Source organism: Palaemon carinicauda, chromosome 22 (assembly GCF_036898095.1).
Source record: "Palaemon carinicauda isolate YSFRI2023 chromosome 22, ASM3689809v2, whole genome shotgun sequence".
NCBI classification, from domain to species: domain Eukaryota; kingdom Metazoa; phylum Arthropoda; class Malacostraca; order Decapoda; family Palaemonidae; genus Palaemon; species Palaemon carinicauda.
The window spans coordinates 17,721,520-17,793,608 of record NC_090746.1 but is presented as its reverse complement, the minus strand read 5'-3'; the positions used below and the strand labels follow the sequence as shown (position 1 = coordinate 17,793,608).

The 72,089-nt window shown below is 40.9% G+C and overlaps 1 protein-coding gene and 1 pseudogene across 2 annotated transcripts; both read left to right on the top strand.

Moving 5' to 3' along the window:
- Positions 1 to 19,142: 19,142 nt before the first annotated feature.
- Positions 19,143 to 61,717, top strand: LOC137616348 (uncharacterized). Of its 2 annotated transcripts, none has more exons than XM_068346006.1 (4): positions 19,143 to 19,241; positions 48,181 to 51,949; positions 56,996 to 57,156; positions 61,188 to 61,717. In XM_068346006.1, the coding sequence occupies exons 2-4, from the start codon at positions 48,331 to 48,333 to the stop codon at positions 61,242 to 61,244; spliced, it is 3,837 nt and encodes a 1,278-aa protein (XP_068202107.1). In that variant the 5' UTR covers positions 19,143 to 19,241; positions 48,181 to 48,330; the 3' UTR covers positions 61,245 to 61,717. The 2 variants fall into 2 exon arrangements, with proteins under 2 accessions (XP_068202107.1, XP_068202108.1); XM_068346007.1 differs by lacking the exon at positions 19,143 to 19,241 and adding an exon at positions 19,248 to 19,577.
- Positions 58,204 to 58,322, top strand: LOC137616801 (5S ribosomal RNA; annotated as a pseudogene).
- Positions 61,718 to 72,089: the final 10,372 nt, after the last annotated feature.

Sequence of the window (72,089 nt, the reverse complement as noted above, 5' to 3'; positions counted from 1 at the left end):
CACTAAGAGATGGGGTCCCTGGAGAATCTGCCAACTGAAGGAAGATGTCTCTCTATGTCCAGTAGAGTGTCTAAAGGTCTATCTTAGTAGAACTTCAGACTTCAGGGGAGGACAGCTCTTCAAAGGAGAAACTTCAGGATCAAACTTATCCCTAAAACAACTGAGGGCGAAGCTCACCTACTTCATTCGCAGAGCGGATCCTGACAGTACACCCGCAGGTCATGATCCGAGAAAAATTGCTTCATCACTGAACTTTTTTCAGTTTATGGACTTTGAGCGTCTTCGCTCATTTACTGGATGGAAATCATCCAGAGTGTTCTACAAACACTACGTAAAGCAAGTCCATGAACTGAAGCATTATGTGGTGGCGGCAGGTAGTGTATTAAAACCTGTCGTCTAGTGCTGCGATGAACAGTTAATTGATTGGAACCATCAATTAGGGTGAAAAGATGTTGACACTTCCAGTGCGATACCTTTTAAGTGAGTGTCACCATGGGGTCACTAAGATTGTTCAAAATCTCAGGTGTGGAATTATACAGATAACACTTGTGCCGATAGTACATAGTACACAGTGTTAATAATATACATTTACAGAAATTATATTAGGAAAATTTATCAAAAATTTTCAAATTTAGAGTGGCACTCATCATTTCTTCCCTTTCAAGGAGGAAAATATTTTCTGTATACGTTGTATGTATAATTGCCTTAACACATTACACTCGTTACACTCATTATTCCATTTGGTCATTTATTCAAAATTAATGTCTATTAGAGTGTAATTGCATCTTATTTCGCCCTTCAATTAGCACATTAAATATGCCAGAGTTCTCTTACTTATTTATTTAAGTAAACCTCATATTATTATATGCTTACAAACAATGGATATAGTTGACACTTAGTTGTTCCGACAACATATACAAACCATGAGACCTTTTTATATCTAGTGGATATTTATGTTTGTTCATACAATATATGCAAACCTTGAGACCCCTTTTCTACTGTCTAGTATGACTCTATTTTTGGGTGAGATAGCCATGTCGTCCTGATGGACCCACCCTCCTTTTTTATAGAAAAGGCCTTGGCAGGATCCCTCCCGAAATTACTATATCTGTAGCACCATGCTCAATGCTACAAGGAATGAGCGCCATCTTGGATACAGCGCCATCTGGATACTCAATAGTAGTACGGGAGGAAAGGTAACCTTGATAACGGCTCCCCTTCTATTTTTGTCACTCTTCCCCCTCGAAACGAAAACGCTATACGGGGTGAAGATTGCTATGTGTCGTATCAAGATATACGTCCCCTGATTTTATGCGATATCCTTAGGAGAAATTTTAAGGATATTCGTGCCAGGAGTTAGAATTCTAGAGACCTAAAGGTTAATTCTCTGGGAATATCACTGTAGCCAAATATCCCTTAGAAAGCTACCTATAGGAACCTTCCATCAGGACAACATGGTTATCACCCAAAAATAGATTTTTCGCTTCGCTCAAAATCCGTTTTTCCACCTATCTATTGTGCTGATTTCAATACAAATTTAGTTAAATTATTGTTTATCTCTTCTTTACTTGCTTCCATTTCACCCTGTAGATGGGATTACCGATTTTGTAATGCTAAACTAAACTCGTCAGAATTTTCTCTTACTATAGGAGTGTTTATTTTTTCCTTAAAATAAGTTTTCATATTTCTTTCCTTAGATGTAAACAAATTTTGCTTCTTACCATTCTATGGTCGCTTGGCTTTAACTTGTTTAACATTGTTACATCTTTATCTAAATTAACTTGATCACTGAGAATTAAATCTATTTCGTTTTTCATTTCTCCATCCGGGCTTCTCCGTGTCATTTTCTTATGTTCCTTATATATATATATATATATATATATATATATATATATATATATATATATATATATATATATATGTATATATATATATATATATATATATATATATATATATATATATATATATATATATATATATATATATATAAAGGTGTTCATGGTTTTACGATTGTTTTAAAACCATGTCTCCTTTGTCATTCCTTGCGCCTACTCCAAATTTACATACTGCTGATTCTCCTCTCTTCTTTTGACTTACTTTAGCATTGAAATACCCCAAAATGAAGGAGTCTTATGTTTTCTTAAAGTTATCTCCAGATCTTTATATCCTATATTGTCATCATCTCATCTCCTACTGACGCAAAGGGTACCAATCAGATTTCGCCAGTCGTCTCTATCTTGAGCTTTTAATGAGTGTGAAGAGCATGCCTAAACTATCTCCATCTACTCCTCGCCATGATCTCATCCACATTTGGCACTCGAATAATCTCTCTTATAATTTCATTTCTAATCCTGCCCTGCCATATAACTCTCAATATTCTTCTGAGGGCTTATTTCTCAAATCAACTAAAACTGTTGGAGATTATTTAATGTCCATACTGTAACACAGATCTCACTAAGCTGATATATAACCTTCTATATTGAGTACATATACTTTTTTGAGTGAATTTTAATACAAAGAGGAATATGGTTTGAGGGATGGTACTCTGACGGCAAGGAAGAACAGTAATAATGAGAAAAATCTTATTAGAACCATTGAAAAGGTTTTCCATAAGATTGATTAATGCCGCTGAGGCAGTCATCGTTTTTAATAATGCTTTGAACAGTTGGAGATGATGGAGAAAGATTGGACTGAATTGGCAATGGGAAATTAGCTGATGACACTCTCCTTATTGATTAACAGAACACTACAGGATTTGCAATTCTTGCTTACCAGAATGTATGAAATATTACAATAGAAGGGCTCAAGATATTTAGAGGAAACACAGAGATGATGAAAACGGAATATGCAATGGAAGGTGAAATATCATTGGAAGGAAAAAAAATTAATGAAGTCGAATCATTTAAGTACTTTAGAACTATGAGCTCTAATACAGGATCTTTAGAATTGGAGTTTAATGGAAGATTGAAAAAAAAAAATCAGACAATGGGTAGATAGAGTAGAATTTGGAAATCAAATCCCCTAAAATTATATTTAAAGATCTTTATATGCATACATATACGGACACACATACTCATACACACACACTCACACACGCAACTATATATATATATATATATATATATATATATATATATATATATATATATATATATATATATATATATATATATATAGATATATATATATGTGTGTGTGTGTATACTGTATATACATATATATATATATATATATATATATATATATATATATATATGTATATATATATATATACATATATATATATATATATATATATATATATATATATATATATATATATATATATCATACGATGATGGCTCCTTGGTCTGGGCACCAAAAATATATTATACTAAGGCTCGTGACTGGGAACCAAACATATAATTTAATATATACTACGACTGGCAAGTTAATTAACCTCTCGAATTCCAGACTCACTTGTTTGCTTTTACATTAAAATTGTTACACTTTAAAATATCATTACACGAACCCTAAGACAATTAGATAACTCCCAGACAGTAATATATAAAACAATGAATATCCAAAGGTCTCTTAACAACACTCAAAAGTATACTGGGTAATTATCATTACAAATATTCAAATAGCTCTAACTTTGGTTCATAACAGGATGCGAGCGAATACAATTCTAAACAATGGTGATTGGAATAATACACTCTCTCCAAAAAATTAATATATTCTATATAAATTACAACACTTTGAAAAGAATTTACATAATAACAAAATAAATCACTTGAAATATTAAGTCTGAACAAAATTTAGATTAAGACAAAAATTTTATGATCTGAAAATTGTATAATGACTTGACTTTAAATGTTAAATCTGAATAATCCTTAGACTAAGAAAAAAAATAACACTTGTGAGAATTATACAATCACTTGTTTCACTTGAAATTAAATCTGAGTACAATATTCAAGTATGACACTTGATGAAAAATAGATAATCAGTTCACAATACAAATACCTAACCTACCTATAGGGCCGTTTACAAAAACTAAAAAAAAAATTTTATAAGTACTCACTACACAATATATGCGGGGGCACAAAATCACTTTGGAGAGGACACGCTATAGGTACTGAACACTTTTAAAACAATACTCTGAGTTGTGTGCGTGAATGAGAGAGAGGGGAGATGGCGAACTTAAGGCTGGAAATCTTTATCTATCTATCTAACTCTGGTGTCACCTTTATATATAAACCTAGCTACTTCCAGAAACTTCCCAGAGATCTGGGAAATGTGGGGGCCGAACAAAAGCATCAGAGTTACCAAGTGTCGATCTCTCGAACATGTACTCACACCATGCCAGACGGCTCTCTCAGTCAGCTAGCTCCGCCCACCCTTTGTCCCCGAAATTAAAAAAAGATAACATTCTATCACTAGGTTTTTCGCAAATTTTCCAAAGCACATGGTACACTGCGTATTCTCTTGCAAACAGGACGCAATATCTCATAAAATATAAAAGAACATTACATAAGCCCTTGTTCCTATCGTGTATAATCACATAACACTCTCAAACATTACATAAGCCCTTGTTCCTATCGTGTATAATCACATAACACTCTCAAACATTACGTAAGGCTTTGTAACAAAAATACATAAAATAGAAAGTTAATTCTTAAAAATAACGTAAATTTACATTTACTAACTTGAATAAAGAATACAATGAGATTAACGACGAAAGTCTTACATAATTTATATAATATACGTACATCTACAGGAGGAGAACTCATCTTGAGAGCTGGCTAACCTATCTTCAATGCACAAATAAAATATAAATAAAATCATTGATAAACTACTCTATTTACTCTACACTAGACCAGCTTTGTTAGAATATATATATATATATATATATATATATATATATATATATATATATACATATACATATATATATATGTGTGTATATGTACATATATATATATATATATATATATATATATATATATACATATATATATATATATATATATACATATATATATATATATATATATATATATATATATATATATATATATACACATATATATATATATGTATATATATATATATATATATATATATATATATATATATATATATATATATATATATATATATATATATATATATATATATAGGTGAGCATGAGGCTTCTATCATCTCACGACAGAGATGACAGTAGCCACATGTTCATCCATATGAAATTATAGTTACATACGTTAAAGACCGTGCCTAAGAATTATATATATGTATATGAAGACACACACATATATAAATATATATACATATACATATATATATGTGTATATATATGTGTGTATATATGTATACACACATCTATACATATATATATATATATATATATATATATATATATATATATATATATATATATATATATATATATATGTATATATGTATATATATATATATATATGTATTTATTTATTTATATATATATTTGTGTATGTATGTATGATATATATATATATATATATATATATATATATATATATATATATATATATATATATATATATATATATACAGTATATATGTGTGTGTGTGTATGTGTGTGTATGTATGTATGTATATTTGTGTGGAGAGAGAGAGAGAGAGAGAGAGAGAGAGAGAGAGAGAGAGAGAGAGAGAGAGAGAGAGAGAGAGAGAGAGAGAGAGTTAACTTATACGAAACAAACCAGGCGTCGGGCAAACTGCTAATAGACCTTTGTTCCAGATTTAGCAGTTGTAACAAAAATCTACCACATGCAATGTCAGCACCGTGCCTTGGGAGTTCAAAAATCTTTGACGAATGTTTTGCAAACACAAGAATGACCTATACCTTAACGAGTATTCATTTCTAGAAAACTGAATCAAAACAAGTAGGAAGAGTAGTCAACAGGAAATCAGAGGAAGGTATCACTGTCAATAGCCTCATGGAGTTGTCCACCTTTATACATTCTTTCAAAAAGGCATTTCCTGACCTGTGATGGTTCATCATAGGCTTGGAATGAGTACCTCCAATGACAAGATTGTTTGCTGAACAGAAACTTATGAATTATGCTCCATTTTCATTTGCAACTTCGCCAAGACCCTCGCCACCCATCGCATCCTCTATCCCTTGGTTATTTCTTTCAACTTTAGCATTAAAGTTGCCAATCATAATTTCATATCTCTCTCAGGGATCTTATCTATTACCCTCTGCAGTTCTTCATAGTATTCATCTTTCCTTTCTTCAGGGGAATTATTTGTTGGGTCATAGAAAACTATAATACTCGTATTGCACTGCTTTGATTTGAACTTTGCTATTAAAAATCTACTATTTACAGCTCTCCACTCGGTTAATGCCTTTTCTGCTCTTGATGTCATCATCATTCCTACTCCTCCTTGATCTGATCATCCTGAGTATAGATATATATATATTGTCTTGTTCTAAAGTTTCCTTACCAATCCCCTTACAACGCGTTCCACTTAGGGCCAAGATATCCAAACTATATTAAATAACTTGCTGTAACTTCCCAATGTGATTCATAGTTCTTACATTCCAATCACCTATTTCAATTTTTTTTCTTTAGTATTTATAAATCGGGAGATTCTTAGCAAGCCGCTATGCCTGAGACTGGGGGGCATTCTGTCATCTTCTCTTTCCATGACTGACTAAATCCATAAAGGATTCATTGGCTAGATACATCAAAGTATAGCCAGTTGTCATGCACAGTGCCTATCTAATTAATTGCCGGTCCATAGTAATTCTAGTAAAATCAACCGCTAGGCATCAAAAGTAAAAGCCGAAGAGACAGTTTGTCCATCGCCTTAAACCCAATCCGTCACCCTGCTACCAGTGACTTTATCGAGATTGGGGGGGGGGGGGGGAATTTCCTCCACACCCAAAGCTCTCATTACTCCAGCAAGTTGCTCATCCGCCTATACGAGTATAACCATTGGCAAACATGGATTGCTAAGATACACCGCATATATATATATATATATATATATATATATATATATATATATATATATATATATATATATATATATATATGTGTGTGTGTGTGTGTGTGTGTGTGTGTGTGTGTGTGTGTAGGAGGGAACGGGGAAACGAAATAAAGTAGATGAGTGCTGCCGCAGCTGATATCATGAAGCTGCTTGATATCCCATGATGATTGAAATAAATATTTTCTGGTATACTTTAAATTAAGATGCCGGAATTGCAGGGTCATCGAGGGTTAACACATAATGGTTCTGGTCACAAGCTGTCAAGTAAAATAGGGTAGAGCTAGACTGGATCTAACCACAATAACAATATAGAATTTAGGGATTTAACCCAAAAAGATAAACGAGGAAATGCGCACAATAATGTGCCTGTGGTAAACAATACCAAATTTAATTTAGTAAAACTAAAGTTTAAAATTCAGTATGATAGAAAATTTAAATTGTCATTTTGTTTATTGATCATTTATTCTTTCAACAAACTTCCAAAAAACTTTAATCGCAGCAATTCATATTTCTAAATTATGTGAGTATTTTCAAACAAAAGGAAGATTTCCAAATGTTTTCTTTAATCTTTACATATTGCTACTTTATGTGTCAATTCTAATACAGATGAATTAAAGAGAGAAACTAATTCGAAATGTGTAATAGCTCGGCTGTACTATAAGACAATAAGAAACAATATGAAATTATAAGAAACAATAAGTAATAATAAGTAGCAATAAAAAAAAAAAAGGATCTACTATAGCGATGCTTTCGATATGCATACTACGTATAAGCTTCCTCTTTCTCCAAATAAGTACATTTACAATCATAATTGAACTAGGATTTGTCTTTTATTACACGAGAAGGAATATGTCTAACAATTATGTTGACTAGATTTTAGTTTAAGAGAACAGGCTCAACCCCTTTAAACAATTGTGCTAAAATGTGGAAATGAATATAAATTGTGGTGGCCTATGAGGCAACGTCCCTGACTGGTGATCACCAGACTGGGGTACGAGTCTCGCTCAAACTCTGTAGGTCCTTTGGTTGCTGCAAACTTACCACCCATGTGAGCTTTAGGATGGGGGATTTGACTAGATCCTAAAGGTTTACCCATTGAGTCATCAACAGCCATTGCCTGGCCCTCCATAGTCCTAACTTTGGTGGAGAGGGGGTTGGGCGCTGACAATATGTATATATATGGTCAGTCTCTAGGGCATTGACCTACTTGCTAGGGAAATATCACGTCCCTTGCCTCTGCCATTCATGAGTGGCCTTTAAACAGAGGCTTAAAGTTTTAGGAGTCTTTATTCAAGATACAAGGAAGGTTAGGAGAGTTGATAGACACACATGAGATGTTGTTTGGGTTTATACGTAGGAAAGAGCACAGTGGATGCAAATTTTATAGTGAGGAAAGTTCAATAGAAGTGTATAAAAGGAAAGCCTACACGTGCTTTCTGAATCTTTGAATGGTGTATAACAGGGTGCCAAGAAGATTAGTCAGTTGGTGTTTGAGAAAGAGAGGAGCACCGGAGAAGTTGGTAAGGTTAGTGAGAGATATGTATGTCGATGCAAGAACCACTGTAAAGACAAAATATGGGGAGACATGCATTCCCTGTAGAGATTGGCCTCCATCAGTGATCAGCTCTGAGTCAATTCTTGTTCCTCGTCATTATAGACAATTTGACATTTGAATAAAGGAACACCGAGGAATTGGTACTCATTATAGCAAACATAGAAGAACTGCAAAAAGTGGGTTTTCTTGTTTGTTTTTGTTTCACTTTTTTAAATGTTGGGACTTTGGTATTTATTTTCTGGCTTTCTATAATTTTTAAATGCTATTTATTTATCGAAACATGTTTCCTCCTTGTCTGTCGCAAACACTAGCAGGCCTCATAGTCTTTTCTTAAATTGTCTGGTTTAATTAGTAATATGCACTGATTCCCTCTTCATCTTTAAATAATTTAAATTACCTTTTGCTTGAAAATCTTCTCTTATTTCTGAGTTCAATGCTTTTGTTAATTCATCTAGATCTTTTATGTTGAGGAGGCCCTGGATATAATGTAAGTTTAGAACCTGAAAATGTGGTTCAATTACTTTTGCCAATCTCACATGTTGTTTTTCAAACATATAAAAGAATACATGTTTTACCATTGCATTTCTGTTGTCTTACATGGTTAAGTTTTGTTTTTATATTTCTATTTTATTAAAGGAGGACTCAACTGCTACTCTCTCACCTGGTTTCTGGTTCCCAACTGCTCACTCCGCAAAATAAGTTTGCGGGCACTCTATCACATAATAGATAGGCTTCTAAGCTTATACTTTTTACTCTAATTGAGCTTTTTCACCTGTACCATAAAGAACATTTTTAATGAAAATCTTAATTTTCTATTATATCCAATTCTACCTTTAAATCTGTTGGGGCAATAGCTTCCTATCACAAGTTTTGGCAACCTATTGTGGTTAGTTAGATGTTTTTTTAATTATTTCCGATGCATTGCCCTACTAGGATTTTGCAACATACCTACTAACATATCTTGTTCCAGTAACTGTCGTAATTTTGGGCATAGAAATAAATGTTCTGTATTTTCTTCTTCTTTGCATAGGCCACACATATCATCTCTCTATTTTCCCTTGAAATTGGTTTTTAACTTGAGCATATTCAATCTTGCCTTCATTGCAAGGATTGCCTTATCAATTTCTCTGATATAAGGCTGTGGGCAATTTCTTACTATGAATCTCAATTTTTCATCCCTTTCTTCTTTTATTCAACAGTTTCCTCTGTCTTTCCCATAATCATTTTTTTAATTCTTTTCAGGGTCCTTTTCCCCAAACTTCTTATTTCTTCTATTTCCATTCCAGATTTACAACAAATATCTTCAATGCTGTTACTCTAGCACTTTCCATAGAGGTTCATCAACTGAATCAAATTTATCTCTGACTATTCTCTTTTCATCATAGTTTATGATGTTATGGAAGAACATTATTTTTTTATATTCTCTTCTGCAAGAGACTGGCCATATTCCTATTTCTGCAAGATTGCCCCAATATGGAGTACTTGCTGGCTGTTCATATAGATTTTTATTATCCTATATTGAAGGTTTTCCAGATCTTTCATATCTTTATCTCTCATTTCACTTTAGGTCTCCACAGGTCTCCTCTCTCGGCATCTTCCGCTTTCCTTGTTGCTCTCTCCACAACACGATGATTGTGGGCACACTACTAGAAGCGTGGGTGCAAAGTGTTGCAATCTACAGAAAATTCGTTGCTATTAGTTACTTCCTACACAGACAGTACAGCTTGCATACTTATACTTCCAACTTCCAGGGCCTGTCTGATATATCGGGGAACATCTTTAGTTGGTGTTTCTAAATTCCATAATTATCTGCCATTGCTTCTAAATTTACTTAATTCATTATAGTTAAACATATGTTAGTTGTAACATCTGCCTCACTACACAACACACAAAGCCTCTCCTCTCCATTTCTGTTTCTATAATTTGCTTTTAATTCTATCATATATAACATTTTTTTTCATAACTATTACTGCTTCATTAGTGTTAAGTTCCACTATCTAATCTCTTCTACCATTATCCTATCGAATCTCTTCTCCCATTACTATTTACAACCCTCAATTTGATCATTTCTGCTTTTTTTCTCCTATTCTTCTTTTAATTTTATTTGCCGCTTTACTTGTTATTACATTTTTGAGTTCTTGCTTTTCATACTTTCATACTTCAATTTTGATATCATATTTTTGTATATTTCTATAATACTTTTTCCCCGGCATTCCCCATATGGTTCCCTTATTTTGTCTTCCACTATCTCCTTAACTAGTCGTTTATCATCTGAAGTTATAATGTTATGAAAAAGCATCATCTTTTTGCGCTCTATTCTATTTTCAACTGGCTATATCCCTGTTTCTGCAATTAGCCCCCAGTAAGGTGTGATAGCAGCAACCTGTTCAAAACTTCGTTACATAATTTTGTACTGTATACCCTCTAGTTCTTTTATTTCTTTTTCTTTTATTACAGCCCATGTCTCAATATTTGCAAACATGTCTCATAGATCTTAATTCTCACAAGCAATGCCAAATCTCCTACCTTTTTACTCTCTCCATACTTCCGAACTTCTTGCACCATGTATTCAATTTTTTATTCCCTCTTACTTATGCTAATCCTATGATTTCCCCTTTCTTAGTACCATTTTCCTAAGTATTTATATTCCTTAACTGTTTCTATCCATTCATTTCCAACCACCCCATTCACCTTTTTAACCTCCCCTGTTTTGTGTCATTACTTCCAAACTGCGGCAATTGAATATAGCTCTTCCTCATCATCATCATCGTCATAGTCGTTATCTCCTCCTACGCCTATTGACGCAAAGGGCCTCGGTTAGATTTCACCAGCCGTCTCTATCTTGAGCTTTCAAATAAATCATTCTCCATTCATCTTCTACCTCGCGTTTCATATTCCTCGGCCATGTAGGCCTGGGTCTTCCAACTATTCTAGTGCCTTGTGGAGCCCAGTCGAAAGTTTGATGAACCAATCTCCTTTGGGGAGTGCATACAGCATGCTCAAATCATCTCCATCTACCCCTCACCATTATCTCATCCGCATAAGGCACTTGAGTAATCTCTCTTATGGTTTCATTTCTAATCCTATCCTGCCATTTAACTCCCAATATTCTTCTGATGGCTTTGTTCTACAATCTACAAAATATATTGGATATTATTTCATTGTCATACCACGACTCATGCCCATACAGTAACACCGATCTCACTTTTGTGATATATGTAATTTCAGGTGATTTGATTTCCAGATTTTACTTAAACAAGCCATTGACTGGTTTGCTTTTTTCAATCTTTTATTAGACTACAATTCTAAAGACCCTGTATTAGAGATCATAGTTCCTAAATGATTCCACCTCATTAATCCTTTCTCTTTCCAATATTTCATCTTTCATTGCATATTCCGTTCACATCATCCCCGTTTTTCTTCTATTTATCTTGATTCCAATTTCATGTGATATTTCATGAATTCTGGTAAGTAAGCTTTGGAAGTCCTGTAGCTTCTTCTTCTTCTTTAGATTGCCCGGAGCTCCTCCCCGGACAGGTGATTGAAGTCCTGTTGCGTTTTTCTAATAAGGAGAGCGTCATCAGAATACTCTTGATCCACTAATTTCCTGTTACTAATCCAGTCCAATCCTTCTTCACCATCCACAACTGTTCTATGCATTACAAAATCCATGAAGAGCATAAACAACGTTGGTGACAACACATTTCCTTGGAATACTCCATTGTTCATTAGAAACTCATTTGATAAGATTCCATTAACATTGACTTTGCACTTGCTATGCTTATGAACAGTCTTAATCAAATTTACATATTTGAGAGAAACTCCTCCTTAATAACACAGGACTCTCCACAACATTTGCCGGTGCACACTATCAAATGCTTTTTCATAGTACAAAAATGCCATCAAAAGTGGATTTCTATATTCTACACATTATTGTACAACATGTCTTAAAATAAAAATATGGTCGGTACAACTTCTACCTTTTCGAAATCCTACTTGTTCATCTCTCTGCTTTTCATCAATCTATCTCTCTAGTCTCTTTAGAATGAGCATACTATATATTTTCCTGACAACTGATGTAAGTATGATGCCTCTGTAATTATTGCAATCAGTCAGATCTCCTTTTTTTCATTTTCACCAACACTCTTAGCTCCCATTCATCGGGTTTTGTCTCTTCATGACACATTCTACAAAATAATCTTGTAAGTATTCTGGGAGTCACTTCATTTTCGGCCAAAAACATCTCAGCAGTTATTCAATCGTATCCATGGGCTTTTTCATATCTTCGGGTTTTTAATGAAAGCTTCGACTTCAAACACAGTGAATTCATTTATGGGCACATCAAGGTCTTCATCAGCTTAAGGTATACCAATAAGATTATTTCCTTCATATTGGCAATGCTTGCTTACCAGAATGCATGAAATATCTCAGGAGGTTGGGCTCAAGATAAATCGGAGTATGCAATGGAGGATGAAATATCATTGGAGAGAGAAAGGATTAATGAGGTAGAATCATTTAAATATTTAGGAACTATGATCTCTAATACAGGGTCTTTAGAATTGGAGTTTAATGAGAGATTGAAAAAAGCAAATCAGACAATGGTTAGGTTAAATAAAATTTGGAAATCAAATCGCCTGAAATTACACATAAAAATCAGGCTACATATCAGTTTAGTGAGATCGGTGTTACTGTATGGATATGAGTCGTGGTATGACAATGAATCATTATCCAACAAATTTTATAGATTTGAGAACAAAGCCATCAGAAGAATATTGGGAGTTAAATGGCAGGACAGGATTAGAAATAAAACTATAAGCGAGATTACTCGAGTGCCATATGTGGATGAGATCGTGGTGAGGGGCAGATGGAGATGGTTTGGGCATGCTCTTCGCACTCTCCAAGAGAGATTATTTCACCAAACTTTCTACTGGGCTCCACGTGGCACTAGAAGAGTTGGAAGACCCAGACCTACATTGCTGAGGACTATGAATCGTGAAGTAGGAGAGGAAGATTGGAAAAGTATTGATTTCAAAGCTCAAGATAGATACGACTGACGAAATCTAACCGAGGTCCTTTACGTCAATAGGCGTAGGAGGAGATGATGATGATGATGATATCTCCTGTTCATGACTTCACTAAAGTGTCCCATCCAACGTTGCCTTTCTTCATTTCCTATTGTTATAACAGATCCATCTCTCTTTTTGATGGGTATGTGCTTCGTCTTCTTTCCCCTCCATAGAGATTTCCTTAATAATTCTGTGAGCGATTCTTGCACCATATCCACTCCCTGAATTCATAGCTTTGTTAACCTCATCTGCTTTACTGTCTAAATATTCTCTTCAGTCGTCCCTGGCTTTTCTTTTGACCTCACTATCAATACTGGAATATTTAGTATGCTCTACCTTGTAATTTTCATAACTTCCTCGGAAGCTTTCAACAATTAATTTCTGTCTTTGTGTTCTTTTTACATTATCCCAAGTATCATTTGATATCCATGGTTTTCTCCTTGTAACTGCATGTCCAAAAACTTCACTACCAACTGACTGATATTTTTTAATTTCACACCATTCTTCATTAATTGTCTTCTCTTCGTCTCTTAAAGTCTCCAAGGCCGCAAATTGGTTCCTACATTCAATTGCAAAGGTTTCTCTGGGTTCATCTTCTAGAAGCATGGTTTTATCAAACCTAGGTATTCTATCTACATTGTTGTTGGGTGTTTTCAGTTTTAATTTCAGTGTTGCAATGAGGAGCTGGTGATCACTACCAATATCTGCACATCTATAGCTTCTTACATTTTTCAGAGTTATTCTCTCTTTGTTAATAGCTATGTGTTCTATTTGATTTTTGTAATTGCCACATGGTGAAGTCTATGTATATTTTTGGATGTCCTTGTGCAGGAAATGAGTACCTCCAATGACAAGATTGTTTGTTGAACAAAAACTCATAAAATGTGCTCCATTTTCATTTTCAACTTTGCCAAGACCCTCGACACCCCTCACATTCTCTATCCCTTGATTATTACTTCTAACTTTAGCATTCAGGTCACCAATCACAATTTTCATATCTCTCTCTGGGATTTCATCTATTACACTCTACAGTTCTTCATAGTATTCATCTTTCCTTTCTTCAGGGGAATCATTTGCTGGTGCATACCAAATCATAATACTCATATTGCACTGCTTGATTTAAACTTTGTAAGTTAAATCTTCATTCTGTTAATGCCTCTCCTGCTCTTGGTGTCATTATCATTCCTACCCCTTCTCTTCCAACTCCATCTGTTCTTCCTGCGTATATATATATATATATATATATATATATATATATATATATATATATATAATATATATATATATATATATATATATATATATATATATATATATATATATATATATATATATATATATATATATATATTGCCTTGGTCTAAGATTTCTTTACCAATCACCTTACAACGTGTTTCACTTAGGGCCAAGATATATAAACTATATTTCATAATTTCATTCTCCACTTGCTGTAACTTCCTAATCTGATCCGTGGCTCGTACATTCCAATTACCATTTTTTATTTTTCTTTAGTATTCATAAATTGGGAGATTCTTAGCACCCCTCTACACCCGGGACTGGGGGCCATTCCGTAATTTTCTTTTTCCATGGACTGACTAAATCCATAGAGGATTCATTGGCTAAATTCATCAAAGGATAGCCAGTTCCTTGTGATGGCATTGCTTATCTAACTTAGGCAAGTGACCCTTGCCGGTCTCTGCTGGTTTCAGAAAGATCATCCGCCAGGCATCGAGAATAGAAGCCAAAGAGACATCTTGTCCCTGAACTCAATCAGTCACCCTGCCGTCAGTGACTACATCGAGATCTAAGGGGGCATTTCCTTCACACCCGAATTTCTCGTTACTCCACTAAGTTGCTCATCCGCTTATATAACCGTTGGTAAACACGGATTTCTAAGATATACCACCTAGTATTTATTGTTGCTCGGAAACATTATATAATCCACATAAATCAGGGCTTCTATTCAAATATTTCTAATCATGGTTATCGTCTTCTCACTTATGGAATTAAGTTTGTCCATGACAATTGAACATAATTCTGGTCCAAAAATTGTTCCCTGTTATGCAATTCCTTCTGTATTAATTTACTCTGTATATCTGACAGGACTCCGAATTATTGCTTTAGCTTTCTCATTTAGTTTATATGTCATCTTAGCATCATCTTTCCCTGCCATCTAACTCAATTCTTTGATACAGTCTTTCAAGCAAAGTTTATCAAAACGCTTAACTGCATCCCCAAACCAGATGTATGTTGAGGTTCACAAGTAATAATTATATTATATAACAGCATTCAGTGTGATAAGGTGATCTCCTGTTGATCAACCCTCTATCCCACCACGCTAGAATCTGCTAATTTTGTCATTAATTTCATCCTTGATTTTCATTATCCTCAATTTCTCAAACAGTTAACTAATCGTGTTCGTAATAAATAGTCCTCTTTTATTATCTGTATCAAATCTGCTACCTTTAGACTTTCCCAATGATAATATTTCTAGTTGATCCCATTCATCAGGTATTTTTATTCTCTCTTCAATTTCATTTATAATTTCTCTCATGCTATTCTTCAAATCTTGGCCCAATTTTTTCAACATTTTATTGCTTATTACTTGTTTGAATCGTGTATTCTTATTTTTCAGGGATGGTATTACAGAATCTACCTCTTGTTGAGTTGTCTTCATTACTGAATCTTTTTTTTTTCTATTTTACTCTTTCCCCTTACCCACCTGATAGCCAATTCATTTATTTTGTCAGCTTGTTTCTCCACTTCTGTATTACTCTTTTCCAACTTAAATAGGTGTGGATAATAAAGTTCATATTCTTTTTTAGTATCCTCAAAATTTTCAATTGTTACTCCATCTTTATTTCTGATGGCAGTCATAAGACTTGTCTTATGTTTATCTATAATTTATCTATAGTCCTGGTTCTGGTTCCTGGTTCCTTATTGCTCACTCCGCAAAATAAGTTTGCGGGCACTCTATCTCTTTATAGATAGGTGCAAAGCTTCTAAGCTTATTCTTATTATTGTTATAAGTTTATATCACCTGTGCCTTAAATAAATTAATATCATAATGAGATTCTCAATCTTTACTTTTAGTCCCTTCTACCTTGAAATTAGATAGGATAACACCTTGCTATCATCAGTTTTGGCAACCTATTGTGGTCAGTTTGGACTTCTTAAATTCTTCTTTTATATGCATTGCCCTACCTATAAATGCAGCCAGATCCCTGCTAGGGTTTTTCAGCGTACCTAAACTTATTTCTACATTCTTTAGCTGTCCTAATTTTGGGCATAAAAATAAATATTCAGTAGTATCTTCTTCATCTTTGCACAAGTCACACAAATTATCTTCATATTTTCCCCTGAAATTTGCTTTTAAGTTGAGCATATTTAATCTTGCTTTCATCACAAGGGATGCCTTATCCAGATTCATTTCTCTGATATAAGGCAGTGGGCCATTTCCTTAAATAAATTTAAATTTTTTCATTATTTTCTTTTTTTTTCTTCAATAGTTTCTTCTATTTTTTCCATAATTCTTTTCTTGATTTCTTTTTTCAGGGTCCTTTTCCCCCAATTTCTTATTTCTTCAACTTCCATCCCATATTTACTGCAGATTTCTTCTACGCTCTTGCTCCAGCACTTTCCATACGGGTTCTACAACTGATCCTCAATTATCTCTCTTACTAATCTTTTTTTCCTAGGAGTTTATGATATTGTGGAAGAGCATTAATTTCTCAGGGTCCTTGACTCCTATCTATGGTTGAACTGGTTTGGATAGTTCTTTATAACGGCTCATCAGATTTCCCTCTCTCGTTGTCTGTTATGCTATTTTAAAAACCTTCCTTCTTGTCTATAATGTTGTCATCACTTGTCCGAAGAAACTCATTCATTCTCTATCAAATCATCACTATTATTTTATAGAATCGTTTCATATATGAATATTTTTCCCGATATCTGCATATAATCATATTAGTAGAAAGTGCTTCCATGTTTCAGTCTCCTAGTCTGGTTTCATATGTGACTTCCTCTCTATTTCAAATCACACACCCACACCCACACACACACGCACACACACACACACACACACACACACATATATATATATATATATATATATATATATATATATATATATATATATATATATATATATATATATATATATATATATATATGTGTGTGTGTGTGTGTGTGTGTATGTATACATGTACATATATATGTATATGTATATATATACATATATATATGTGTGTTTAATATATATATACATAATATATATACATATATATATATATATATATATATATATATATATATATATATATATATATATATATATATATATATATATAATATATATATATATATATATCACCAGCATCATAATTTCATTTCTCCAATCCTATTCAATATGATTTATAAATTCTCTGGGTTTCTTTTCCATATTTCTACTTTTAACATGCCACAGTCAACTATTTTTTTTCTCTCTCTCTCTCTAGGCGTATGCATAATTTTTCAAGTATTGCTTTGTTTTTGTAATAAACTAAGTTTCATTGTTAAAGATCTGGCATTTCCTTCATTTTCTTACATCCTCGCGAACATGATCGTATTCTTAATATATCATGCTTTGTATGCCAAAGCCCCTAACTCTTATCTTAAGGCAGTGGCAGCTGGACAGTATAGGGCTTCATCTATTAGCGTGCATTTTAGTATCACAAATAGTGATGTGTACTTCAGCGTTTAATCTCTATAAAGCTTGCATCTTTACTTCAGTATATTATGAAAATTCTGTTTTCGACATAATTATGGCATTGCTATCGTCTTAAAAAAAGGTTCTTCTCATAAGTATATTATATACGCACTTTCTAATATTAGATATGTCATATTTGCATAATCTTTTACTATATTAAACAAGATCAATATATTTTGTTTACTCCAAAAGAGCATTGGACGCCCCACAACCACTGAAAAAGACAATATAAAAATAGCTACCGGAGTCTATTTATTTATAGAGTAAAATTCTTTATATAGTACTCAATATTAAAATGGGATTTAATGAATATCTTGTATACTAATGGATTCTAGTTTTACATACCTAACACAAAGTATCAGTTCTCCCGCTTGCGCTTGATACAATTTGCAAGTAAGCATGTTGTTATGATCATCTTTACAAAGTCTGTCCAACCAATAATAACATATTGATATCCTGTAATAGTTTATTTCCACATGTCCTGAATCCGACTTATTTGTCAAAATATTTCTTTATAAAGTTGCTAATGATACAGTGCTACATAAAGTTTGTTCGTGAATGAAAACAAGTGAAAACATATTTGATAAATCTCATGAAAATTTACGCATTCAAATGTTCCAATCATAAAGATAGATAAAAGCTTTATATATTACTCTTAACATACCCATTATAAGTGTCAGAGAATAATATAAATGCAAGAATTCAACAAGCCACTAAAGGTTATCAAAAATCATGTCTTGACCAGTTGACCCTGAAGAATTTCGTGCTGAATTGCACCACCACACGTAGTTCACCCAGACCAGCGTTCATCAATGCGTTGTCATGGACTCGTGGCCGTTCCTACTTCTTAACAGTTAAGACTTGTGTTAATTGGTTTTCTTTATCACTATTGTTAATTGTCACCTTGAGAAACTGTTTCATTTCAATTCTTTACTGTTAAGGTGTCAGTTAATCACAATGATTACGATGAAATATATCGTGGCACTCAAATTATCGTAAGAAACATGGTAGAAGGGAAGTGCTTGGTTAACACTGTTGACGCCATTGTATACGTTTTGATGCCATCCAAACGTATAGAGAATTATGGACAACACCAAAGATCTGTAGAGTTAGGACTTCACCAGTTTAAGTCATATAAGAACAAATCAATATACCTAACTGGATCTGAAGTTGGTACCGAAGAACACCGGTAGGCTACTTGTGATTATCTATCATATGTAGGATTTCCTCATGTAGTAACTTATGTTTGTTTATATTCAACTCATTTCTACATGTATAACTTGTGTATTTGAGGTTGGGCATTACTTTGCTCTACAAATCTGTTTCTGTAAGGTTTCGTAAAAGTTATGCTGTACTCAAGGTTATATGCTGTAGACAACGTCCGCTGATCGGCAATGGTACCAGCTATTATAAATTTGGTTAGTTTAACTTTAGCTACTTACCATAGATACGTTCAATACAGTAATTGGCTTTTTCAGGTCCAATCACACTAGTAAATGTTTACAATTTCACCAGCAATAGTAAACATCAAAATCCTAATGTAAGTAAATTAGCCTAACCTTAACTATAAAGTATTCCGATTTATCCCATGGCTTTCGTCAACTGATGTCAGTTGAAGAAAGCCATTGTGATTAACAGTCATTTCTTTAAATTGTCACCAAGTGAACTTTGGTAACATTGTATATGCCCTGAGTACAGCCTAAATTTTACGAAAGCTTACCGTAACCAGTCCAATTACTACAGTACCATTGTAGAATAGTGGACGGTGACTATTGCGTCATATAGAACAGTGAGTTTTAACTGACCTTTTCATCAGGTTCCTCTTCTGCCACACAATACTGCGTGAACACTGGTCGGTATTATTTTACTGTATTACAGGGCAATGTAACCTAGGAAAAAAAACTACATTTTCTTATAGAAAAAATTACGCTCCGAAAATGACACTCGTTCCCGTCGCAAATGAGTTGTTTCAGAAATATATATATATATATCTATATCCTACGATAATGGGGGACCCCCAGTGGGAACTTGGGGTTTTGGGTGGGGGAAAACATACTGGGGAGCGATATATAAACATAAAACAAGCCTTTTCTTTTCTATACATTACCTTCTTGGATGTATAATAAACGGAAGAAAAGACAAAACGGTATACAGTAAATGGATAAACTTTGGAGGCGCCGTTGCAAAGGCCATGTCTCGTGAAAAATTACAGTAACCAGAACTGCCAACATGTGATGTAGATCAAATGTTTGCGTAACATGCTAACATTAGCAGTGTTTTTCATTTATTTTTCTCATCGCTCCTGTTCGTTCGTTTTGTACATAGCAAGTTTCGACCTTCTGCGCAAATACCCCGCCTCCCTTCGCAGAGACTTTTCCTCCCCCAATAGGATTTCTTCTTCTCTAATCGTGAAATGTAACTATTCGTCTCTCTACCAGCTCTGTTCAAGTTTATTACTTGATTAGTTATGTAATACCCTTGTATACATACTACGTTTGACCCCAGTATTACTCGTTTTAGTATCTGATACCTTATAAAATCACCTCATTTTATATACCCACCAAATATTATTTATACATTCCATTTTATTTTCATATATTACTTTTATACATTTTATTACCTTGTCACTCCCAGATTACACATAAATACTTGCTCTGGACAAATTTCCCATTCTGTTCATTCATGTTTACTCTCTAGACCGTTGCTTTTCCGTTAACCAATCACGAACCCATACGTATGTAAAGTTTTCACAGGGGGTTTAATATTTCCCTACCCCACCTTCCAACAATCCCTTTTCCGTGGAAACCTTTGCCCAAGTCAGGTCTTTGTTAGTTCAAGTGTCGTCTTTTTGCATATTTTACGATTGAACTTTTAGAAAATTGTAACGACTTCAGTAATCCATACTTGAAATTCTTTAAAATTAACATGATAATATTACCGTATCGTTGCTAACGTTAGTAATGCCACCGTAACGTTGGTAATGCTGTGTATCACCGGAGTGTTGGTAACACTGTATCATTTGTAACGTTGCTAATGTTATCGTTCGCAGTACATGCGTGAGTGAAGTGACACCGAATTTGAACCAGTCATTATATTTAAGCATTTTAACAATACAGTATATATAATAAAAGACATTATATTTAAACATTTCAACAGAAAATATATGTTTTCCTGTAGCAAATAACGTGATTTAACCGGTTTTCACCTTCATTTCATCTGTAATAACAGCAACCAGTCAGGATTCTTAAAGTTAGTCGAATTGGTTGTTCTGTTGGTTTGCGGTTGAAATGAAGGTCAAATTCAGTCAAATTACGTTATTTACTACAGGAAAACATATTTGTTCCGTAACTGAAATACAAACCACGCTATTTAATATGGGTAATTACTTTCGGCGTAGCTGAAATGACAAGCCATTAGAATTTTAACGAGGGATTACTACCCCAGCGCTAGTGAGCGGGGGGTAGGGCGGGGTAGCTTGCTACCCCCCCTCACACACACCTGGGCTGAGCTCACTCTGCTATCGGCTTGAGTGCTAGACGGACGTGTCCCCTATCACCCTCGCCTACACTGACAGCCATTAATCTTTGTTTGATTTTTCTTTTTGACAGAGTGTTTGGAAGTTGGCCTCTGCGATGCGGAAGTGTCCCGGCTTACCTGACCGACCTTGTGGAACTTAAATGTTGGCGGTCAACATAGATCCACACACCTAATGTCCTTTCTGTAGGGGCCAATGGTGTGATAGAGATAACGTATGTGGTGAGTGCAGGGAGTGGTCTACCTCCCAGTGGGAGAGGTTTTCCCGGTGCCGGAAGAAGAAGTCTAAACGAGATATTTCTCTTTCAAGGGCTTCCTTGAAGAGAGAAAATCCCAAGAACTCTTCCTCCGTAGGCCAAACCTCCTCTGAAGCTCCCACTCGATCGGTTTCTTCCAAGAGGCCGTCGAGTGGTAGCGTAGGCCGCAGTTCTGTTGACCGATCTCGGGGTTTGGGAGAGGGAGTTGTCTCCCATAGCGAGGCAGGTCCTCCTCCTCCCTCGGGGGAGGATTTAAATGTATCTAATGTGAATGTTTCTAATAATGATCTGTTACAGCTTTGGGCTTCCTTGGGGCTTCAGGATTCGCCCTCCAAGGAAGCCTTGTTTGACATAATTAGCGTAGGGGCAGCTGTCAAACAGTTGCCGACATTAGCAGAGGTTGATCCTCTGTCTATCGTCGACGTTGTTGTGGCAGAGGCTTCTGATGAGTTATTTCAAACATCTGCTCCTGTTGCTGATGTAGCTGAAGGCTTAGTTCCCCCCTCCGAACATCCTGCAGGTGATTCTCCCCCTCGGGGGAGGTCACTGACAGAGACTCCTCTTCGGAGGACTGCCGATGGTCAACCTGCTGCCCCCAGAGGGCGTATAAGGCGTAAGGCTCGCCTTCCCCTCCGCCGTAGAGGCCTTCCTTCACCTCACAAGGCTGTTAGGAGGCTCGTCTTCGCCGCAGTCCGCCGCAGAGGAACCTCGTCGTCGTTCACTGACCGTTCCAGCTGCATCCCTGGACCTGTCCACTGATCGTTCGCGATCTCCTATTCCTGCCAGACCTGCTGACCTGCCGTTGCTCTTCCTGGCTGCCGATGCGGTGGGCGCCCACGCATCCTGTGATCAAACAGGAAATGTCCCTTTGGGGCAGAAGGGACTTTTTCACATTATGGCAAAGTCCCTAAAGCGCCAGGTATCCCCTGCGCGCTATTGAGCGCAAGCGCTCTACAGTTGCTGTTCCGGAGACAACACACCAGCGAGCACCTGTTCCAGAGACTTTGCGCCAGCGCTCACCTGCGCGCCATCGATCTCCTGTGCGCCAGCGCTCTCCTGCTCGCTAGCGCGCCACTGCCCGCCCGTATCCTGATGCGCACCCACGATCTCCTACGCGCCAGCGCTCGCCTGCGTGCCAACGTTCTCCTGTGCGCCCACGATCTTCGGATCTGGGCGCAGGAGGGAAGGTACCTTCTTCCCCTGCTCGCCAGCAATCTCCTACGCTCCAGCAAACAACGACGCGCCATCAGACCCCGCCATCGCGCGCAGTCACCAACGCGCGCCCTGCGCATTCTCCTACTGCAGATGCGCGTCCGTGCGCAAGGGATATATCCCCTGCGCGCGCACGCCCAACGCTATCACCCTCACGGGCTCATCGAGATTCTGCGCGTCCACGTGCACTCGAGCAATCGCCTTCACGCGCGCGAACGCTTGTTCAACCTAATGCGCGCCCTCGGCATTCTCCAGAACGCGCCCCTGCGTGCCATCGATCACCTGCGCGCTCACGCGCTCCATCTCCTGCACGCCATCGCTCGCCCGGCCTCCCACACGCTCGCTCGCCCATGCCCACCCTCGCCATCACCCCCGCGCTCACGCACGAACGATCGCCCACGCGCGGACCAGGTAAAATCCCATCGCGCGAGCGCCAGTGCGATCCCACGCACGAGGCTGCAGGACCGCGTGCGACCAGATCTTTGTCTTCACGTCCCCCCCCCCTCAAGCGCAGACCAGCGCGCTCGCCGGAAGGCGGGAGAACACCGGATAGGTCCAGGAACTTTCCTTCTTCCCCTTCTTTTCCGGAAGACCCTGTTGTGGATTCTACTCCTAGGGATCGAACGATCCCCTTCTCTCCAGAGGGAGTCGGCAGCCCTGGTTTGGGTCCCTTGTCAGAGCGGTCGTGCAGGATTTAAAGCCTGTTCTCTCTGAGCTTGGCCACAAATCAGTGGCAGTTTCGACTCCCCTGAAGAGGAAGAAAGGAGTAGCTGACGTGGTGACTTCTCCAAGGGTGAAGCTGACTCCTTGGAAGTCTTTGAGGAAAGGCCTCCCCCCCCAGACTTTCTCTCCCTCCCCTTCGGACGAGGATTTCCCGTCCTCGGGATTCTTGTGAGGTGAGGTGTTCTCCCATCGCACCAATGGGAGAAACCCCACCTCACGTAGAGAAGTCTTCTCGGGTAGGGGTGGAGAAGAGCCTCCCGCCATCGCTGTTGGAGTCCTGTATCCCTCCCAGGAGGGAGTCGAAGGACTCTCAAGACTGTCCCAAAGTCGTCCTCAAGGATGAGACCAGAGCCAGGCAAACCCGCGGAGAACGTCCACGAGTTCCCCCAAGAAGAGCCTTTGGGGACAGGAGACTTTGCTGCCAGCCCTACAGGAGTCAGAACATGTGTTCTGGCAGGTTCTGACTCTGATGAGGAATCTCAACGGGTTCTCAGATCTTGAGATTCCCCCTCGAGAGGGCAAGGACACTGTCCTGGACCGAGTAATCGGCACTCAAAAATCCCCTTAGGCCAGCGCGGCTTTGCCTTGGTCCCAAGGGGTCAAGAGTGCCAGAGATAAGGTTGAGGGCCAGCTCTCCAAGCTTGCCTCCTCCAGCCGTTCCAGCGCCGGCAACAAACTCCTCCCGCCTCCTCGTGTCCATCAGAGGAGGTACTTTGAGATCATGGAGGCGTCTTGTTTAGCTCTTCCCTTACACCACTCTGTGGAAGAGCTTACCAGGGGAGTCCCTCTAGAGAGAGACTCCAACCGGCAAGTGTCTTTCTCGGCCTCGGAGAGCCTCAGTCAGGAGAAGGTGGCGAAGTGTGCCATGCAGGCAACTTCGTGGCTAGATATCTGGCTAGGGTCTCTCGGCATCCTGTTACGATCCGAGGACCTGTCCAAGGAGAGTACCAGGAAGGCCTTGGAGACCCTCCTTCTTTCAGGCACTCGTACCATCGAGTTTCTAGCCCACCAAGTCTCGAACTTGTGGGCTAATTCCATCTTGAAGCGTCGAGATGCGGTGTCTGAGAGATTTCATACGAAGGTCCCCAGCACCGAGGTCAGCAGGCTCAGACATTCCTCCATCTTGGGGAGGAATTTGTTTGAGCCTAAAGACGTGGAACAGGCAGCTGAGAGGTGGAGCAAGTCCAACCAGGACTCTTTCCTACATAGGGCTCTTACATCAAAGCCCTATAAACCTCCAGCACCTCAACAACCTCGCCCGTCCAAGACAACGAAACCGGCAGTGGCAGCAAAGACAACGATGTCGAAGCCCTTTCCTGTCAAAGACAGGAAAGGCAAAAAGTCCTCCAGGGGAGGGAAAAATCCTAGAGGGAGTGGCCGAGGCCGCAAACCCTAGGATTGGCAGTCCCCCTGCATGTCCACCAGTGGCGGGATGCCTACAAAGTTGCGCGATCAGGTGGCAGCAACTCGGGGCTGATTCCTGGACGATTTCCGTAATCAGTCAGGGATATCGCGTCCCGTTCACAACATCTCTACTTCCCCTGACAGTGAATCCAGTGTTGTTGAGCTCCCTTGCCATGGGATCGGCAAGGGGGCAAGCCCTTCGGGCAGAAGTCGAGACCATGTTGAAGAAGGGCGCTCTCCAAGAGGTCGTCGACGGGTCCCCCAGCTTCCTCAGTCGACTCTTTCTTGTAAGGAAGGCGTCTGGAGGCTGGAGACCAGTCATCGACCTCTCAGCTCTGAACAGGTTTGTCAAGCAGACCCCGTTCAGCATGGAGACGGCACACACGGTCAGACTCGCAGTGAGACCTCAAGACTTCTTGTGTACACTGGACCTAAAGGACGGATACTTCCAGACCCCAGTCCATCCATCTTCAAGCAAGTAATTAAGATTCAGCCTAGACAACAAGATCTACCAGTTCAAGGTGCTGTGCTTCGGTCTCTCCACAGCACCAGAGTGTTCACCCTGATATCATCGTGGGCACACAGGATCGGCATCCGTCCCCTCCGTTATCTGGACGACTGGCTGATCCTAGCAGACTCGGAGTCGACCCTTCTTCAACACCGAGACAGACTTCTCGGACTTTGCCAAGATCTGGGGATCATGGTAAATCTCAAGAAGTCCTCTCTGCTTCCTACTCAAAGACTGTTATATCTAGGCATGATCTTAGACACCAATCTCCATAAAGCCTTCCCATCAGACGACAGGATAGCAAGGCTGAGGAGGGTCGTGAATCCTTTCCTCAGACGAGACGAAATCCGAGCCCAATCGTGGTTACGTCTCCTCGGTCACCTCTCATCCTTGGCCCGTCTAGCTCCCAATGGTCGCCTCATAATGAGATCTCTGCAATGGCGATTCAAGTCTCGGTGGAATCAAGGACACGATTCCCCGGACGTCATGGTCCCTTTGAGTCCTGCGGAACGGACGAACCTTCAGTGGTGGGTGACAGACGAGAACCTACGAAAGGGAGTGGATCTTCTCGTCCTCCCCCCAGATTTGATGCTGTTCTCGGATGCCTCAAAGAAAGGGTGGGGGCCCCATGTTCTGAACCACAGGACCTCAGGCCTGTGGTCAGAATCAGAAAAGTGCCTCCATATAAATCTGCCCTTCAACAGTTCCAACAATACCTGGCGGGTCACTCTCTGGTGGTGATGAGCGACAACACCACAGTAGTGGCTTACAACAACAAGCAGGGAGGCACCTTTTCGGAGCAGCTATCCCATCTTGCAGTAGAGATACTGAGATGGACCAAAGTCCACTCGATTCCACTATCGGCTCGCTCCATTCCAGGCAAGAGGAATGTGCTCGCCGACAGTCTGAGCAGGGCGTCTCAGATAGTGAGTACCGAGTGGTCTTTGGATCGTCTAGTAGCCAACAAAGTCCTGACTTTGTGGGGTTCACCGACTGTGGATCTGTTCGCTACAGCGTTGAACTTCAAGCTCCCTCTGTACTGCTCCCTAGTCCCGGACGCCAAGGCACTCTGGCAAGATGCCTTCCAAAAACGGTGGGACAACATAGACGTTTACGCCTTTCCCCCGTTCTGTCTGATGAGGAGGGTACTCATCAAGACCAGAATATCGGTCAATCTCTTGATGACCCTTATAGCTCCGTTATGGCATCACGCGGAATGGTTTCCAAACCTTCTGCAATTCCTAACGGATCTCCCGAGAGAATTCCCTCCACAACACGAGCTACTCAAACAGGTTTGGAGCGTTGAACTTTAAGCTCCCGCTGTACTGCTCCCCAGTCCCGTACCCCAAGGCACTCTGGCAAGATGCCTTCCAACAACGGTGGGACAACATCGACGTTTACGCCTTTCCCCCGTTCTGTCTGATGAGGAGGGTACTCAACAAGACCTGAATATCGGTCAATCTCTTGATGACCCTTATAGCTCCGCTATGGCATCACGCGGATTGGTTTCCAGACCTTCTGCAACTCCTAACGGAACTCCTGAGAGAACTCCCTCCACGACACGAGCTACTCAAACAACCACACGCCAACATCTTTCACAAGGCCATAGCTTCGCTTGGGCTTCACGCCTGGAGACTATCCAGAATCTCCTCGCAGAGAGAGGATTTTTGCAGCAGGTTGCGGAAAGGATGTCTGGACACCTGCAGAAGTCTTCCACTGGGGTCTACCAGGCAAAGTGGAGAGTTTTCTGTGGTTGGTGTCGTGGAAGGGGTATCTCTCCACTCGATGCCACTATTCCAGCAATAGCGGAGTTCTTCGTGTATTTACAAGAAGAAATGCGCCTTTCAGTCTCGGCAGTGAAAGGCTATCGCTCAGCCTTAACTCTTGCCTTCAGGCTCAAAGGAGTGGACATTTCCTCTTCGCTGGAACTTTCTTTACTCATACGAAGTTATGAACTTACCTGCCCTCAGTCGGAACGTGGAACGTGGTTCGAGTTTTCAGGTCTCTTAAGAGACCTCCCTTCGAACCATTACGCCAGGCTTCAGATCTCCACCTGACTTGGAAGACGGTGTTCCTACTTGCTTTGGCTTCAGCCAAACGAGTTGGTGAACTTCATGGTCTCTCGTATGACATCACCCATTCAAGGGGATGGGGGGAGGTAACATTCAGATTCGTCCCTGAGTTTGTTGCTAAGACTCAGAATCCGGGAGTGCCAGACCCTTGGTTTGACTCTTTCCGGATTTCGAGTCTTCGTTCTGTAACAGATGACCCAGACCATCTCCTACTGTGCCCAGTAAAGAGTCTGAGGCTCTATCTTAAGAGAACAGCTGCAGTTCGTCCTCACGTGCAAGCATTGTTTGTAAGCACTGGGAGGACAAAGAGGAGGGTTACCAAAAGTACTATCTCAGCTTGGATTCGTAGGGTAATCCATCTGTCCCTGAATGCTGACCCTCCTCCGTCACATCGCCCTAGAGCACATGATGTCAGGGGCATAGCTACGTCCCTGGCCTTCAAGAACTACTCAGTGACGCAGGTTCTACAAGCAGGGGTGTGGAAGCATCAGATGACCTTCACGGCCCACTACCTGCAAGACGTGACACACAGGAGGCTTGATACGTTCTCTATCGGCCCTGTGGTGGCTGCACAACAGCTGGTTTAAACCTCAGGCTCCTTAATGGACAAGTAGCAGAGGGTTGAGGGCATTGTTACCCGGTTTTAGTCTGCATGAATGAAAAGGTATGCCTGGCCCTTATTCTTTTCTTCATCCTCCCCTCTTTTGGGGAAAGCAGCATTCTGGGTTCTCTGCACAGCTGACCTCAAACCACTGCAGGTAAACCATGTTTCCTTGTGTTCCTAGTATTAAGCTAATACTGTCACGTCCCCATACCCTGACGAGGTGGTATTGGGAGAGTCCTAGCCTTAAGTTTCCATCTAAAGGACTTCAGGTCAACCTCCTAGGATGAGTCACACTTCATTCCTTTACACACAGCTTATGTAGGCCGCAGCCCTTGCAGAACAAGGTGCTAGCGAGGTGCAGGGAATCCTTATTGTTGAGTTCCAACACACTTAGATACTGAGTCCCCGGGCAAAAAGCCAAAAGCCAGTAATGGCTGGGACTTACCATCCTACCTAAGGGTCGAGTCACCCATATTAAATAGCGTGGTTTGTATTTCAGTTACGGAATAAATGACAAATTCGTAGGTAATTTGTATTTTTCCTAACTATACAAACCTTAGCTATTTAATCAAACTTGCCTGCCAGCCCTGTCCCCCGTGAAGTCCTACCTCTAAGCAAAGTGAGCTCAGCACAGGTGTGTGTGAGGTTGGGGTGGGGGGTAGCAAGCTACCCCTCCCTACCCCCCGTAACTAGCGGTGGAGTAGTAAACCCTCGTTAAAATTCTAATGGCTCGTCATTTCAGCTACGCCGAAAGTAATTACCCATATTAAATAGCTAAGGTTTGTATAGTTAGGAAAAATACAAATTACCTACGAATTTGTCATATTTTTGTTTCGAAATGAGAATCTGTAATACAGTCAAATTTAACCCACTGGTCATTAGGATCAACAAAATTCACAGTGATTAAAAACTTTGTGAATAGGGCAGTCACTTGAAAACGTCTGATAAGCTACCCGGCCATCACTTGTCACAATGGATTATCCACAAATATTAGGGAAACCTTTCCTAGTTAAATCCAACTTATCCTATAGAAAAATGCCCGTTTCCTTCGTAAATGAAGCTTATTTTTGTCATAAATAAATACTTAATGTAATGTATGTATATATATATATATATATATATATATATATATCTATATATATATCTATATATATATCTATATATATATCCATATCTATATATCTATATCTATATATATATATATATATATATATATATATATATATATATATATATCTATATATATATCTATATATATATATATATATATATATATATATATATATATATATATATATATCTATATATATATATATATATATATATATATATATATATATATATATATGTATATATGTATATATATATATATGTATATATGTATATATATAGATATATATATATATATATATATATATATATATATATATATATATATATATATATATATATATATATATATATATACAGACGCTCCCCAACTTACGAACGAGTTACGTTCCGAACGATCGTTCGTAAGTTCAAACTGTTCGTAAGTTGCTTCAGTGCCATATTTTGTATTATAATTTATGTTTAAGGCATATACAGTACTGTATAAGTATATTGAAGGTTTATATAAGTATGTTTAAGTATGTTTAAGGCTTGTATAAGTAACCTGTATTGGTTTGTACTGAAAAAAAACATTTAATAAAATGGAGAGAATACGTACAGTACTGTACTACGTATGTTAGAGAGAGAGAGAGAGAGAGAGAGAGAGAGAGAGAGAGAGAGAGAGAGAGAGAGAGAGAGAGAGAGAGAGAGAGAGAGAGAGAGAGGTTAGTTTACTGAATTGTTTTATTTCAAATTTGACCGACGGAATCATTCTTTGTAGAGTATACGTCACGTATCTTGTGACGTCATGTATTTGGCGGAAGAGCGCTGACAGACCGAATGATTTCCTTTCATTATGTTGCCGAGTAATCTTATTACAGAATTCTCATAATCGAAACACCGAGTAACGATATCAAGTGTTTTAGTGGTCTGTATCATTAGTTATGAGATTAGTAGCCTACAACTTACCGTAAAGTTAAGAAAAAAAAAAGTCTGATGTTATATTTCTTCTGGCGGAAGGCGAGAGGCAAATCAAGTGATTTTCTTCCGATCCGTTACTATTCCCATAATCGAAACATCGAATAAGGATATAAAGAATTTTTTAATATTTTCAAAGAAATATGAAGACTTAACTGCATTAAAAATCAAAATACGGAGAGAGAGAGAGAGAGAGAGAGAGAGAGAGAGAGAGGTGGGGGGTTGCGTATTCCGTTTATAACTAATAATAAGGTCTATCAACGAACTGTATGGAAAATGTGATACCCTATAATATATTAGCGCTGTTGTAATATTCACTATGAAGAGATTTTGAATATCAAGAAAATTATATAAATCAGTGTTATTCGTACTATATGTGCGCATAATCGTAATACTGCAGCGTCACCTTGAGATCAGCTGATCTCCCAACCAAAAGTAAATCAAAAGTAATTGTTGATTATTGAAATGCTCAAGAAATTAAAAAAAAAAATATGAACGTGCTTTAATAAACCACAATTAAACACAATAATGTCTAATGAAATATGAAGGCTTAATATTGAACGAAAAATTGAATACTGTATGAAGCTTTAGAATTAACTACCCGTATGCGATTGACAGAGCGAGCACACACACACACACACACAGAAAGAGCTACAATGATTTCGCATGATACCTAATAATAAGAACTGTAGGGAAACTGATTTTCTGTAACATATTGGCGCTGATGTAATATTCATCTTGAAGATATTTCTAATATGTTAAGAAATAAAAAAAAAAATGCCAAAAGTCTGATGACGTTATATTTCTTCTGATGGAAGGCGAGAGGCAAATCAAGTGGTTTTCTTCCGATCCGTTACTATTCCCTTAATTGAAACATCGAATAAGGATATAAAATTTTTTTTAATAATTTTCAAAGAAATGTGAAGATTTAACTGCATTAAAAATCAAAATACGGAGAGAGAGAGAGAGAGAGAGAGAGGAGAGAGAGAGAGAGAGAGAGAGAGAGAGAGAGAGAGAGAATTTAACTTGAAATGAAATCTACGGATGTTTACGAACATGTTTGGACTTCCTTCAATTTGTGTTCGTATGTACCGTTGTTCGTAACTCGAATGTTCGTAAGTAGGGGAGCATCTGTATATATATATATATATATATATATATATATATATATATATATATATATATATATATATCTATCTATATATATATATATATATATATATATATATATATATATATATAATATATATATAACATACATACATACATACAGTGGTACCTCTACATACGAATTTAATTCGTTCCACAACCTACTTCGGATGTAGAAACGAATTTTCCCATAAGAATACATGGTAATTCATTTAATTCGTTCCTCAGCCTAAAAACCCATAATAAATCCTTAATAAATGGCTACACATAACACTAACATAACTGCATAATATGAAAGAAGCATATAAAAAAGATAATTATAAAGAAATAATGAATAAAAAATGTGTTTTATTGCCACTTTACCTTAGAGACAGGCCAACGCAGGTGTAGGATTTGCTACGCCAGGAAGAGACGGACGATCGGCGAGAAGGTAGACTTGGTGTTAACATGTTCTTTAAATAAATACTCTCTCTCTCTCCCTCTCTCTCTCTCTCTCTCTCTCTTTCTCTCTCTCTTTCTCTCTCTCTCTCTCTCTCTCTCTCTCTCTCTCTCTCTCTCTCTCTCTCTTGTTCTTCTTCACTGTTAGGGTTAGAGACGTCTATTAATTTTTTTTCTGAGAGAGAGAGAGAGAGAGATTAAACAAAAATGTGTTATTTACATATGATTTTGACAGCGTTAACGAGTTGAAAGACAGTTAAATGTAACTAAAAAAACAATATCAGCGAATCTGAATTCCTTTATTAACTAATACAAATATTGATACAAACACACTCGTGTGCCTATGCGCAAACACACACACACGCACGAGGAGACACGAGCGGCGAGGGAGTAGAGATGGTGACCGGTAACATACCGTAACTTACACTACAGAAATTTTAATCTAACTTCGCTTATTTATTTATTTTTTAATTTTTATATTTCATATTTTTTACATTTTTTTCTTTTTATTTTTTATTTTCATTACTTTCAGTGACGAGTTACGGTATGTTATCGCAGTCACCATCCTCCTCCCCGACTGTCTCTCTTATTGCGTAGCAATTCTTGCACCTTTGTGTGTGTGTTTGTGCATACCCACACGAGTGTGTTTGTATCAATATTTGTTTTAGTTAATAAAGGAATTCAGATTAGCTGTTATTACTTTCTTAGTTTCATTTAATTGTTTTTCAACTCGTTGACGCTGTTAAAAATCATATGTACTCTAAACACATTTTTGTTTAATCTCTCTCTCTCTCTCTCTCTCTCTCTCTCTCTCTCTCTCTCTCTCTCTCTCTCTCTCTCAAAAAAAAAATAATAGACGTAGACGTATCTAACACTATAACAGCGAAGAAGAACGAGAGAGAGAGAGAGAGAGAGAGAGAGAGAGAGATTTTATTTAAAGAACATGTTAATGCTATGTTTAGAGAGAAACAGAAAAAGAGAGAAGTCTTATTTAAAAGAGCTTGTTAATGCTATCTTGGTTTTCTTTGCTTCACTTTCTTTCTGTTCATCACGCTGGCCCTTCTCAAAAATGATCGTTGCCAACAATCTTTGTCCTTTATCCCTATCAACAAATGGCGTTCTATCTCTTCCAGGGTATTGCTACGATGTCTTGTAATAATGGTGATCCCCTTCGATGGTTATTTGCTTTAATGGCTGCCTTCAGCTTGATGATCCTCGAGATCATAGGCCTATTCTGGCCATATTGTTTAGCCATACAGTATCACTCACATGCACACTGCTCTCATGTTTTTCTATAATTTCTTGCTTCAATTCTAATGAAAGAATTGCCTTCTTCCTGTACTGAAACTTAGCTTCTTAGGCACCATGATTATAGGTAAAATCAAAAAGGAAATGTAAGAAAAGGAAGAAAATAAGCACTGTTAATAACAGACCAAACAGAGGACAACCACACGATACACACAAGAACAGAGAACTGAGCACTCGACGCTCAATGGCGTAATGTTTACTTCGTGTGTCGAAATAAAATTCGGGTGTAGAGTAAAAAATTTGCTCGAATTTTACTTCGGATGTTGGAAAATTCGGATGTAGATACGTTCGGATGTAGAGGTTCCACTGTATATATATATATATATATATATATATATATATATATATATATATATATATACATATATATATATATATACGTATATATATATATACATATATATATACATATATATATATATATATATATATACATATATATATATATATATATATATATATATATATATATATATATATATATATATATATATATATATATATATATATATATCCACCATTAGATAGGTATGTAGTAGGTTGGCTAGAGCACCAGCCACCTGTTGAGATATCACTGCTAGAGTGTTAAGGGGTCCTGGCCAGACAGTACTACATTGGCTCTTTCTTTCTGCTTACGGTTCCCTATCCCTTTGCCTACGCATACACCGAAAAGTCTGGCCTATTCTTTCCATATTCTCCTCTGTCCTCATACCTGACAACACTGAGATTACTGTACCAAAAAAAATTCTTCTTCATCCAAGTGGTTAACTACTGCATTGTAATTGTTCAGTGGGTACTTTCCCCTCGGTAAGGGTAGAAGAGACTCTTAAGCTATGTTAAGCAGCTCTTCTAAGTGAAGGACACTCCAAAATCAAACCATTGTTCTCTAGTCTTGGGTAGTGCCATTGCCTCTGTACCATGGTCTTCCACTGTCTTGGGTAAGAGTTCTCTTTCTTGTGGGTACACTCAGGCTCACTATACTATCTAATTTCTCTTCTTGTTTTTTAAAGTTTTCATAGTTTATATAAGAAATATTTATTTTGATGTTGTTAGTGTTCTTAAAATATTTTGTTTGTTCCCTGAATACAAACCATGCTATTTATTAGGGGTATTACTTTCGGCGTAGCTGAAATGAAGAGCCATTAAAGTTTAGTGAGGGTTAACTAGCGGTGGGGGGGGGGGGTTAGGGAGAGGACCTGTGATTTAGCTCGCTTTACTTTTGGCTCGGATGGTGAACGGACGTTGCCGGTCTTTATCCTTCGCCTTTATTGGACTGCCATTAATCTGTTTTTGCTTTTTTCTTTTTCTAGTGTGTGTTGACTTCTGCAAATGTGCGCACCTGCCCTGGACTCACCGGTCGGCCCTGCGGGACTTTTATGTCGGCGGTGGAAACTTACCCAACACCCGATGTCCCGCCTGCTAAGGTCAACGGTGTGATTGTGACAATAAGTATAGGAGTGGTCTGCCTCCCAGTGGGAGAGTTTGGGCGACGGCGGAAGAAGTCTAAGCGGGATATTTCTCCTTCATAGTCTACTTCGAAGGGGGAAAAACTCAAGGCCTCTTTTTCAGTCTCCCGAGCCTCCTCCGAAGCTCCTACTCGTTCGGTCTCTTTTAAGAGACCGTCGAGTAGTAGCGTAGACCAATTTAATATCGGCCAACCCCTTGTCCTCGAGAGATGGTGTTGCTTCCCCCAGCGTAGCGGCCCCACCTCTCCCCCCGGGTGAGGCCTTGTCAATAACTTTCCTTGTTACAGGTTTGGTCGTCCTTGGGGCTCTTGGGTCCGCCCTCCAAGGATGCATTGCTGCAAATCGTCCTCAGGGGTTCTAGTGTGCAGCAGTGATTGTTGCCATCAGAGGTAGATCCTCTGGCCCTTGTCGACGTTGTGGTGTCATAGGTGTCGCCTATGATCTTGTCCGACTCCTCTGCTCCTCCAGACTCTCCAGTGGTTGCTGCCAACTTAGTTTCCCGTTCCAGATCATCCTTCTAGGGGGAAACTAAGTCTAACGTCTGTCTCTCCTGTGAGTGTTTCTTCCCCCTGGGGGAATTCACTCATAGAGACTCTTCTTCGGAGGACTGCTACGGCGCATGGTCAGCTTGCTGATCCAACGGCCCCTAGAGGGCATCTTCATCGTAAAGCCCACTGTCCACTTCGCCTTAGAGGTCTCCCTTCACCATCGGTGAAAAGCGCCTCTTCAACTCTTCTGCTTCTTCGTCGCAGCCGTCACCTGCAGAGGAGCCTCCGCTGCAGTCATCTTTTGGCCCTCGACTTTCGACCATGCTTGGACCTGCTACTAGTCCCCTGACTTCGGTCCTGGACCTCTCTGCAGATTGTTCACGATCTCCATCGGTGGATGCTTGCCCTTCCAAAGGGCACATCCCAGTTCCTAAGCTACCTGCCAGCCGACCCGCCGTCCTTCCATCACCGTTCCGGTTCCCTGTAAAACCTCTTGAGGCCCTACCGAAGTGCGCAGCTGCGTGCCATCGCCCTTCAGCGTGGCAACCTCCTACAGTGCACTGGCGCTCACCAGCAGCCCGTCAGCACCAGCCTGCTCATCAGCGCTCTACAACGCTTCAGTGCGCTCCTTCACCTACTCACCCTCAACGCCTACCAGTGCGCCAACGATCTCAGGCTCAACCAAGCCTGCCAAAACTGCGCACACACGCTTCGGTCTCCTGCTTGCCCACCTAGACGGCAGCTGCAACCTGTCTTTGGCACCCAAAAACCCTCAAAGACCAGTGGAGCCCTGCCCTGGTCTCAAGGGTTGAAGGGTGCCAGGGCTAAGATCGCCCTACAGGTCTCCGATTATGCCTCCTCCCACCATTCCAGCTCTACCAACAAGCTCCTCCCACCTCCTCGGGTACAACAGAGGCGGTAATTTGAGATCCTTGGGGAGTCCAGTCCAGCTCTTCCTCTCTACCACTCTCTGGAAGAGCTCAATAAGGGGATCTCTGTAGAGAGAGACTCCAGACGGCAGGTCTCTTTCTCAGCGACACAGATCCTTAATCAGGAAAAGGTTACAAAGTACAGTATGCTATGCAGGCTACTTCGCGACTGGATATCTGGTTAGGGACCTTGGGAATCTTAGTACAAAGCAAGGATTTCTCCAAGGAACGTACCAGGAAGGCAATGGATATTTTCCTTCTCTCAGGCACTCGCACGATCGAGTTTCCTGCCCACCAAGTTTCAAACTTGTGGGCAAATACCATCTTGAAAAGTCGAAACATGGTGTCTGAGAGATACTACCAAGTCCCCAACACCGAGATAGCTGGGCTCAGACATTCCTCTCGAGAGGGAGCCCACCTGTTTGAGCTTAAGGATGTGGAACATGCTGCTGAGAGGTGGAGGAAGTCCCATCAGGACTCCCTCCTCCATAGGGCTTTGACATCCAAGCCCTATAAACCTCCAGCTCCTCAGCAGTCCCGTCCAACCAAGACCAAGATAGCAGTGAAGACAAAGGTGTCTAAAAAGCCCCTTCCTAGGGGAGGGAAAATCCTAGAGGGAGCAGCCGAGGCCGCAAACGCTAGGATAAGCATTCATCCTGCTTGTCCACCAGTGGGGGGATGCCTACAAAGTTGCTCGGACAGGTGGAAGCAACTCTGGTCCAAACCCTGGACAATCTCCGTGATTCATCTATGAAAGCGCGTCCCGTTCATAACATCTCTCTCTCTCCCCTGACCAGGAATCCAGTGTCGATAGACTCCTTTGGGCAGAAGTCCAGACCCTGTTGAAGAAGGGCAGTCTCCAGGAGGTCCTCAATGGGTCCCCAGGCTTCTTCAGTTGACTCTTTCTTGTAAGAAGGGCGTCTGGAGGCTGGAGACCAGTCATCGACCTCTTGGCTCCGAACAAGTTTGTCAAGCAACCTCCGTTCAGCATGGAGACAGCAGACACGGTCAGACTAGCGGTAAGACCACAGGACTTCATGTGTACACTGGACCTAAAGGATGCGTATTTCCAGATCCCAGTCCATCCATCTTCAATGAAGTACTTAGGATTCAGCCTAGACAACAGGAAATATTAGTTCAAGGTGTTGTGCTTCGGTCTTTCCACAGCACCTCAAGTTTCCACCAAAGTGTTTGCCTTGGTGTCATCTTGGGCACAGGATTGGCATCCATCTCCTCCGCTATCTGGAAGACTGGGTAATCTTAGCAGACTCGGTGTCAACCCTTCTTCAACACCGAGACAAACTTCTGAGACTTTGCCAAGATCGGGGGATCATGGTAAGTCTCGAGAAGTCATCCCTGCTTCCTACGAAGAGACTGGTATACCTAGCCATGATAATGGACAACAGTCTCCACAAAGTCTTTCCATCAGACGACAGAATAGCAAGGCTGAGGAAGGTCACAAGACCCTTCCTCAGACGAGAAGGAGTTCCAGCCCAGATGTGGTTATGTCTCCTCGGTCACCTTTCATCACTGGCCCGTCTAGTTCCCAATGGTCGCCTCAGGATGAGATGCCTCCAGTGGCGACTCAAGTCCCGGTGGAATAAAACTCTCGATTCCCCGGACATCTGGATCCTCATGGGACCAGTGGAACTGACGGACCTTGAATGATGGGTGGCAGACGAGAATTTTCGAAAGGGAGTGGATCTTCTCGTCCTCTCCCCGGATTTGATGCTGTTCTCAGACGCTTCAAAAAAAAAAAAAGGGTAGGGGCCCACGTTGTAGTGGTTTGCAGACTGTGGCCTGAGGTAGCACCCGAACTGCCTAATGTCCGAATACCGACCACACACCAACGTTCACTACACAAAAATATACGATGGTGGAATACCCAAAAATCTGGGTAAAAGGCAAACAATCAAGGTTGAACTGGGCACTGGACACCACCCCTTGATTTTATACTGGGCAAGGGGACCCAGCAGGACCCTTACTTCCTCCTTATCTTCCCTTGCCTTGAGCTTGCTGAATAAACCTGTAGCATGACCGCCAATTCATTTCTGTGAAAATGAGCAGTATACATGAATAGCTTGAATCTCGGGTTAGATTTTATATAGGAAACAAATAATACTAAACATATAATGGGTGGCTGAGAAGGGGACACAATGGTGTAAGGAACTGGAATGAAATGCTGTCTTCATAAAAACAAGAAAAATATTTATTTGAAAAGAAAAAAAGTTTATATAATTTTTGACAGAGAGAAAAAAAAAATTCAATAAATGACTTATTAGAAAGATTTGATAAAAAAACAAAACAACTGTTATGGTTACATTAACATGATTTTGTCAAATTTGAATAAGCAATTAAAGGAAAAATTAGTACCCCTTTACACTCCAGCCTCACAATAACAAGATAAACAAATTTTGAAATAAAAAAAAAAAAAAGAACTTCACATGCTGGACACACTTATGGGTTCCCTAAACAATATTAAATCAACCATCCAGAAAGGAAATATAAAACTGAAAATATTGTACTACAATAGTTATCCCTAAAGCACTATTGTCCTTATCAATATCCAGTCTACCATTAGGCTGCAAAGTTACTTGAAAATTCTTAGCTTCTGAATAGTATGGCTGCATACGACGCTGTGCAGGTCTCTGTGGGCTTATGATAGCAATGTCTAGAAAATCTCCAGTTGTAGACCCGCACTGTGATAAGGTTTGGTCGTCATCGAAACTTTTCTGACCAACAACAGTAGTGCCTAAATCTCTCATTCTTGGAAGGGGTTTTAATAATTCTGGAACGATTCAGACTAAACTCAAACACAGTCCCTCTCCTCCTAGCATCTGAATTCACTTCCTGGACTAACGACCAGATATTCCATTTCAATAGCTCATATGAGCTATTAATGTTTGACACAATCTCATATAACGAGATTCTTCCTTGTTATACTTCGCACACCGAAACAAAATAGTCATCAACTTTACGGCGTTGCTGCCGAACACGAGCAATAGACAACAGCCCTATAATGCCTTTGTTTACGTTCCCTCCACGAACTGTTTATACTTATCCGAAATAAAAACCACTGGTTTTTGTCTTTTTCAGTCTAACAACAAAGTATATTATTTCCAGTTAACAGGCAAGATAATATGAATACAAAGCAGCAATGCCGACCACTAAACACAACGGTAACAAGCAATAAGCAACCTCATCTTTCCTATATACTCAGAAGAATAACCTAAACTTGTCTCTCTACGGGGTGTAGGGGCCTGCTGTCAGTATCTGTTAAAAGAAATAACAGATTAAGGCATTTTTTGGGGGGTCATTAGAGGGATATAAACAATCTACAAAAAATAAAATATTTTTTTCATACACACAAACCATCAAGATTTCTTTGACAAACCATTATATATTGCAACGTGCTGCACCACACGACCTCAGGCCTATGGTCAGAGTCTGAAGAGTACCTCCACATAAATCTCCGAGAGATGAAGGCCGTCTTTCTGGCCCTTCAACAGTTCCAACAGTTCCTGGCGGACCACTCAGTGGTGGTGATGAACGACAACACCACAGTAGTGGCTTACATCAACAAGCAAGGAGGTACCTTTTTGCAGCACCTATCCCATCTAGCAGTATTGTAGAGATACTGAGATGGGCCGAGATCCACTCGATACCACTATCGGCATGCTTCATTCCCAGCAAAAGGAATGTGCTTGCCGACAACCTGAGCAGAGCATCTCAGGTAGTGAGTACTGAGTGATCTTTGGATCATCTAGTTGCCAATAAAGTCCTGACTTTGTGGGGTGCTCTGACAGTGGACCTCTTTGCAACGGCCCTCAACTTCAGGCTCCCGCTGTACTGTTCCCCAGTCCCAGACTCCAAGGCTCTCTGGCAAGATGCTTTCCAACAACGGGGTAGGCCTCGTCACTAACCTCCGTGTTTCAGATTTGGTCCTCCTTGGGGCTCACGGGTTCGCCCGCCAAGGAGGCATTACTTATGTTCATCCGCATGGGTGGTTCTGTCAAGCAATCGTCGTCGCCGTCAGAGTTAGACCCCTGGCACTTTTCGATGTTGTTGTGTCAGAGGTGTCTCATGCGACATCACCCATCTCCTCTGCCACTCTAAACTCTACTGTAGCTGCCGACTTAGTTTCCCCCGTTCCTGACCATCCTCCGAGGGGGAAATTAAGTTCATCATCTGTCTCTCCTCCTAGTGTTTCTTTCCCTCGGGGGAGTTCACTTACAGAGACTCCTCTTCGGAGGACTGCTGACGATCAGCTTCCTGATCCAACGGCCCCCAGAGGGCGCATCCGTTGGAAGGCTCGCCTTCCTCCTCGCCTTATAGGCCTTCCTTCACCTGCGGTGACGAGGCGCCTCTTTGGTTCAACGTCTTCAGTGCAATTCCCCGCAGAGGACCCTTTAGCCCTTCAATCATCCATCACTGCACCTGCAACCAGTCTTGTGACTTCGGTCCTGGACCTCTCTGCAGATCGTTCGCGATCTCCTTCGGTGGATGGTCGTCCTTTTAAAGGACACGTCGACCATCCATCCAAGAGACCTGCCAACCTTCCATCGCTGTTCCTGTGTGAGCCTATTAAAACTCCTCCAAAGTGCGCTATGGCGCGCCATCACTCGCCCTGCGCACCACGTGCCTACACGCCCTGACCAGCGCTAACCAGCAGCTCGTCAATCACCAACGCTTCGGTGCACCACCCATCGTGCTCGCCCTCACAGAGGGCAGCAGCCTCACGTGTTTGCGTACCAATATGCGCTTATGTGCCAACCTGATCTTCAGCACTCCTGGTCGCCATGCGCACACGCGCCACGATCACCTGCGCACCCTGCGCAAAGACGCTCAGGGTCGCCTACGTGCCAGCAAACCACAGTGCACTTGCGCTCTCCTGCGCGCCAATGATCTCCTGTGCGTCAGCGCTCTCCTACACCTATGCGCCCTGCGCACACGCGCCCACGTTCTCCTACGCGTCAGCGCTCACCTGCCCACAAAATTTCTCCTACGCACCAGTTACCTGTGTGCCAACATTCTCCTGCGCGCCAACATATGCGCTCCACATCACCTGTGCACCCGCGCTCTCCTGTCCGCCAGCAAAAACCTGTGTGCAAGTTCGTAGGTGGGGCGTCAACCTTATTGCCCTAACTTGCTTGCCAACTTTTACCTGCGCGCCAGCGCTCGCCAGACCATGTGCGCTCACCTGCGCGCGCACACAGAGATGCGCACGTGCACCCTCTCCTACGGACGTGCGCTCATCATGATTCTCCTGCGCGCGCGTGCCAACACTCCTACGTGCTCATCACGATTCTCCCGCTTGCGCGTGCAAATGTTCTGCGCCCGCGCGCGAGCGCCAATATTCTCTCTCGCGGGAGTGCCAATATTCTCCCGCACGCGAGCATGCGCACCAACAGGCACGTCATCCGGCAAGGTCACCATTGCCTCTTTCCCCTCCCTGCAAGCGCATACCATTGTGCATTGTGGGAGAAGGGAAACATTTTCATGCAGAGGGCTTCAGGATCCCTAAGCTACATTCTAAGGTGAACCCACCTATTCCAGAAACTCTTCCCAGGGAACCTTCGGTCCCTTTCCCTTCAGGGGGTTTGTCTGACAGTGCATCTGTCAGCCAGCAGCCCTGGTTCAATGCCTTGATCAGAGCCGTAACCCAGGCTTTCAAGCCTGTCCTGTCTGATTGCTCATCAGAGCAACCTATAGCTCTAGATGTAGGGCATGGAACCATGGTTTCCTCTACCCCTTTGAAGAGGAAAAGAGGAGTTTGGACGCGGTCACTTCCCTGAGGGTGAAACTGACTCCACGCAGACCATCGAGGCAAGTTCCTTCTGTTCCTCAAACAAACTCTCCATCCCTTTCGGAAGAAGATCTCTCATCACCTAGGGAACCACACGAAGAAAGACTCCCCCATCGCACCAATGGAGGAAATCTCTCTTCACGCCGAGAGTTCCTCGCAGTCTGAGAACAGAAGGGACATACCACACACATCGATGTTGGAGTCTTACCTCCTTCCCCGGAAGGAATCAAAAGACTCCAAAACCATGCCAATGTCCTCCATTAGGGCTAGAATGGAGCCAGCCAGCCACTCACGGAATGTCTGTGACTCTCCTCAAGAAGAGCCTTTGGGGACAAAAGGAGACTTCGCTGCAAGTCCTACAACAGGAGGAAACCAGCAGGAGTCAGAACATGCATTCTGGCAGGTTCTGACTCTAATGAGGGTTCTCAACGGGTTTTCCGACCCAGAGAGCTCTCTTCGAGAGGGTGTAAAGACACAGTCCTAGACTGCGTATTTGGTACTCAAAAACCCTCTAAGACCAGTGCAGCCCTGCCCTGGTCTCAAGGGGTGAAGATTACCAGGGACAAGATCGCCCAGCAGCTTTCCGAGATGTCCTCCTCCAACCGTTCCGGTACCAAGAATAAGCTCCTCCCACCTCCTCGTGTACAGCAGAGGAGGTACTTTGAAATCCTGGAGGAGCCCAGTTCAGCTCTTCCTCTTCCCCACTCACTGGAAGAGCTAACCAGGGGAATCCCTTTTGAGAGACTCCAACCGGCAGGTCTCGTTCTCGGCAGCCGAGATCCTTAACCAGGAGAAGGTCACGAAGTATGCTATGCAAGCTACTTCGTGGCTTTGTATCTGGTTAGGGACCTTAGGTATCCTGATACGACCCGAGGATTTCTCCAAGGAACGTACCAGGAAAGATATGGAAACCTTCCTTCTCTCAGGTACAGTACTCGCACGATCGAGTTTCTTGCCCACCAAGTCTCGAACTTGTGGGCAAATACCATCTTGAAATGTTGAGATGCAGTAGCTGAGAGGTTCCACCAGAAGGTCCCTAGAGCCGAGATCAATAGACTCAGACATTCCTCCATAGAGGGGTCTCATCTGTTTGAACCTAAGGATGTGAAACATGCTGCTGAGAGGTGGAGGAAGTCTCATCAAGACTCCCTCTTCTATAGGGCTTTAACATCTAAGCCCTATGAACCTCCAGCACCACAGCAATCCCGTCCAACCAAGACCACAACAACGACAAAAACATCAGTGAAGACAATGGTGTCTAAGCCCTTTCTTGCCAAAGACAGGAAATACAAAGAGTCCTCCAGGGGAGGGAAAAGTCCTAGAGGGAGCAGCCAAGGCTGCAAACGCTAGGATAGGCAGGCCCCCTACATTTCCACCAGTGGGGGGATGCCTACAAAGTTGCGCAAACAGGTGGAAGCAACTCGGGATCGATTCCTGGACAATCTCTGTGATCAGTCTAGGATATTGCATCCTGTTCATAACATCTCTACCTTCCTGACCAGGAATCCAGTGTCATTGAACTTCCTTGCCATGGGATCGGAAAGGGGGCAATCCCTTTGGGCAGAAGTCCAGACCCTGTTGAAGAAGGGCGCTCTCAAAGAGGTCCTCGACGCATCCCCAGGCTTCCTCAGTCGACTCTTTCTTGTAAAGAAGGTGTCTGGAGGCTGGAGACCAATCATCGACCTCTCAGGTCTGAACAAGTTTGTATGACAAACTCCGTTCAGCATGGAGACGGCAGACACAGTCAGACTAACAGTAAGACCGCAAGACTTCATGTGCACACTGGACCTAAAGGATGCGTACTTCCAGATCCCAGTCCATCTGTCTTTAAGGAAGTACTTAGGATTCAGCCAGGACAACAGAATATACCAGTTCAAGGTGCTGTGCTTCGGTCTTTCCACAGCACCACAAATCTTCACCAGAGTGTTTACCCTAGTGTCATCTTGGGCACACAGAATTGGCATCCGTCTCCTCCGTTATCTGGACGACTGGCTAATCCTAGCAGACTCGGTGTCAACCCTTCTTCAACACTGAGACAAACTTCTGAGACTTTGCCAGGATCTGGGGATCATGGTAAATCTCGAGAAGTCCTCTCTGCTGCCCTCGCAAAGACGAATACTTAATCATGATTGTAGACACCATTCTCCTCAAAGCCTTCCCATCAGATGACAGGATAGCAAGGCTGAGAAAGGTCGCAAGACCTTTTCTCAGACGAGAAGATCTTCCAGCCCATCGTGGCTATGTCTCCTCGGTCACCTTTCATCGCTGGCTCGTCTAGTTCCCAATGGTCGCCTGAGGATGAGATCCCTCCAGTGGCGACTCAAGTCCCGGTGGAATCAAGCGTACGACTCCCCGGACATCCAGATCCCCATGGAACCTGCGGAACTGGTGGGTGACAGACGAGAATCTATAAAAGGGAGTGAACCGTCTCGTCCTCCCCCCCGGATTTGATGCTGTTTTCAGACGCTTCAAAAAAAAGGGTGGGGGTCCCACGTGCTGTACCATACGACCTCAGGCCTCTGGTCAGAATCAGATAAGTACCTCCACATAAATCTCCTAGAGATGAAGGCCATCTTTCTGGCCCTTCAACAGTTCCAACAGTTCCTGGCGGGCCACTTAGTGGTGGTGAGGAGCGACAACACCATAGTAGTGGCTTACATCAATAAGCAAGTAGGTACTTTTTTGCAGCAGCTATCCCATCTAGAAGAGATACTGAGATGGGCCGAAATCCGCTCGATACCACTATCGGCACGCTTCATTCCTGGCAAAAGGAATGTGCTTGCCGACAACCTGAGCAGAGCATCTCAGATAGTGAGTACCGAGTGGTCTTTGGATCACCTAGTAGTCAACAAATTACTGACTTTGTGGAGTTCTCCGACTGTACTTCCTCGCAACGGCCTTTAACTTCAGGCTCCCGCTTTACTGTCCCAGACCCCAAGGCTCTCTGGCAAGATGCTTTCCAACAACGGTGGGACAACATTGACGTTTACGCCTTTCCCCCGTTCTGTCTGATGAGGAGGGTACTCAATAAGACCAGAACATCGGCCAATCTTTTAATGACCCTCATAGCTCCGCTATGGCATCACGCAGAATGGTTCTCGGACCTTCTGAAACTCCAAACGTAGCCTCCAAGAGAACTCCCTCCACGACACAAATCTACTCAAACAACCACATGCCAACATCTTCCACAAAGCCATAGCTTCGCTAGAACTTTCTGTATTCATACGGAGTTATGAACTTACCTGCCCCCAGTCAGAAGTGACACCTCCCCCATGGAACGTGGTTGAGTTCTCAGGTCTCTTAAGAGACCTCCCTATGAACCATTACGCCAGGCAACAGATCGCCACCTGACTTGGAAGATGGTGTTCCTGCTAGCGTCGGCTTCGGCCAAGCGAGTCAGTGAACTTCATGGTCTCTCATACGACTTCGCCCATTCAAGGGGATGGGGAGAGGTAACGTTCAGCTTCGTCCCTTAGTTTATTGCTAAGACTCAGAACCCGGGGGGTAGCAGATCCTCGATTCAACTCCTTCCGGATTTCTAGTGTCCGTATTGTAACGGATGACCCAGACCATCTCTTACTATGCCCAATGAGGAGTTTGATGATGTATCTCAAGAGAACAGCCGCAGCCCGTCCTCGTGTGCCTGCACTATTCGTCAGCACAGGAAGGACCAAGAGGAGGGTCACCAAGAACACCATATCAGCATGGATTCGCAGGGTCATTGACCTTGCACTGAATCCAGACCCTCCTCCGTCACGTCGCCCAAGAGCACATGATGTCAGGGGCATAGCTACGTCTCTGGCCTTCAAAAGAAACTACTTGGAGAGACTATACGTTTTCTATCGGCCCATGGTGGCTGCACAACAGCTGGTTTAAAACCTCAAGCTCCTTATTGGACATGTAGTAGAAGGTTGAGGGCGTTGTTACCTGGTTTTAGTCTGCATGAATGAAAAGATTTGACTGGTCCTTATTCTTTTCTTCATTCTCCCCTCTCTTGGGGAAAGCAGTATCCTGGGTTCTCTGCATAGCTGACCTCAAACCACTGCAGGTACACCATGCTCCCTTGTGTACCTAGTATTAAGATTACAGTAATACTGTTGCATCCTCATACCCTGACGAGGTGGTAATGGGAAAGTCCTAGTGCACAGTTTTCCATCTAAAGAACTTTGAATAACTTTCTAGGACGAGTCACATTTCTACATACCTTTACACACAGCTTGCGTAGGCCGCAAACTTTTCGTAGCAAGGTTTTAGCGAGGCGCAGGGACTCCTTATTCCTTGAGTGCTAGCACACTCAGATAAGGAGCCCCCGGGTAAAGCTAAAAAGCCAGATTGACTGGGACGTCCACCCTTCCTAATGGGTGAGTCACCCCTATTAAATAGCGTGGTTTGTATTCCAGTTACGGAACAAATGACAAATTTGTAGATATACTAACCTTGGCTATTTAACCAAACTTGCCCGCCAGCCCTATCCCCCTTGAAGTCCTACCTCCAAGCAAAGTGAACTCAATCACAGGGTGTGTGAGGGGGAGCAGTAGCAAGCTACCTTCCCTACCCCCCACTAACTAGCGGTGTGGGTAGTTAACCCTCGTTAAGAATTAATGGCTCCTCATTTCAGCTACTCCGAAAGTAATACCCCCTATTAAATAGCTAAGATTGTATAGTTAGGAAAAATACAAATTATCCATGAATCTGATTTTCTTCTATGTTGTATAAAGAAATTATGATGCTACCTGAAGAGAACCCAATTCTTCATGTCACAGATTAAAAATCTGTTTAGTGTGGGAAGGATTAAAAAGATTTCAAAGAACACTGGCTTCATGAAACCATCAAAAGGGCGTATCCTCAAACAGAGAATCCTAATCATTCAGTTCCAGTACAAGCCCATTAGGTCAGAGGAATTAGCTCAACGGTTACTTTAGGAAGAATCTGTCAGTGGCACAAATATTAAAGGCTGCAGAAACATCAGACACTCTTTACAGCTCACTATGTATGGAAAACTACTCACAGGTCTTAAGACATGTTTTCACTGGGACCTGTGGTAGCTGCTCAACAGGTTGTGTAGGGTACCTATCTTGTTATGGGACAATAAGCATCTCGTCTAAGATAACGGCTGTCCCGTTGATTGCTGGATCGGACGTTAATGCAGGTAAGCTTCCACGCCGAGTACTATTCTATAATGGTATAGAAGTATCGTCCCCAACATCCTTTACCTGGGGATGGATGTTTTCTATGTAGAATCCATTATTTGATATCCTTATAAGGATATGAGGTTCCTCCATGTCCATCTCTTCATAGACCAAAACCTAGCCTAACCTCTTGGGTCTTTATCTCAAATTAAAAGTGGCTGGAATCAACACCATGTACCATTTATGGTCCATTGCTTTGACATACCTTGATTTTAATCATGGTAATTTGGATATAGTAGCTTCCTCCCACCTCATGATGAGTGTTTTTATAGGACGAGGGTTTCTATTCGTTTAGGAACAAATCACGTTTTAGAAAAATTTGTATTTTTCCTAACTATACAAACCTGAGTACTGTCTGAACCACCCCGCAAGCTTTAGATGAAGGTCAAAGGGATGCCTCAATGTGCTGGCAAGGAGAGGCTCCCACCTACCTCCCGCTAGTAACCACCGAAACACCTTGTTAAATTTCTCTTAGCCGAATTCCAGTCTAGCTGAAATTTACTCCTATTATAAGCCTCAGGTTTGCATATTCAAAAAAAATATAAAGTACATTTAGAAATTGTGATATTATTGGAGACTTTTTTTTTTCCTGAAAAGAAAAGAATGCATGAGTATTAACATATTTTCCTTTTTTTTAGGTTTGTGATGCCCTGATGGAGGTCCTTGACAGCATATAGCATCTTTTCTTGGGACATAGAGATGGTATTCTCATTGGAGCAGATTTGAAATCCTTGTTTTACTAATCTGTTTGATGGTTGATAATTTTCAAAGTTTCTCTAAAAGACGTAATGGCTTATTCAAACAGTACACACTTGGGGGAGGAGAAACTTTACTATTTTACGGGGAAAGTAAGAGCATTTTGGAAGGACAAAATTTTCTTTTTAGACCAAAGAAATGCTGCCATTGTTGGTTTTGAGAAATTGTATATTGATGGAAAGAAAGCAACTCAAACAGAATTACATAGTTTAGATGTAATGGTTGCCAGCAGTGACTGGGATATGGCTCCAGTTGTTCATTCTTATGTTGTGAAGTATAGATCCACTGAAGCAACGCCATGGCCTTATAAATTACAAGGAAAAATTCTTTGGTTTGCACGTTTTGCATGGGTCGGGGCTATGCCAAAAGCTGTTGAACAGCAGCTTGAAAAACGTAATGTTGTGTATATGCCTCTTACATATTACACCGGGCAATTCATGAGTGTGTTTGGAGACAATTTTGTATTTGGTGATTCCAGAAACAATGTCCTGGCACACATCAGTGATGTGTCTTTTTATGGGCAATTTCTGAATAGAGATGCTTTGGTGGAGCTGGAGCATCATGCTCCCAATATACATTCTTTCATTGTTAGCCCAGAGTTTCTTACAAATAAGAATTATGAAGGACCTGAACCCCACTTGCCCACTTGGCAAATAGATAATTATGGTTCATCCACATGGGTAGCCAAATTTGCTTGGGTTGGTGAAATGCCATATGAATATAGGCAGCAATTAAGCAGATTCCAGATCATCAAGATTGGTGACTGGAGCTCTCTGAGCTCCACTGGGGGGATCATACAGCGTCGCTTAACTATGCCAGGGAATTATTCACAGGCATCATCGTTTTCTGTTCCTCAAAAGGCTAAAGCCATTGGGAATGGAACGAAAACTTTTGGTGCGCCATTACTTGTCACAACACAAAAAGAGGCTGCAATTGTCAAAGGTTCATTGTTAATGGCTAACCATGAGTATGGCCTTATCAACAGTTACTTAGATGTTATAGTTTTCAGTGTGAAAAATTTTTATGTTAATGGGGAGATATATAAAGATGGGAAGGGTTTAGACAAATTCTTTCATGACAAAAATATCCAATTAACAACATGGATAGTGCCCCTACAGGAGCCTATCCTTGTTTTTGATACCTATGTTATGTGGAGAGCAGTCTGTGTATGGCATGGTATTCCGCCCAAAACTATGGAAGCTATTAAAAATCGCTATGATAATGGAATCATCAGTGGCTCAGTGCCTAAAGCTCTTAACACTGCTAGTGATAAGAGATACACATTAGTTTTGGGCAGAGTAGTACAAATATCATATTGCTATGGTTATGCTGAAGCTGTGGTAGGGGATACCACTATAGATATCACATTTAAGCGAAAAGCAGTATATATGAAGGGTTACAAACTACATACTAAATGTAGTTTGCTTGAAGTAAAGAAAGACCTTGAGTCTGGCATGTGGATACTATTAGTGTATCCTGTAAATGAAGCCAGTGGACTTATGTATGCTGCTTTAGCACTGTGGGAGTATCAGTACCAGCATTTGGTATCAGCTGACTTATTATTTAGAATACTTCTAGAGGGTCGCAATGTTGCTCCAGAAGATTTTCCTGGTCTTGAAGGTGCCGATTCTTCTGGCAAGTCAGATGAAGACAAGGTGGGAATTCACATGACCGGTATGATTGTTAAAGCTACTCCTCAATATGGCATATTGGAAACAAAGAGCATTACAATTGAGCCCTCTTATGTTTTCTTCTTACGTACAGATTTTTATGTAGATGGGTCTGTTCCTGATGTCCATCAGATGGTACGTCAATTGGACAAGAGCCGTCAGGTTAACCTATACGGTCGATCTACCAAGTGCCAGGTAATCAAAGATTACCCTGTTACAATGTATGCAACTTTAGTTTGGATGGGGAAAAAACCCTTAGAAACCAGAAAGCCTTCTTGTAAAAGCCCACAAGATTTACCTGTCAAAGAAGATTCAGCAGCAGGGAACAGTGAAGATAATTCAAATAACACAAAAGACTGTAAGTCTTCTGGTGACTTATCTTGTGAGGATGGGAATTTCAAGGCAGCTTTGGAATTGGTCAAGTCTGATTCTCCTGTCATGGAACATAGATTTGGACGTTTTGTTCATTTACAAGATAGATACGGTGTCATTCGATGTGGCGGTGGAGGAAAAGGTAGTACACATGTACTCTTTGACTTCTCTGTTTTGTGGATAGATGGTAATCGTTTGGAAATCTCTGATAGCCTTGATGTTAGTATTATTGAGGATGAAGTTCCGTGTAGTTTGCTTGCATATGAAATCCCTCCAGTTAAAGTTGTTGCATTTCAGGTGAGTATGCAAGCCACAGCTGTTTGGATGGGTAAAAGACCAGGTCATGTAGTTCTTCCTGAATTTCAGTCTCCATTGCAAGCAATGGAAGCTTTAGATGAGCAAGTAAAAAGCAAGCCCGAAGTAACAGTAAAGCAAAAGAAGGACTACTTGATAAGTAATAAGACAAAGAATATGGGAAATGAATCTAAAGACATTTCAACCAAGCTATCTGATATTAAGTTGACAGATAATAAAGGATTTGTTCCTGTTTCTTTGGAAGATGTTGCAAGTAGCCTTGAAAAACCTTATGCTGGGAAACATGTTACTGGTCGTATTTTGAAGGTGATGAAAGGCTGTGGTATAGCTATGTGGCGATGTGCCGCAAAGGAAGGTGAAGTATATATGTTTTTCTTCAAGAAAAATATATATGTTAACTTGTGTCCAATGGATGAAAGTTACGAAATTGACAAAGCAAAATCGTTCAACTTTTATGTTGTTCCGGTTTTGCACAAAATAATTGGAAATTGCAATGTAAGTCTGTATGCAACATGTGGTTGGAAAGGAAGTAAACCTCATAACATTCCAGCACCAGGGTTGCAGAGTCTTGCACAGGTCTCTTTAGATAGTGTTTATGCACTGGAGGTGAATGTAGGAAAGACTGTACCAGCTTACATAGTGAAGTTGATGAAAAATAAAGGCATTGCAAGGTGGCGCTCTCCTCCCCATGGAGGTGATATATTCATTGAATTTGAAAAAAAACTAACCTGTGATAATATTAAGTCTATCTTTGACACGGGTCTTAAAGATGAGGAAAATTCTCGACCATGTCTTTTCATTGTTAAGCCAATTGAACATAAGGAAGTGGAAGGCTATATTGTTAGTCTTAAAGCTATATGTGGATGGCATGGCAAAAAACCATCTCATCTTCCTAAGCCAAAATCAAGATATGAACCCACTTTACTGGGCACGAAACTTCATGCCACTCCTGCGCCTCTTGATATTCTGGAAACTGCAGCAGCAATGGCAGTAGGCAATGCAAAGGAACCTGGTCAGTTAAAACAGAAAGAAGAACGCCTCAGTTCCCTCGACATTGTTGAAGATCTTGACAAAAACATAGAAATTAAAGAAAAGAAACGGAAAAATAAGTTGGATATATGGGAGGAGGACAAAATTTCAGAGACCAGCTTAGAAGGAAAGATTGTTGAGTTGTACTCCAATAATGGAAGGCTTCAAGGAACCGATGAAAAGCAGCACTTTTTTTCCAGAGAAAACAGTTACCTGTATGGAGTGTGTCTTAACAACATCGAGCTGTGGCATGTTCTTGTTCAAGGTGAGCTGACTTCTAGTCTGAATGCCTTTTGTGGAATTGTGTTTTTGTGCATATACATGTCCAATATTCATATTAGTAGTTGTTCTTACGTAAATACAAACCTTAATTTTGTCTCTGCTGTTAAATCGATTTAGTTAACAAGGTATTTAGGTAATGGTAGATGTGTGAAGGGATCCACCCAACCACTTGTCTGACTGAGTCAAGCCACTTTATCTTCAGTCGCAAAGTGAGTGGATGTGTCGCTTCGGCTTTGTGATCCCTTGCTTTTCTCTTCGGAATCTTATCCTTGGATACATTCCTAAGCTCACCGCTTAATACTGATTTTAAAGCTAGTGTAGTGAGGAAGTGTCCTGGTAAAGAAGGTAAGAAATTTCAGTTGATTCTTGTCGAATGTGTCTATTGCTTTCCACTCTTTGTTTTCTTTGTTAGGGACTGCAGTTTAAGAAGTACAGTTTTGACAGATAAAATCTAAATTTCTATTTATTTCAGATTTAGATCTCATTTTTTGTGCTTAAATTTAGTATACATGTAATTTGTTTTTTATAACTTAAATTTTATAACTATTTTATCTCCCAAATTTATTTGGGCCATCTCTGTAAAAGTCAAATCTGACTCATTGGTAGATTCTGACTCACTGGCATTTTAAATATCCACCCATTTGATAAAAATTTCTGCATCTCTTCCATTTTTTTGAGTATGGTTTGGCAACGAAGTGTCAGTGAAGTATTCATCCTGGTTAAGGTCAGAAACATGCTTCCTGATGTTATGTATGTTCCCAAAAAGGAGATATGTTTTAAGAATTTGTTACCTATTAGGCCCTTTTCACACTATACCTCACATTTGTCTGCCACCGTATCTGATGCTCAAACCTCTAACCATTTGATGTTGAGCTATAGAACTGTAAAGATATGTACAAACGAAGATGCTTATTATTTGTTTATTTATTAAATCTAATTGGTTCTTGTTTAAAAAAAGTTTGTGGCTTTGACATCCTCAGTTCTGAGGTATTTACATGGTAGTTATGTGACTGGTAGGTCTAAGGTTTTGTTTATTATAGGGACAACCCTAACATCCATAAGAAACTGGAAACTTGTTGAAACATAATTACTGCATAATACTAATGATGATAGTAATGATAATATGAAAAAATCTGTGATAAATTTTACCGTCTTTAATGCTCACAAAATCACCAATCAAACTAGGTAATTGTTCCCATACTAACAAACCCTCCATTATTTACTGGGTACAGTATTACTTTTAGCACTGCTGGAAGGCATCCATTAGATTTTAAGTGCAAGGTGGCAACCCTATCTAACCACTACAGTTGGTAGGTGGGGAGTTGGCTGGGGTCTACCCAGTCACCTATATCTACTCATGGTTCAGTGAACCACGTCACTTTTTACTTTTGGCTGGAGGAGAGAGAGGACGTCTCCTTTTTCTCCCTTCAAGGCTTAGCCATTTACCGCTATTGCTTTACACTCATTCTTTTTTTTTACTGATATGACTTGTGTTTCTACATGACGCTTCATTACAGATATGGTGATTTCAGATGTCTATGTTCGTTCTGCGAGTTATTGGAGGATTCCTCAGCGCTGACGTCTCCTCTTGGTAGTTTCCTTTCCCATTTGCGGTTGGTTTATTCTTTCCCCTCAGAGGGGAGGACCTTTTAATCCTCTATTAATTTTTTCCTCAGTGCTTCATGATGACATCGGGTGTGAAGTCGGTGACTGTGGCTGCAGCTTACATCTTAGCTGTCAGCCAGTTTTACTCCCCGTTAGCCTTCCTTCGACTTCTGCTGCCGACGAGTCTTCTCGCCTTCTGCCAATCTCATCGTCTCCCAACATTCCGCAATTTTCTCTCTCTCCTACAGGCAATGTTTCAGTGCGTATGCAGCTTCTGCCTGTTGAGGATTGCAAGATCAAAGGCAATGTCAATCTACGGCTTGTTTGACAATCGCCGAATCGATGGATCTTCCTTCTCCTCTAGGATTGCAGGGGCAAGACTCGTCACCTTGTCTTCCTGGTCGATCAGGATGTTGTTCGCGATATTCTAGTGATGTGATCAGAATTTTATTCTGTTTAATGATGGCAGGGGTAAGTCTCATCAGCTTATCTTCCTAGTCGTTCAGGATGTCGTTAGCGACAATCCAATGATGAGTTCAGAATTTATTCTGTTCAACGATCGCAAGGAGCGAGACTCGTCACCTCGCCTTCCTGGTCGGTCAGGTTGTCGTTTGTAACAATCAGATGTTAGACACCCATTAGAGTGTCTTTTGTGACGATCATTGATTGCCACAGAGATTGCTACGATCACAAGATCGTAGGTGATAGTGATCTCGGCATTCGTCTTCTTGAAAAAGAACACCTGTTCGGTTTCTCCTTCGGGGGGATTACTCCGGCAGGATTCCCGTAAGGAAAATCCCTTCGGGGACAACTCAGAATTAAGCCTTGGCATTTTTCTCTAGCAACACTTAATGTTAAACTTCCTTTGAAATAAAACTCGTAAGGAAAAAGAGTGCTGCTCGGAGGTTTGTCTTCAAGTGTAAGATTTCCCCTTCCGAGGGAGAGTCTTGACACAACTTTTGCGCCTGTTTACGCTCACGTTCAAGATTGGGAGTTATACACTTGTGGTCTCGATCACGAACTAGACGCTTGTGATAGTGAACCAGACGCTCAAGATAGCGCTCACGCTCACGATCATGAGTTACACACTCATACTTGTGAGCTAGCAGTAACCTTGATGACGACATTACCCTTTCCTGAACGTTTAAGAACGCACAATCGCGTTCACGTTCATGAGCGGGACGCTCACGCTGACAAGCGAGATGCTTGCAATGGCTCACACTGACGAGCTTGACACTCACGGTCGCGCTCACGCTCTCGAGTGAAACGCTTACGATCATGAGTTATACTCTCGCTCAGGAGCGACACTTGTGACCACATTTGTGTCTCTAGTCACTTTATCTTCGAGGACACTTGCGATCAAATCACGATCTCGCATTCACGTTTATGAGAGTGAGTTTCACAGTCGTAAGCAAGATGCTCGTGACGTTGATTATGACATCAGCGTCTACATCTCTTGAGAAAGTTCAAGTTCACGTTCATGAGCGTGATTTACACGGTCACGAGCATCGATTCTAAATCCAGTCTCTCTAACTCTTGAATAAGCTCTCAGGATCGCGAGCGAGATGCGCACGAGCGTGAGTTACACACTCGTAGACACAAGCGAGGACGCTCATGAGCGTGAGTTACATGCTCTCGTAGACACAAGCGAGGAAGTTGATACCTTATCCCCTGTTGTCCTATTATGATGGGGCTACTCACGATGGGGAGAAGTAATCCTCAGCTACGTCCCTGAGTTCGTTACTGAGACTCAAAATCTGGGTGTGCTGGACTCCAGGTTCAGCCCATTCTGGATAGAGAGGGTTCGTTCTGTAATCGAAGATCCAGACCAACTGTTATTATGTCCAGTAAGGAGTCTGAGGTGTTACAAAGAACAGCAGCAGCTTGCTCCCGTGTGCAAGCTGCTTTTCGTTAGCAGGGGGAAGGTCAAGAGGAGTGTCATGAGAAATACGATTTCCTCTTAGATCTGGAAAGTTATTGAGAATGCTCTCAATCCAGACCCTCCTCCGACCAGTCAAGCCAGAGCTTATGACGTCGGGCTTTGCACCATCCCTGGCGTTCAAGAAAATCTTTTCTATGGAGCAGGAAATGCAAGCGGGCGTGTGGAAGCATCGGACGACTTTCACCGCCCACTACGTGCAAGACGTAACCCACAGGAACATGGAAACCTCTTCCATTGGTCCTGTGGTGGCTGCACAAGTAGTCTAAACGCCTCAAGCCCCTTGATGGACAAGTAGCAAAGGGTTAAGGGCTCAGGTTAGTCTGGGGTGAATGAGAAAGAATGTCTGGCTCCTTTATTCCTTTTACCTTCTTCCCCCTGGAGAAAACAGCATAGCTGACCTCACCTCTCTGCTGGTAAGACTCATTTCCCCTGTGCATCCTGAGTATATTACATACTACTTTATGTCCTTAATACCTCTTGAGGGAGGGTATTGGGTAAGTCTTAGAACTCTAGGCTTGTACTCGAGTTCCTACGTAAAGACAAGCCACTTGTCACTCTCACACAAGCTTCTGCAGGCCGCTATCAGGGTTCCTACTACTTTGATCTCATTTTGAAATAGAGAGAACCCCAGGTCATAGCCAAGGGCAGTTGGTACGACTTCCTCCTTCTTAAGAGTAAGTCACCCCTATAAATAGCGAAGTGTTTGTATTTGCATTGGAACAAATAACAAATTTCAAGATAATTTGTATTTTTCCTAGCTTACAAACCTGGAGCTATTTATACAAATTAGCCTGCCACCTGGTTCCCCTAGAAGTCCTGTCAGAAAGCATAAGTGGTTACTCAGCCGACTGGTGTGAGTGAGTGGAGTAGCCGGTCTAACCCCCCCCCCCCACTAAGTAGCAGATGGGGTACTTATCCCTCACTGAAATTGTCTTGACTAGTCTTTCAGCTTTGCCGAAAAGTAATACCCCTATAGATAGCTCCAGGTTTGTATGCTATGAAAAATACAAGTTATCTCCAAATTTGTTATTTTATGTAGTTTTCATGAAATTGATAGTGAATGGTGAAGAGTTTGAATTTAGTCATCAGTAAATACAAATAGCAAACCGAAATATACATTTTGTGCCATGTTTTGCAATTGTTACCAAAGTCATGAATTCCTGTTGGGGGTTAGTGTCTTCACTGCACCTCAGATGGTGCACCATACTTCAGGTCTTCGCAGCCCCCTTGTGTTCCCTAGTTGTTCATTTTGTAGCCTTCATCTATGCCTCCATTCCTTTCTTCCATCATGTTGTCCAACCCCTCAATGTTTACTTCATATTGCAAATTTGGCTTTTTTCCCCCAGTGGTGCATTAGTGATGAATTACCTTCCGAGCCATTGTATACAGGCTTATAGCCCAAATTTGTAGATCCTACCCAATCCAAATTAGGGATTGATAAAAGTTCATGAAAACTAATGAATTTCTAACAAATTTTTCCAGATGAGATTGTTTCCTATCGACTTAATGAAATGAGTGCAGGAGACTCAAAAGTAAGCAAAATGTGGATTGGTCCAGAGAAAATTGCAGCTGAAGAAGCTACTATTCAGATAAATGAATGGTGTAACAAACACTCTGTCCCTGATGGTGCAAAAGAACTTTTGGTAGGTAGTACTGTATATGGCCTGACATTTGTTGATATTGCATGTTGATTCCTATTTATTTTCCTTTATTAATCAAGTAATCTTAAGTTGCTGAATGGCACTGTATATAGAATATTACAGTATAGGGTGTTCAGTTTTTTTGTGAGCTTGTGTTAAATTGCTTTGGACAAGTACATAGTTTCAGTTTGTTAGAAACTTAGTTGGTGATTAATATGCAGCTGAAATTTGATTATAGTGCTTTTTTATTTAAGAAAAAAATTATAATCACATATATGTTATGGGGGACAGGTTGCTTTGGGTTTCCCAAGGACTCCTGTATTTGCTAGAACAGGGAAATCAATACGATATGATATAACAAAGAAATATTGTGTTCCCTACCTTAAAGTCAGTGTATCAACATTAAAAGGCATGGACTTGGTGTGTTTAAGGAAACCCAGGGGTTCAGGCTCTATTGAACCCGTCACAGCATCTCCAGTGCTGAATTCATCTTCTAACTGATAACATATCACCTACTGAGATCCATCATGAACACTGTAGACAATGCTTCCCTGGGTATTTGTTTCTTGCCCGGCATCCATCATTTCTAAAATCCCTGGGTATTTGTTTCTTGCCCGGCATCCATCATTTCTAAAATCCTGTTCATGCTTCTAGTTGACAAGTTTCAATATTTTTACCTCAACTTCTAAGCTAAGTAAAATAGAACCACACAACAACAGACCTGTTTATAATGGATTGTAGATAAAGTAGACTAAATCTAGATAACCAGAATCATGTCCAGGTGGTGTTTCAAAAATTCTTCCAGAAGCATAAAATCAAACGCAATTATACCAATATCCGGGTGTAACATCAAAGCGAGTAAATGACATTGACATGATTTCGTGTTTCACCCCTGGACATCGGATCTCTGGCACAAATTCTTGGGCTGATTCCTTTGATCCTCTCCTCGGTCCTTCTTACCTACATCAGGTATATAACCCCATGGGGTTATTCCCCCTTGTCTTTCAACCCTCTGATGATGACTCCCTCCCACAGTCTTGAGTTTGCCCAGTCAATGGCCATACCACGTTGAGAACACCGCTTTTTGCCCGATCAGCGAAGTCAAGTAACTTTGGGTCCAGTCAGTACTTGGATGGGTGACTGCCTGGGAACACTAGATGCTGTGGCATCGATCGATGTTATCTAAGAGATTTTGCCCCGTGGTGGACCTCCTCCTATGAGTTTGGAATTCGCATCTCTTTTCAAGAAGGACAGAATTCGCAGCCCAACTACAAGAGAATACGCTTTTCTCCCCTCCTCCCACCTTTGGAGGTGTGAGGGCGATTCTCTCCACGCAATCCGAACGTGTTTCACCGAGGTCTCTCAGAGCTTCTACAGAAACTTCCTCCTATGTGAGTCTCCAGATTTGTCCTCAACTCTTGGAACAAGTTAGTTCATCAAACTCTGTTTGGCAGGGCAAAGGCAGGTAGTCAAACAAGCAGTTAGACCACAGGACTTCCTCTTTACATTCGACCTCTAGGACTCTTACTCTTAGATTCCAGAATACTGTTATCAAGGAAGTATATTGAATCATCCAGCAGGTTTTTACAAGAGTGTTTACCTTAGTGTCAACATGGTTTGTCAGGATTGGCTTCGTTCTCCGAAGACTTCGGGATGACAGACTGATCCGAACAGATTTGGTAGCTGACCTTCATCACCACCGAGACTTCTCGAGTTTACCGAGATCGAAAGCTTGAAGTAAAAAGAGATACCCCTGCTTCCTTATTAGAGACAATTACCTTTGGATAGGTTCTTCGCCATGCTCTTCTAGGAGAAGGACACTCCAAAATCAAACCTTGGTTCTCTAAACTTGAGTAGTGCCATAGCCTCTGTACCATGGTCTTCCAATATCTTGGGTTAGAGTTCTCTTGCTTGATGGTACACTCAGGCACACTATTCTATATTATTTCTCTTCCTCTTGTTTTGTTAAAGTTTTTATAGTTGATATAGGAGATATTTACTCTGATGACGAATTACCGGCCCCTCCTACCAACTCTGAACAGTTATACGCTAGATACCATCGAAAACTCCCGTCTCCGCCTCAAGGAGAAGACCTCGCCTTACATCTTTACAGCTGTGTGGCATGCTGGTAAGTTGCTCTGCATTCCAGATGCATTATCTCGAGCCCCGGTCAGCTACCCCACACAGGAGGATGAGATCTCAGGTGCTTCTTCTGCTGCTCATCTCCGAAACTTTCATAGCCATGAATACCGTTTCATAGCCATGAATACCGTTACTCTTTTAGATGAGTCTTCAGCTTTGGATGCTGACAGGATACTCTAGGATCTTCGTGATGCAGCAAGAGCAGATCCTGTATAAACTGTACTGGTCTACTAGATTGTGCCACGTCAGGATTTCCTTGCAACAGATATGATCTTCACCCAGTATGACCATCATCCCCACCCCCTGCCCAAGTCGAGTGTTTGACAGCAAGTTCGGATTCGAAACCCGACCTCTCATCGTTGGGACAAAGTTGGCGCTGTCGTGGGCCATGGAAAGTCAAGGGACTATCAAATTCTTCTCCCTAGTGGTGGTGTAATTGCCATTTTCGCCCAGTGCCACCCACTATCAGTGACTCCTCTCTCCCTGACCCTGTGGCCCCTTGCCAAAACCTAGAAAGAGAATCCTTAGTCACTATTCCTCCAGTGAACCCATGTCGTTCCCAAAGACTTATAGAAAAGAAGTCCGCTTGCGATTACACTACGAGCAGTAGGGGGAGGGGGTTGTAGGTACACAAAAAGATACATTTAACACGTACCATTATTCATTATTATTGTCATTATTCTATATGTACCATTTATTGTATAATGTGATTTCAAGCATTATTTCCAGGTGTTGCATATCAGCAGATTAATTAATGTCTTAATGATATGATATGGCATAATGTATTAGTATTGGCAACACTTGCATATTGTTCCCATGATGCACTGTCTTGTTCGTCCTGATCCCTTACTGATAAGCTATCTTCCCGTTGCTTCTACGGTCGTTGTATTTTTCTCGTAATAGATATTTAAAATCTACTTTTAAAGTTGTATCCTTGCCCCACCTATTAAGGTTAAGGAAGTTACCAACACATACAGTTACCTCGCTAAAAGTCTCGGTTTCAGCTTCGCCAAAGTAAATATCCCCTATAAATAGCTCCAGGTTTGTATCGTTAGGAAAAATGCAAATTACTTCCAAATTTGTCATATTCTTACTGTTAATTTTAATCTGGTTTATTCCTTATACCCTTATTCTGCAGTATCCTTTCATATTCCATATCCTTGTTCCATTTCATTCAGTATTTCATACTTCAGGGAACCCTTTTATTCTGCACTGAGCAAAGTTCACCCCTCTTGCTATTTTTAACCTATCCCTTCACTCAACTCTATTTGTAAGTTGCATATCTGTTTTTTTTCTTTAAATCATTTTTATTTCTTTCCTCCCTTTTGTTTTATGTAGTGCAAATCTAAATTAGGCATTTGGTTTTCTGCTTCATCAGTCTACTATCAGAGATGAAACAAAGGAAATAAAAGTAGTGTAAAATATGAGATTCTGTCCTATTTGTAGAGTTAAATTTACACCAAGTAGTACTCATAAAAACAGATACAGACCCCTGAAATACTTTGTACTGTTACTCAATATTTTGATTATGGGAATGCTAACATTAATCCATGGCCTCTTGAAAGGAAATCAATCAATATTTTAAGAAATTATGGTAAGTTTCGTGTACTTTGTAACTGTTTCTTAGATGAGTTTCTTCTCCAAGATAGATTATGCTTCTCAAGCATTTTTAAAGGTGTGTAGATGACAGAAATTGTCTTTTAAATCTCCCCAAAATCAGAAAGTATTTAAAATATCACAAAATCAGAAAGTGTATTTTAAAACTGCCCAAAATTAGAAATATGCTTATATGCTGATATTTTCATTAGAGAATATGAAGCACAGTACAGTAATTCTGTGTTACACATATATTAGTGAAAGTTCTTCATGACTGCGTTTTTGCATTTTTACAGTTACACCAGCTCGAATTGTCTCAAGATAATCGTGAAAGGGAGGAAGCTACATCTTAGCCCTTAATAGGTAACCGTTGTTTGGAGGTTCTGAATTGGTATCCTAGAGTTTAAAAGTCCCAATGATGGAAAATGATATAACATCAACAAAATTTTATTCTAAAATGTTTTAGATTACTTTAATGCCTCAGCTTTCAAATTGAAAAAAAATTGAATGCAAGAAAGTAAATTGAATTGTACCCATTTAATTAGAAATAATTATGAATTATTAAATATACCAGAAATAGCACATTTTATATTTTGTTCATTGTGGAAAAGTTATTGATGTACTAAATAATTGATTAACCATATTAAACTGGGAACTTTTAAAAAAAATTAACTTCAGGAAAGTGAATTTTGATTTTTACCCATTTAATAAGAATTTATTATGAATTATCAAAGATACCAGGAATGGTAATTATTGTTTGTTTGAGGAAGGTTAACATATAAAACCTTAATAGACGAATAATTAAAAAGAAAATTAAATCCAGGAATATGAATTTTTATTTGTACCCATTTGATAAGAAATTATTATAAATTATCAAATGTACCAGGAATAGTGTTTTGTACATGTTCTATGTAGAAAAATTATTGGTGTATCAAATAATTTATTTATTCTCCAAATCCTTCCATTAATAAAAGATTATGGGGTTTGGAGAAACTAAGTGTTTTGGCTCCTTGAATATATGCTTCAACATTAATATTACAGTTCTGCTGTGGAAATAGAAGCACTTTGGCCTATGGGATGAATCATGTAAAGCCAAGTTAACCGACAATATCTTTACCTAAAATTAAGGGGTTTGAACTTGCTTTGAAACTTGAAGGAAATCCTTTCACATACATAAATTTCAAGAGTTCATTTGATTTTTTTTTTATAATTATCTTTGTCTAAAAAGCTGAATAGTGGCTCTTTCATTTGTTCCCATGCTAAAAAACCTTCCGCTATTTATTGGATATTACTTCTAACGGTAGCTGGAAGGCAGCCATTAGATTTTAAGTGCGAATGGCAACCGTACCTAACCACTGCAGTGGGTAGGTAGGGGGCTGGCTGGGGCTACCCAGCCACCTATATCTACTCACGCTTCAGTGAACCACGTCACTTTTTACTTTTTGCTGGTTGAGAGCGGGCGTATCCTCTCTCCCTTCAAGGCTTAGCCATTTACCACCATTGCTTTACGCTCCTTTTCTTTACAGATAAATGACCCATGTTTCTTCACGACGCTCCATTACAGGGTAATGTGGCGGTTTTAGATGTCGATGTCCATTGTCGAGTTATTGATGTTCGTTCTCGAGTTATCGGAGGATTCCTTTACGCTGACGACTCCTCTTGGGGGTTTCCTTTCCCGTTCGCGGTTGAGTTATTCTTCCCCCTCGGAGGGAATGAACTTTTATTCCTTTATTTATTTTTTTCCTCAGAGCTTCATGACGACATAGGGTGTGAAGTCGGTGACTGTGGCTGGGGCTGACGACAAGTCTTCTTGCCTTCAACATTACGCAATTTTTCTCTCCCTACAGGCAAGGTTTCAGTGCGTATGCAGCTTCCGCCTGTTGAGGGTTACGAGATCAAAGACAATCATCAACCAACGGCTTTTTCGATCATCCTTCTCCTTAACAATCGCAGGGGCAAGACTCGTCTCCTTGTCTTCCTGGTCAATCAGGATGTCGTTCGTGCCATTCCAATGATATGATCAGAAATTCATTCTGTCCAATGATCGCAGGGTCGGGTCTCATCAGCTCGTCTTCCTGGTCAGTCAGGATGTCGTTTGCGACAATCCAATGATGAGTTCAGAATTTATTTTGTTCAATGATCGCAGGGGCGAGACTCATCACCTCGTCTTCCTGGTCGGTCAGGTCGTCTTTCGCGACAATCAGATGTTAGTCACCCATTAGGGCGTCTTGTGACGATCATTGATTGCCACAGAGATCGCTTACGATCTCGAGATTGTAGGTTATTGTGATCTCAACGTTCTTCTTCTTGAAGAAGAACGCCTGTTCGGTTTCCCCTTTGGGGAATTACTACGGCTGAATTCCGGTTAGGGAAATCCTTTTGGGGACAACTCTGAATTAAGCCTTTGTATTTCTTCTCTAGCAGCACTATGTTAACCTTCCTTTGAGTTAGAACTCGTTGTAAGGAAACGAGTGCTGCTAGGGAAAGTCTTTACACAACTTTTGCGCATGTCTACGCTTACGTTCAAGATTGTGAGTTATACGCTCACGGTCGCGAGCTCACGATGCTCGTGGTCTTGATCACGAGCGTTTTATGGTTTTGATCACGAGCTAGACGCTTGTGATTGTGAACGAGATGCTCAAGTTAGCGCTCACGTTCATGATCGTGAGTTAAGCGCTCGGAATCGCGAGGGAGATAGTGACCTTGATTGCGACATTAGTCTTTCCTCAACCTTACAAAACGTACGATTGCGCTCACACTGACAAGCGAGACGCTGACGTTTGTGAGTTACACTCTTGGTCTTGAGCAACGCTTTTGACCACGTTTGTGTCTCTTAGTCGCTTTATCTTTCAGGACACTTGCGATCACGAGCTACGAGCGAGACGCACGCTTACAAGGGCACTCATGCTTATGAGCGTGCTCATGTCCACGCTCATGAGAATAAGTTTCACGGTTGCGAGCAAAATGCTTGTGACTATGATTATGACGTCAGTGTCTACACCTCTTGAGAATGTTCAAGTGATTGCGAACGAGACGCTCGCTATCTTGTTCACATTCATGAGCGTGCGTGAATTGCATGCTCACGGTCACGAGCGTCCAGGATAGTGAAGCCAGTCTCTTCAACTCTTAAATACGCTCTCAGGATCGCGATCGTTCACGAGTGTGAGTGACACGCTATCGTAGCCGCGAGCGAGCGTGAGGTACATACTCAAGCATGACGCTTGTGATGGGGATCTCGAGCGTCTTGTAGTCCTGATCACGAGCTAGACACCTGTGATTACATCAGATGCTCACGACCACACACGTTCGCGAGCAAGACGCTTGTTCGCGGTCACAAAGCTCTCGATCATGAGATACACTCTCACGGTCTCGAGCAAGAGTTGCGATCATTATCGCAATCGCCAGTTGGATGCTCACGATCACGAGCTACAAGCCTGTATACCAGGCTAGACACACTTGATCAATAGCTAAAAGCTCATATCAAGAGGCTTACGGGGACCATCTGCTATGGTTTGCCATGACTTAGGAAAATCAAAAATTATTTTATTGTTTCTATGTATACAGAAACATATCGTACATGCTCTCCAGAAGTTTTAGCCAATTATTTTTACAAATAATAAAGATAAAGCGGTCTTTAAATGATGATGTCGTCTTTACTGCGTTGTCTGCATGACTGAGTTTGACAGTATCGTCTTTGTGTGTTTATTTTTGCATTTGTATAGCGATTTTTTCACTTATATTTCAAAATTTTGTACGTCTGGCAGAGATGGAAGGGAAGGCATTGGTAGTGGGTAGGCGATCTTCGAGAAGAACTGCCAGAGTTTCCAAAGGCATATAGAAGTTACGTTGCATGTATGTTTGTTTACTTGCAGTTTGTATGCACATTGTATTTTCACGTCCTCGTGAATTTTATAGAAAGGGCAATGTTACGTAAGGTCAAAGAAAGAACAGAAAGTAAGCAGAGAGCAACAAAAGAGAGGGAAACATGAAAAAAAGTACAAAGCTGGAACATTCTAATTAAAACTGGCAACAATGAGAGGCCGCTGGCAACTCATAACACCCTTATGCCAAGTGTATTAGTAAAATTAGGGTTTAAATACCTCGTTTAGGGAGCCTTCATATAGGAATAAACAATAAAAGTAAAAAGTAAGGTCACCGTAATAGTGTTATCTTGATTTTCTAAAGAAAAAATGCAAAAATTTATAGTAAATCTTTGGGAGTTCACAATTCAAAAACTTATTCACACTTAGGTAAATTTTTCTCACTTATTTATTGTTCGATTTTAGAGAAAGATATCATTGAAAAGAGTAAAAATCCCACAATTTTGTGAACCAAAATTTTTATTTTCCTTTTTCTCTTTTTTCATGATTATTTTATGTCTAGACAAAGAAAATTAAGAAAAAATTCATAAAAAAAAAAAGAAAAAGGAAAATAGAAAATCTGTCGTAAAGAATTATACGATTTATAAAGAAGTTTAGATGGCATGATTTTCAATACAATTAGTGCCATATTAGTGGAGAAAAATATACCTAAATTTTTTTTTTTTTTAAATCAAGATTTTTGCTGATAAATCAAAAAGTTTTTGATCAAATGACCTGAAATTTTTATATGATAAAGGTATTACATATGTCTAAAACATATATAGAAATTGTGTATTTTCAATAATTAGAAAAAAAAATGGATTTTGAGCAAAGCGAAAAATCTATTTCTGGGTGATAGCCATGTTGTCCTGATGGAAGGTTCCTTTAGGTAGCTTTCTAATGGATATTTGCTACAGTGATACTCCCAGAGAATTAACCATAGGTCTCCAGAATTCTAACTCCTAGCGCGAGTATCCTCAATATATCTTTAAGGATATCGCATAATATCGGGACGTATTTTTTGATATGACAGCAATCTTCACCCCGAATAGATTTAACTCTTTGAGGGGGAAGAGTGGCGAACGAAAGGGGAGCTGTTATCAAGGTACCAGGTGGACCTCTGCCATGACGGCATATAAACTGGCTATGGAGGTCGGCAGGAGCGAAGCGCTTCTAGAGTCGATCCTGCAGATGTTGGCAGTGTTACGGAAGGAACAAGAGATTAAACAACATCTCGAAGATACTCTAAGCCCCTTAGAGTATCTGACCTTCCTCACTGCTCCGAAACCAACCCCTGGAGGTATACGGTGCACATGCCCATGATGGATGGGAAGCTTTATATCTCTGAGAAGTTGGTGGCCTAACACCTTGAAGATCTCCAATTCTGGCCCAGCTTTTCAGCATACCCAGATTGCTACGTGAGACTGCGAGATGAACCAGCATCCCGCGAGGAGACGGTACCTAAGGAAGTCATTGTCTTCGAGCATGACAAGGCACAGGCTATCCTAACCAAGACCCTGAAAGGGGCCGGATATACCAAATCCAAAGTCTCGGCATTGAGCAAGAGGCACCCAACCTTCATTGCTCCTTCCTCCAGAGCTTTCCCCTTTTCGGTGAAAGCTCTTGACTGTGTCATGAGAGCAGTCGATGAGGGCAAACCGTGCCCAGTCCTAGAGGAGTGCAAACCATTATCTCTAGTCATGCCTACCTGTGAGGAGAAGGGGAAGGAAGTACATGTAACCTTCTCTGTCTCTAAGTTGGATCCGGAGATAGCAGGCCAGCAGTTCAACGAGAACCTTCCAAAGTTGCCAGAACATCTTTTGAGAAGGGAACAGAGATGAAAGAAAGACTTGCCGCTTCTTTGTCTCATCAGAAGTGCCTGGAAATGTGTGCAGGCCTAACGAATGCCCCAGACATGTACATGGTCTTAGCAAAGTCCCACATAGGTACCCTTGTGAAGGACTTATATGCCTTCGGCAGGTCAAGAAGGACCTGTAGAAAGCATGTGTTTGCCGCAGCAACGGTAAAACACGAACCCAGGAAGCTGATCACATCATACATCTGGGGCAAAGACCTTTTCCCACAAGATGTGGTTCAAGCTGCCACGGAGAATAGGAACCTTCTCCAAAAGTGGGGCACATCTTCTAAGAGGATATCATCCTCAGACAGTGGTCCCCAACCTAAGAATAAGAATAAGAAACCACGTACACCTGCACAACTTCCGATCGTGACCATGGCCACAGTGCCTCAAATGGTAACCCAGCTGCAAACCACCTTTCAGATGGTCCCTCAGCAGCTGGTGGTCCAATCACCTATTTTCAACCCAGGTTTTGAGAGGCATACGGCTACCTTTTGCCCTACAAAGGTAGAGGCCCAAAAAGAGGCTCCTCCGGAAACCCCTCAAGGGGTAGAGGAGAATGCGGTTACGGAAGCAAGTCCTCAGGAACCTCTCATTGCTGAGAGGTTACAGGTAGGAGGCAGATCTTCCACTTTTGGGATCGTTGGACCTTCGATCCCTGGGCTCACAGCCTAATCCCGAATGGACTTGGTTGGAAATGGAACAAAATTCCACCCCCTTTTCCAGAATTCTTCCAACACTCCACTCCCTTCTTGGAAGAATATGCCACAGAACTCTTGAACAAGAAGGTAATAAGGAAAGCGAAGTCCATCAAATTCCAGGGAAGGCTTTTCTGTGTTCCCCAAAAAGACTTGGACAAACTCAGAGTCATTCTAGGCTTGTCTCCACTTAACAAGTTCATCGAGAACAACAAGTTCCGGATGCTTACCTTACAACACATAAGGACCCTTTTACCAAAAGGGGCGTACACAGTCTCAATAGACCTGGCAGATGCTTACTGGCACCTACCAGTCAGTTGTCCCCTCTCCTACCTAGGATTCAGGATACAGAAGACAAAGTATGTCTTCACAGCCATGCCCTTTGGGCTAAACATAGCCCTAAGGATATTCACAAAACTTGCAGATACAATCGTCCAACAACTACGCTCAGAAGGAATTCAGGTAGTAACATACCTGGACAATTGGCAGGTGGGGGCAGCATCCAAGACTACTTGTCTACAAGCAGCCGGAAAGGTGACCCAGTTCCTGGAGCACCTAAGCTTCAAAATCAACCGCAAGAAGTCTCACCTTTCTCCAGCTCAGAAGTTTCAATGGTTAGGTATCCATTGGAACTTACAGTCACACCATCTCTCCATTCCACTGAAGAAGAGGAGAGAGATGGCGGGATCTGTCAAGAGACTAATCAAACACAAGAGGATTTCAAGACGCCAACAGGAAAGAGTATTGGGCTCTCACCAGTTCACAGCAGCGACAGATCCAGTGCTAAAAGCACAGTTAAATGGATGCATCAGGAGTCTGGAGAAGATACGCATCAAACGCTCGAAGAGATCAACAAAGGTTGACAACGACCCGATTGCATACGCTATTAAGGCCGTGGTCAACAGCCAAGAGCCTAGAACGAACAATTCCCTTACAACCACCTCAACCATCAGTGGTAATACACACAGATGCCTCCCTGGAAGGATGGGGAGGCCATTCGCAAAAAAGGAAAGTGCAGGGGAATTGGTCGCTCCAGTTCAAAACCTTTCACATCAACATCTTGGAGGCTATGGCAGTTTTCCTAACGTTGAAGAAACCATCCCCTCGTAGAGCAGTCCACATCAGACTGGTCCTGGACAACGAAATGATAGTGAGATGTCTAAATCGACAAGGCTCCAAGATCACCTCACATCAATCACGTGATGTTAGCCATCTTCAACCTGGCAAGGAAGAGAAGATGGCACATATCAGCAGTTCACCTTCAAGGGTTCCGCAATGTAACGGCAGATGCTCTATCCAGGCGACAGCCGATAGAGACGGAATGGTCCCTAGACACTCTTTCTCCTTCATCTCGGAAAAAGTCCCAGAACTGAAGATCGACCTCTTTGCAATGAGCGACAGCAAGAAACTACCTCGTTATGTAGCCCCTTACGAAGACCCTCAAGCAGTAGCAATAGACGCCATGTCTCTCGACTGGAACAGATGGAATCGAATCTACCTGTTCCCACCAACCAATCTCCTGCTAAAATTCCTCAACAGACTGAGATCCTTCAGAGGAACAGCTGCAGTAGTGGCCCCCAAATGGCCCAGAAGCAATTGGTTCCCTCTAGTACTAGAATTGAAACTGAAGCTGCTTCCTCTGCCGGACCCAGTTTTATCCCAACTGGTTCAGAAGTCGGCTGTTTACGCTTCATCCTTGAGAACCAACAACCTACATATCATGATTTTCTTGCCCTATCAGCCAAGAAAAGGTTTGGGATCTCAAAGGACAAGATCGACTTCATTGAAGAAAACAAGTCAAGTTCAACTAGGAGACAATATGAACTGTCTTGGATGAAGTGGGTTTCCTTTGTGAAAGCAAGGAAACCGACAAAAATATCAATAGACTTCTGTCTCTCCTTTTTCCACCTACAAGAATGAGGCCTTGCTTCCACGACAATAACTGCATGTAAGTCGGCTTTGACTAGACCACTTCTGTACGCCTTTCAGGTGGACCTTTCAGGTGAAATCTTCAATAAGATACCAAAAGCATGCACTAGACTCAAATCGACAACCCCTCCAAAGCCCATAACATGGTCGTTGGACAAAGTCTTGCACTATGCTTCGAATATGAACAATGAGGATTGCACCCTAAGGATCTAACACAGAAAGTGATATTTCTGTTTGCTATAGCCTCAGGGGCTAGAGTTAGTGAAATAGCCTTATCCAGAAATGAAGGCCATATTCAGTTCTTGGAAACAGAACTGAATCTCTTTCCTAATCCTACCTTTCTCGCCAAAAACGAACTGCCCACCAAAAGGTGGGGTCCTTGGAGAATCTGCCCTCTGAAGGAAGATGTCTTCCTAGGGGAAGGGGAATGTTGGTGCATATTAGGACCAAATACCCTCTATTAAGAAACTTGATCGAATCCTAAAAGAACAAGATAAAATTTTTTTTTTACTTAAACCTCTAAATTGTTACTGTTCAAGCTTAATCTATTCATATAAAATTGAAATCCATTCTTATTGTTTTAATTTAAACAAAAAGATCTATTATTTTCTCCTTGTTCTCTGGATGATAACAGAAAATTTGTTTCCATTGAAGGCGCAGCAAGTGAATTTAGTCTTCTGAATTCATAGCGCTTCTTGGAAAAGTTGTTATTGTTTCCAGTGTTGAAAAGCAGCATTCTGCTTTTGGTGTAATGTTGTGAATTGTCAAGGGAACCAAAAAAAAATGTAAAAGAATGAAAGAAAATTAATCAAATAGAATAGTTGGAAGTTGGATGATAACCTAATTCTACTCTTTATCACAGTCAAGAATATGGTCCACGGTTTTCTAGTGCAACACGGAGGAAAAATAAATAACAACCTTCCACCAACATACGTAGGTGGCAGTCAAGGCACTGCATAAGCGACAGAGCTCTCTCTCTCTCTTCCTTGTAGCGTGGCATGCTGTTTCTTATGTGCGCATGTGCATAACAGAAAAACGCCTTACAGCTGGAACTGTGAAGTGCGCAGTTCTATACAGTATAGCAATTTTAGTCTTTCATAAACTGAAGGATGACTACTGATGTTAAGCTTAAGGATTATATATTGTATAAGTATAAAGATGATGATAGCAAAGCCTCTTATGTGTGTGTTGGTGATTTCAATGCTCACAATAGGGAGTGGCTCAACTATTTATGTTTATCCTATTGATTGCCATGTCTTAGGATCTTTGAACTTTGACTCTGAATCAGGCTGTGAGCAAATCATATGTGAAGTTTCTCACAGGTAACTGCTTGGACCTAGTACATACTGACTACCTTGGTGTTATAACAAGTAAAGTGGGCTCCCATATTGGGACATCTGATCTTACCTTGGTTTTTTATTTTATGGTAATTAAGACTGAGCAGCCTGTCCCTGAGGATTCATTTTCATGTAAGAATATATACAGTATATAAATTCTCAAGCAGACTGGAGTGGCACTTTGAATGATCTTTTGCATTTAAAGTGGTCACAGTTGTATATAAGTGTTGAGCCTGTTGTTCTCTTAAATGAGATGCTGGTCAACATAATTGATAGGTGTGTCCCTTCTTGAGTGTTGGTATACAGAATGAAGTCAAATTTTGAGAAGCAGAAGGTAACATCAGATTTGACTTGGAATAAATATACTCATCTTAGAACTGTTTCTCAGAGTTTGTGCTTCAACTGAAAAGAAATTCAGTTTAACCATAAAAGAAACCCTATCTGGTACAACCCAAGAATATAAGTGGTGGGCTCCCTTTAAATAAGCATATTTTGGTGTACACTTTACACTTCATTCTTTACTTAAACCAGATGTCTCTCTCACTCGCTGTCCAAAGGCAAAGGCAACCCTTTTGGCTGATGTGTTTGACAATAAGCTGAGTAATGAGAAACACGATCTTCCTCATTCCGGTTTTCCTGAGGCTAAACTAACATTTAGCTTTTTGGTCCCATCACATTAAAACTTGATGGACCTTGATGCTTATAGAGGTGTAGACCCATTTCCTTTTTTTTTAATTATAAAGACCACTAATTTCTTAACTCCCAAGTTGTTTGTCATTTTCTGCAAGTTAATAAGTTCTTTTACCACTTGTTAGAGAATTAGTAATGTTACCCCATTAGGTAATTGTGTTTGTGGTAGCTCTAGTTTATAATTTGCCTTCATAAAGGGCTTGGAGCATGTGATACCCATCTTACAATTTCCAATGCTGTGAAGAAATCCCCAGATGTGGTCAGGAAGTTCTTATGATTGACCTTAATTTTAGTACTGCCTTTGACTGTGTTAACCATGAGGCCCTAGTTTTTCTTATCATTATTATTGAATTTTTAAGTAATATATTGCAAAGAGTTGCTGTTGATGGGCACCAAGGTAGTGTTCTTGGCCCATTACTTTTAATACCATACAGTATACAAGATATGCGGCTTGGCAAAGAAAAAAAATCTTGTTGCTTATTATTATTAATAGCTAGGATACAACCTTAGTTGAAAGAGCAGGATTTAATAAGCCCAAGGGCTCTAACAAGGAAAATAGGCCTGTAAGGAAAAGAAATAAGCAAACAGATAGTGTGCCTTAAGTGTACCCTCAAACAAGAGTTGATGCTACTCAGCTTTGCCTCAATTTTATCTTATTGTAAATCTGGGTTTGCTGAATCCCTTAATAAAGATCTAGAAAGAATTAGTTCCTGGTGGAAATTGTTGGTCATGAAGTTAAATCCTAACAAAACTCAAACTATGATAGTAAGTAGGTTAAGGACAGGCTCCTAACCATCCAGATCTCTGCATTGGTAATATTTTCTTT

What these genes read in the sequence shown, in the direction of transcription:
- LOC137616348 (XM_068346006.1), top strand. Translation starts at nt 48,331, where the DNA reads ATGGCTTATTCAAACAGTACACACTTGGGGGAGGAGAAACTTTACTAT. An exon ending in GTGGCATGTTCTTGTTCAAG is followed by an intron (nt 51,950 to 56,995) that starts GTGAGCTGACTT and finishes AAATTTTTCCAG; the next exon opens with ATGAGATTGTTTCCTATCGA. An exon ending in ATGGTGCAAAAGAACTTTTG is followed by an intron (nt 57,157 to 61,187) that starts GTAGGTAGTACT and finishes GCATTTTTACAG; the next exon opens with TTACACCAGCTCGAATTGTC.